Source organism: Chlorocebus sabaeus, chromosome 6 (genome assembly GCF_047675955.1).
Source record: "Chlorocebus sabaeus isolate Y175 chromosome 6, mChlSab1.0.hap1, whole genome shotgun sequence".
In the NCBI taxonomy this organism is placed as follows: domain Eukaryota; kingdom Metazoa; phylum Chordata; class Mammalia; order Primates; family Cercopithecidae; genus Chlorocebus; species Chlorocebus sabaeus.
This window is the reverse complement of record NC_132909.1, coordinates 47,692,858-47,763,166: the sequence shown is the minus strand read 5'-3', so window position 1 is coordinate 47,763,166 and position 70,309 is coordinate 47,692,858. Positions and strand designations below refer to the sequence as shown.

Below are 70,309 nucleotides of genomic sequence, written 5' to 3'. Positions count from 1 at the left end.
AAATTAGCCAGGCATGGTGGCATGTGCCTGTAATTCCAGCTACCAGGGAGGCTGAGGCAGGAGAATCACTTGAACCCAGAGGCAGAGGTTGCAGTGAGTTGAGATCACACCACTGCACTTCAGCCTGAGCGACAAAGCAAGACTCCGTCTCAAAAAAAAAAAAAGAAAGAAAGAAAGAAAAATATATTCTACCCAAAGGGAAGCCAAAAAACAGCAGGGATTATAATCCTTATGTCAGGGGAAAAAAAAAACAACTTTAAATAAAAAACTATAAAGAAACAAAGAAAAACATTATATAATGATAAAGGGATCAATTCAGCAACAGGATACAACAATCGTAAATATATATGCACCCAACAATGGAAAACATAAATGTATAAAACACACTCCCTGAGGGATTCATGTCATGAAAAAGTATGAAGGTTTACTTCAAATCTTCAGAAACTGAAGTAAAATGAAACCCCAAGCCAAGAAACTCAGACTCCACTTAAGAAATCCAGATCTAGGCCCAGCGTGATGGCGCATGCCTGTAACCCCAGCACTTTGGAAGGCTGAGGCGGGCAGATCACAAGGTCAGGAGTTTGAGGCCAGCCTGGCCAATATGGTGAAACCCCATCTCTACTAAAAATAGTCAGGTGTGGTGGCGCATGCCTGTAGTCCCAGCTACTCAGGAGGCTGAGACAGAAGAATTACTTGAGCCCAGGAGGCGAAGTTTGCAGTGAGCTGAGATCAAGCCACTGCACTCCAGCCTGGGCAACAGAGCAAGACTCTGTCTCAAAAAAAAAAAAAAAGAAATTCAGATCTAATAAAAAGCATACTGGCAGACATGTCCTAAATATGTCTGAAACAGGCCTTTTCATGGTGAAGTAAACAACACCAAAGAGAAGAACAGAACCCTTTATAGAGACCGTGATAGAAAATCAATCACACAGAAGACTGCACAGTGAAAAATAATGAGATATGACTATTTAAGAAGTATAATTACTTAACATGACAAAACATTGTTAAACTAAAACAAATTTATAGGCAAATCACAAACTAGAACAAAGTTGTGATAAATGTTTAACTCTTACAAATTAACAAAAACATGAGCCAGGCTCAGTGGCTCATGGCTACAATGCTAACACTTTTGAGAAGCCAAGACAGGCAGATTGCTTGAGCCCAACAGTTTGAGATCAGCCTGAGCAACAGGGTGAAACCTCATCTCTACAAAAAAAAAAAAAAATTATATATATATATAATTTTTTTTTTTTTTTGGCTAATAAAATATAAATTAGCCAGTCATGATGGCACGTGCTTGTAGTCCCAGCTACTCTGGAGGCTGAGGTGGGAGGATCACTTGAGCCCAGGAGATCAAAACTGCAGTTAGCCATGATTTCACCACTGCACTCCAGCCTAGGTGACAGAGAGAGACCCTGAGAGAGAAAAAGAGGAAGGAAGGAAGGAAGGAAGGAAGGAAGGAAGGAAGGAAGGAAGGAAGGAAGGGAGGGAGGGAGGGAGGGAGGGAGGGAGGGAGGGAGGGAGGGGGGAGGGAGGGAGGGAGGGAAAGGAAGGAAGGAGCTGGGTGCGGTGGCTCATGCCTGTAATCCCAGCACTTTGGGAGGCCAAGGCAGGTGGATCACAAGGTGAAGAGATCAAGACCATCCTGGCCAACATGGTGAAACCCTGTCTCTACTAAAAACACAAAAATTAGCCAGGCATGGTGGCGGGCGCCTGTAATCTCAGCTACTTAGGAGGCTGAGGCAGGAAAATCACTTAAACCTGGGAGGCGGAGGTTGCAGTGAGCCAAGATGGCGCCACTGCACTCCAGCCTGGGCGACAAAGCGGGACTCCGACCGACTCAAAAATAAATAAATAAATAAATAAATAAGAAATAAGAAAGAAAGGGAGGGAGGGAGGAAAGAAGGAAAGAAGGAAAGAAGGAAGGAAGGAAGGAAGGAAGGAAGGAAGGAAGGAAGGAAGGAAGGAAGGAAGGAAGGAAGGAAGGAAGGAAAAGAAAGGAAGAAAGAGAAAGAAAGGAAGGAAGGGAAGGGAAAGGAAAATGCATGGGACCCCTCCCCAACATTCATGGAACTCAAATAAAGACCCATATACCATGTGACTGAATATTTACAGTTAAAAGTAAAGCTAATAAACAGTTAAGTAAAATATGCTCTAACTCATCACACTGACAGACAACCTTCATAACGACATGAACAAACAGACTTCAGTTTAGGATTTCTGGACTCTTTAGAGTTCCACTCCAGAATGTGATGCTGTGGGGAGCACCGTGTGCTAGTTTCTAGCCCATGTCCTATCCCCTTCTCTTTCCACCCCAGGTGCCACTTAGCACTGCAAGGGGCCTTGTGTGTATGTGTACAGCTATCCCAACCATGTATGTTCAAGATGTAGCTACACCCTCCATCAGCAACCACTGCTTAACCACACCTAAGGAAATACACACCAGCAGTGTGGTTCATATCAGAAGAAAGAAGTCCCAGGGCTGGGCGCGGTGGCTCAAGCCTGTAATCCCAGCACTTTGGGAGGCCGAGACGGGCGGATCACGAGGTCAGGAGATCGAGACCATCCTGGCGAACACGGTGAAACCCCGTCTCTACTAAAAATACAAAAAATTAGCCGGGCGAGGTGGCGGGCGCCTGTAGTCCCAGCTACTCGGGAGGCTGAGGCAGGAGAATGGCGTAAACCCGGGAGCCGGAGCTTGCAGTGAGCTGAGATCCGGCCACTGCACTCCAGCCTGGGAGACAGAGCGAGACTCCGTCTCAAAAAAAAAAAAAAAGAAAAAAGAAAAAAGAAAGAAGTCCCACCTTTTGGCCCTGCTAGTGGCTTGGAGCCACCCGGGCAGGGACTTCTAGGGTCTTATACAGCATCCTCTATAATGGGGTGCAAGCTCAAGGTAAACACATACTCTTGATTCTGTAAACTCTTCACCCCTTGGGATGGGGTAGGACAGAACAGGGTCAGAGTAGTCCTCAGATGCATCAGTGCCAGGGTAAGGTCCCTCTTGCCCAAGGTTAACAGTGGTCCTCTAATACCCCAGTATAAAATCAGCAGATGACCCTGATTTCATTATGATATAATGTATACATGGATTGAAATATCAAACTCTACTCCATAAATACATAGAATTATTATGTGTCTGTCTAGATAATTTCACCTCTAGATTTTTCTCATTGAAAAATAACCGCACTTAGATATATAGGAATGTTCATAATTGCATTATTTAAATTTTTAAAGAGGACATGACCTAAGTGTTCTACAGGCGAATGCCCTTACAAACAAGGGTAAAACAAAATACCGACACTCTAGTTGAAAAATACATAAAGCATAAAAATCATAAGACATTATTAAAGTCATATATTTGAGAATAGATAATAACATGGAAAGAATTCTCATCTATGGGTTGTGTGAGAATGGGATAAGAAACAGTACTGGGTGTGGTGGCTCACGCCTGTAATCCCAGCACTTTGGGAGGCTGAGGCGGGTGGATCACGAGGTCAGGAGATCGAGACCATCCTGGCTAACATGGTGAAACCCTGTCTCTACTAAAAATACAAAAAAATTAGCCAGGCATGGTGGCGGGCGCCTGTAGTCCCAGCTACTCGGGAAGCTGAGGCAGGAGAATGGCGTGAACCAGGGAGATGGAGCTTGCAGTGAGCCAAGATCGTGCCACTGTACTCCAGCCTGGGCAACAGAGCGAGAATCCGTCTCAAAAAAAAAAAAAAGAAAAAAAGAAAAGAAAGAAAAGAAACAGTAAAAATTCTGTGATGACATTCACATACATTCTTTATACTTTTTTGAATTTCCCAAATTTCCTACATCAATTGCTAGTTTGTGTCAATAGAAGAAATAACATTTCTTAGAGGAATTCTTTTCTCTTGATAAACTCTTCCTGGTTAATCAATCTAGTTTGACAGAGGAAAACAAAGGTTGAGGTACAGAATGCAAAACATGCTAAAACCATTTGTAACTAAAGTGTTTTGTTTTGTTTTGTTTGAAATCGAGTCTCACTCTGTCACCCAGGCTGGACTGGAGTGCAGTGGCGCAATCTCAACTCACTGCAACCTCTGCCTCCCAGATTCAAACGATTCTCCTGCCTCAGCCTCCGGAGTAGCTAGGATTACAGGCATCTACCTGACATCAAGCCCGGCTATAATTTGTAATTAAAGTTTTAAGAAATAATCTGAAGAGGAAGTGCCTGTGGAAGAAACCCTTTAAGGTGTTATCACAGGCTCCCTTCAGGTATAAACCAGCCCCTTCTTGAGCATCATATGGAAGGGAATTGGAAAGGAAACCCCCCTCGATATTTGCTCAGTGTAGGAGTGTCCTCTACCACAATTAACCTGCCTCCACTTGCTTGCCTCCAGTGATGAGAAGATCACTACCTATTTAAAAAAATGCCCATTACCTAAAGCAGAAATCTCATGCTCAAGGACAGCCCCTCAGTGGCCAGCAGAAATACCAAGTAGAGCTCTGTAATTTTGCAAGCCTGGATTTGAATGCTGGTGCCTTACCAGGAACAGGGTGACCTTGGTCAGCTAATTTTGCTCCTCTGAGCTTCATCTATGAAAGTGGAGATTGATCTTGTGAAGTCACGGGTAATAGGAAGATGCCCTGACAGTGTTAGGAATCTTTTGGTCTCTAACTTTTTTTTTTTTTTTTTTTTTGAAACCGAGTCTCCCAGGCTGGAGTGCAGTAGTGCAATCTCGGCTCTCTGCAACCTCTGCCTCTGGGTTCCAGCAATTCTCCTGCCTCAGCCTCCCAAGTAACTGGGATTACAGGTGCCCACCACCACGCCCAGCTAATTTTTTGTATTTTTAGTACAGACGGGGTTTCACCATGTTGGCCATGGTTGGCCAGCCAGGTCTCGAACTCCTGATCTCAGGTGATCTGCCTGCCTAGGCCTCCAAAAGTGCTAGGATTACAGGCGTGAGCCACCACACCTGGCCAGTCTCTAACTTCTTGTGAGGACACCTGGGATTCTTATTCTGTGCTCTGCACTGCTTGAGAGGCAGGGCATAGCAGGCGTAATTTGCTCACATTCTCAGTCCTGGCATCAGGATTGGAACCCAGGAGCCTGTCTCTGGAGGCTGTGCTTTCGGGACTGTGAGTTTCAGCGGCTCACCTTTCATTCCACACATCTTCATGAACAGCTCCTCTGTGCCAGGTGCTGCCGAGGGCATGAGAACACAGCAGGGAACTAAATGGGCACAGATCCCTGCCCTGGAGGAACAGAAGGTATTAGGGGAGGCAGCTGGGCAGTAAGCCACAAACAGGATAACTCAACAAGTGAGTTACATCAGAGCTAAGTGCTAGAAACAGAAAAGAGGACCTAAAGGGAGAATTGGGAAATCAGGAGAGAGTAGCCATTTTTAATGGGATGGTCAGGAAAGGCCTTGTTGATGTTTAATCACAGTCAGCTCAGAATTTTTCCTTCCTTGACTACCCCAATTTTCTGATCTCAGCTCTAGGCTAGAGATGGCTCAGGGTGGCTTCTCCAGCCAGGCAAAGACCCCGAATTCACAATTGAAAAAGAGTGAGGGAATGAGTCAAGAGGGAGGAGAGCATTCCAGGTAGAGGCAACAGCATGTGCAAACGCCCTGTGGCTGCACTATGCCTGGTACAGAAGCAGCAAGGAGGAATGGTGAGGGAGAGAAAATGAGGGAGAGGGAGCAGGTGAGGACAGGGAGGTGACAGGGAGGCGTTGTCTAGGCCTTGTAGGTCAAAGGGAGGATTAGTCACTTACTCCTAGTGAGGTGGGAGCCGTGGAGGGGTCTAAGCAGAGGCGGGACATCCCCAGGCTCAGGTGTTCCCAGGCGCCCTCTGGTGGCTGTGGGAAAACAGTGGGCGTGAGACCTTGGACACCAGGTTAAGAGGTGACTTAGCTGGTCCAGAACGATGGTAATGGGACCAGTGTGGACCATGTGGGCCCATGGAGGTGGGTTGGCCATGGTGGGCACATGGAGGTGGTGAGGAGTTGCCCATCTGGATGGGTTCTGAAGGTGAAGCCCAATGGATTTCTTTCTTTCTTTCTTTCTTTCTTTTTTTTTTTTTTGAGACGGAGTCTCGCTCTGTCGCCCAGGCTGGAGTGCAGTGGTGCAATCTCGGTTCACTGCCAACCCCGCCTCCCAGGTTCACGCCATTCTCCTGCCTCAGCCTCCCGAGTAGCTGGTACTACAGTCACCCGCCACCACGCCTGGCTAATTTTGTTTTTGTATTTTTAGTAGAGACGGGGTTTCACCGTGTTAGCCAGGATGGTCTCGATCTCCTGACCTTGTGGTCCGCCCTCCTCGGCCTCCCAAACTGCTGGGATTACAGGCATGAGCCACCGCGCCCGGCCGACCAATGAATTTCTTGATGGGTTAGAAGTGAGTTTAGAGACAGGCTGTGGATGGTGGCTCATGCCTGTAATCCCAACACTTTAGGAGGCCAAGGTGCACAGATCACTTGAGATCAGGAGTTCAAGCCCAGCCTGGCCAACATGGTGAAACCCTGTCTGTACTAAAAATGCAAAAATTAGCTGGGTGTGGTGGCACATGCCTGTAATCCCAGCTACTTGAGAGGCTGAGGCAGGAGAATCGCTTCAACCCAGGAGGCAGAGGTTGCAGTGAGCTAAGATTGTGGCACTGCACTTCAACCTGGGCAAGAAAGTGAGACTCCATCTCAAAAAAAAATTAAATAAATAAATAAATAAGTCAGGCACAGTGGTGTGCTCCTGTGGTCCCAGTTACTTTGGAGGCTGAGGTGGAAGAATTGTTTGAGCCTAGGAGGTTGAGGCTGCAGTGAGCTGTGATCATGCCACTGCACTCAGCCTGGGCAACAGAACGAGATCCTCTCAAAAACAAAAGCAAACAAACAAAAAAAAAGCACATTTCCATTCATTCATGTATTCATTGAACAAATATTTAAATTTTTTTTTTTTTTTTTGAGACGGAGTCTTGCTCTGTCGCCCGGGCTGGAGTGCAGTGACCGGATCTCGGCTCACTGCAAGCTCCGCCTCCCGGGTTCACGCCATTCTCCTGCCTCAGCCTCCCGAGTAGCTGGGACTACAGGCGCCCGCCACCTCGCCCGGCTAGTTTTTTGTATTTTTTAGTAGAGACGGGGTTTCACCGTGTTAGCCAGGATGGTCTCGATCTCCTGACCTCGTGATCCGCCCGTCTCGGCCTCCCAAAGTGCTGGGATTACAGGCTTGAGCCACCACGCCCGGCCTTAAATATTTTTTATTAAAAAAATTTTTTTGGCTGGGCACAGTGGCTTACGCCTGTAACCCCAGCACTTTGGGAAGCCAAGGTGGGTGAGTCATCTGAGGTCAGGAGTTCAAGACCAGCCTGGCCAACATAGTGAAACCCCATCTCTACCAAAAATACAAAAATTAGCCAGGTGTGGTGGCACACGCCTGTAATCCCAGCTACTCAGGAGGCTGAGGTGGGAGAATCACTTGAACTCAGGAGGCGGAGGTTGTAGTGAGCTGAGATCGCACCATTGCACTCCAGCCTGGGCAACAAGAGTGAGACTCTGTCTCAAAAACTATTTTTATTTTTTTAAAAACAGAAGTAGGCCAGGTGCGGTGGCTCATGGCTGTAATCCCAGCACTTTGGGAGGTCGAGGTGGGCGGATCATGAGGTCAGGAGATCGAGACCATCTTGGCTAACACAGTGAAACCCCATCTCTACTAAAAATACAAAAAATTAGCCAGGCGTGGTGGCAGGCGCCTGTAGTCCCAGCTACTCGGGAGGCTGAGGCAGGAGAATGGCGTGAACCCGGGAGGCGGAGCTTGCAGTGAGCCAAGATCACGCCACTGCACTCCAGCCTGGGCAACAAAGCGAGACTCGGTCTCAAAAAAAAAAAAAAAAAAACCGGAGTAGGTTCAAAGAAAGGTGGTGGAGGAGCTGGCAGCATCACACTGGGGGATAGGAGCAGGGCCAGCCCACCTGGAGTTCAGCGAGGACCCTGTCCCTCTCAGTATTGCTGGGGGTGGGGACGCGCAGTGCCTAGAGCTCTCAAACCAACAACCTGGTCCCTCTCGGCTCTCATCTTGGAGGTGGCATCTGCCCCAACCCCCTGCACCCACCCCGGACAGAAGGAAAAAGAAAGGAGGAAACCCCAAATGTGGCTGAACATTAACCCTGCAACAGCTGAGGAGCTGTGACTGAGTTTGCCGCAATATGTCCAGATTCCAGGCCTGATCCAAAAGGAGGTCAATTTACAGGAGTAGAATATTCCTTATTTGCCCACCTGGAGCCCATGAAAATTGCACCCATTGAGAGCGCCCAGGCTGGTTTCTAGCTTAGTGAGTTACAGGGAACCAGTAGGTGCTGAGCTCAGGGACCAAGCCAATGCCACCTCCACAGTGCAGGGGAGAGGGGATTGGGGTCTGGAGTCTTTCCCTTTCCTCTTTCTTCTCATCAGGGAGACCCCAAAGGCCCTTCTCCTCCCCTTTCAGCCCCACCCTAAATGACTCTGTGTGTGCGCGCGCGCGTGCGTGTACTCATGAGACTCTAGGGCACATGCGTGTCCACACCCTACATCTTCCCTGTCTGCTTGCACACCTGTTCACACCATAACGCTGTGTCTGCGTGTGTGTGACTTTTCAGGGGTCTCCCTTTGGTTCCCCCAGATGCGCCTCCTTTCCTTTCTGGGAAAATCTCATATTCTCCTCCAGCCCATGCTTTGCAGTCGGCAAGAAACGGATTGAACGCCTTTCTGGGAAACTCCATCCAAGAGTGTCACTGCTCAGCCTTTGCTGGGTTAGCTCAGTCCCTCTCCAGTGTCTCTCTCTCCCCATTTGTTTGTAGATCTGAACCTTAAGGCCAGGGATGGGCTGGGGTGGCTCCTTCAGCCAGGAAAAGCCTCTGAATTCACACTCACCATTGCCAAGGGAGGCTCCTGCAGGGCCTGCTGGCATCGCTCTGTTCACCACCTAAAAAGGGAGGGGCTGAGGATACAGCTCCTATTATGCTGAGGGTCCCCAGAGCTGCCATCCCAGGGGCTCCCTGAACACTAACAAGTCCCACGGAGATCAGGCAGGTGCACCCCGCGGGGCTTTTCCCTCCAGGAAACTCAAGACCGCTGGGTCAGCTTCCTCAGCCCACAGGCCCTGAATGCACAGAGCGGGAAAAGGACTAATTACCATTTCTCTTTGTGGATGACAGTCAGAAATACACTCCTCACTGCATTCATGAATGCTCCTACTAGCCACCCACGCTAGGCAAGGCTGCTTCCTTAGAAAATGCACCCCCAGGCCCTGCCGTCGAAAGAGGGAGGAAGCAGTGGATCATCTGATGTTGTTCTACCAATGTTGCCCGGGCTTAACATATCGTGGTGATCTCAGCCTTCTCCATCCCTCCTTCCCTAGACCATTAATTACCAAATCAGCATTCTTCCTCTCCAAATTCTCTCTGTCCCTTCACCTCCACCCCCAACTCAGGACTGCATTATTCTTACCTGTTGCAAAAACCTGCCGTGTCAACTTCCTCCAGTTTGACCTCTGCACTGACCACCAGGACAGAAAACTCAAGCAGTGCTCCTCCTCTACTCATGCATCTTCCATGGCTCCCCATTGCCCTCAAAGTTTAAAATTCCTCCATCTTCACACCCAAGACCCTTGTGATATGACCCCTGCCACCTTCTCTACCTCTAAATCCAGTCATTGCTCCACTTATAACAACACTCACACATTTATTAATTTACAACAAGGAAGGAAATTCCTCCTCTGGAACTCCTACTTTAGGCAAACTCCTACTTTCCCTAAAAACTCACCTCCAGCATCACCTTCTCCAGGAAGCCTTCCATAAGAACCCCCAAGCTAGTCATATGCAGTATCTGGGCTACCAGAGGTCCTGGGTTTTCTCTTCATATTGTCTGTGTTCCTCTGTGTCTCCTGTTAGCTTGTGAGGTGTCTTGGACCTGGCCTCATCTTATTCTTTTCTCCAGGAGCATTAAATTTAGACGATAAATCCCCTCCTTGCAATGCTCCTTTCTCTTTCTTTTCATGGTATATGCTGCTTCTCTGGCCACTCTTCCTTAGCCTCCTCCTCTTCTGACCCCTAATATGATAATTCCCCAGGGCTCAGTCCTAGACCTCTTTTCTCTCCTAGCTGATAAGTACAGACTCATGATTCTGTGTACCCACTCTATGCCAAAAAGCCTGCATAGTTTGGGTTTCCCCCAGACACAGACTCTGAGACAAGGATTCTAGTGGAAGTAAGTTTATTTGGCAGGTGATCCCAGATCTGAAGAAGTGAAAGTAGGAACAGAAGGAAGTTTATAAAGCGTGTCCTATCAAGTAAGTTATCCCTGTAAGCAACTGGGGTCGATCCCACTGGGGACCTCTGGGTGGCAGCATAGAGCATTCACCACAGAAGGGCAAGGGAGGTGAGGTAGGTATACACCCACTCCAGCTGGTCATTGTTGAGGGTTGCTCCTGAGTGCATTAATTATCCAATAATCCTGCCCTGCTGTATGTGTGGATGGAGTAAGCTTTGATGTCCAGAGAAAGCCCTCAGACAAATAGATGCAAGCACTGGGTGTTGGAAATCAGGACAATATGCAGTGAAGTGGTCAGAGAAAGTGGATGTAGGCAGGGGACCGACACCATCTGCTGCACGTGGTTTGTCCACTTCATTTCTGACCATTCTTTGTCACTCTCTTTCTGTACTTTTGCTGTTCTGATATTGAAGCAGCTCATGGCTTCAACCTTGACTCTCTTCTCTCTGATTAGTACAATCATATGGTTTTAAATACCACTTCTATACCAACATTCCCCAAATCTACATCTTAGATCAGCCATCCACTCTGAGCTCCAGATGCATAAATCTAACAATCCATCATCAACCAATGTGAGGTGGGATGTCAGAAAAAATGTCAGAGTATGGACCTCCATAAAGTATGTCCTCCATAAAGAAATGAAAAAGCTAGAAAAAATTGTTAGATTAAATTTTTGAGAATTCTAGAAATTAACTAAAGTCTTGCAGCAACTCTGAGAGCATGTATTCAAAAAATTACTGAATATCAGTGAGAACAGCATACTAGTTAGCATTTTAATATATTTGGTCCTATCCCCCACTCTCCAGCTACACGGTCATCTTGAAAAATAGCATCCCAAACTCTGGTGCAGCCTGACATCCACCAGAGAAAGCAAAATAGAGCCAGAACCCTTTCAAGCCTCATTCCCAAAGAATTGTCTTATTTTTGTTTTTGTTTTAATATTTTTTTTGAGATGGAACCTCTGGAGCCTCTCTCTGTTGCCCAGGCTGGAGTACGGTGGTGCGATCTTGGCTCACTGCAACCTCCACCTCCCGGGGTTCAAGCGATTCTCCTGCCTCAGCCTCCCGGGAAGCTGGGATTACAGGCACGTACCACCACGCCTGGCTAATTTTTGTATTTTTAGTAGCGACAGGGTTTCACCATGTTGGCCAGGCTGGTCTCGAACTCCTGACCTCAATGATCCGCCCACCTCAGCCTCCCAGAGTGCTGGGATTACAGGTGTGAGCCACTACACCAGGCCAAGAATTGTCATTATTTATCATGCTAGTGGTTCCCTGCAAGATCCCACTTGCAAAGCTCTCTGTATTTGACCTGGTTCTGAGATAAACCCATGCAAAAAGACTTCTCCTTGGGGGTCCTTTGTTGACAACAGCTACAGGAAAGTATTTTAGCTTCATGGATGCCTGAGGCAGTGAGTAACAGTTGAGACAAATAGATTAAACCAAAAGCTAGGGAATGAGCTGTCTATAGAGGCTTTGAAAAGCTCAGATAAGGCTGGGCACAGTGGCTCCTGCCTGTAATCCAAGCACATTGGGAGACCGAGGCAGGTGGATCACAAGGTCAGTAGTTCAAGACCAGCCTGGTCAACACGGTGACCCCCGTCTCTACTTAAAAATACAAAAATTAGGCCAGGCGCGGTGGCTCACACCTGTAATCTTAGCACTTTGGGAGGCCAAGATGGGTAGATCACCTGAGGTTGGGGGTTCGAGATCAGCCTGACCAACATGGAAAAACCCTGTCTCTACTAAAAATACAAAAAATTAGCCAGGCATGGTGGTGCATGCCTGTAATTCCAGCTACTCAGGATGCTGAGGCAGGAGAATTGCTTGAACTCAGGAGGTGGAGGTTGTAGTGAGCCGAGATTGTGCCATTGCACTCTAGCCTGGGCAACAAGAGCAAAACTTCATCTCAAAAAAAAAAAAAAAAAAAATTAGCTGGGCATGGTGGTGCATGCCTGTAATCCCAGCTCTGGGGAGACTGAGGCAGGAGAATGGCTTGAACCCAGGAGGTGGAGGTTGCAGTAAGCTGAGATCATGCCACTGCACTCCAGCCTGAGCAATAAAAGTGAAACTCCATCTCAAAAAAAAAAAAAAGAAAAAAAAAGGGAAAGAAAGATTGGTAGATGGATAGAGAGAAAGATAGATAAATGAAAGATGATAGAAAAATAGAAAGATTCATAGATATAAATAGACAACAGAGGACAGAGAAGCATAAGATAGATATAGATGGATGAAAGATAAACGATAGATGATAGATCTAGATAGACAATAGGTAAATGATTGACATGCTAGACAGATGAGCATGCACAGAATGTAGGCAAGGAATGTTACTATACCTTGGGGCTCACAATGGTGGACAGACTTTATTGCTTCTAGGCCAAAAGGGCCAAGCAGAAGAAACAATAACCCAGACCCACAGAGGGTAGGTAACTGGAGGGAGAGCACTGCAGGTACCCTGCAGGCAGGTAGCCAGGGAGATAAATACATTCCACCCTCTAATCCCTCACCTGTGTCTCTCATTGGCCAAACCCAAGTGGAAGGCAGAGAGTAAGGAAACCCATTGATGCCATCCACCTGGGTCATTCTCCCAGCGCACAGAAAAGAGTGGAGGAAGATGAGTGCAGATCTGGAGGCAAAAAGCACTCAGCTGTTTATCATTGTCCTCTCAGTCAAGAAACTAACTAGGATGTCAATTCCAAAGTCCCCAACCCTTCCCAACTTCAGCATGCCAATGAAATTGCATACATACGAATCTTCGAATCTCATTAGTTAATTTTCCCCAATCACCAATGCAGGCTTCCTAGTCCTCAACCTAATATCCTTCCTGCAGTCATTCCAGGGAGCTCCCAGTGCAGATGAGTCTCACATGTGCTTACAAATAAGTCAGCTCCACGAAGTACGAAAGTAGGTTCCTCCTGTGGGACACTCTTCTTCAATATTCTGTTGACATAAAGCCAAGGTTGCATGATAGAGTGGACAAAGTGGGTAGGGAGAATGATTTTCTCCGCATTTGTACAGCACTTGGGAAGAAGAATACCCAAACTTGCTTAAGCTCCAACAGATATTTTATTTTTTATTCCCAAGAATCTACTCATGCATAAAGCTAGATGGACTCCTCTTGGACCAATGATTCCAGTGCAAGGAATTTATTCACAAGATCATTCCAGAAAGCTCTAGTAGGATTGAGGAAAAGTAGGTTGCTGCTGTGGGCAACTGGGGCTTAATGCCAAAGAGCATCCGTTGGGAGACTCTGTGCATCATACCCATGAATTCCCCCAGAGAGTGGTGAAGAAGCTGGGGTATTTATCCACCATCTCTCATTCATCCCTCATATGTTGAGGGTTGCTCCTGCCCCACACAAGAGGAAGTCCCCAGGTGGAGAGCCTCAGGTGTTCGCAGTCAGATGCTGTAAGCAATCACTAGAATGGTAAGTTCCAAGGGGATACAGGGGCGCACCCCCCATACATCCCCCAACTAGCCTGAAATTCCATAAAAGCAGAGACTGGGCCTATATAATTCACCATTTTATTCTCAACAACTTGTCCGGGAGTTGGCACACAGTAGGTGCCCAATAAAGGTTAGAGGGTAAGGGAATAAACATAAAATAAAGTTGAGACAAACATAAAAGAGACTGTTTCATCTTCAAAGACTTAGTATAAAGGGGCTGGGGAGGAGTAAACATTTATTAGAAGCTTCCACAAAATTCATGCTTCTGCAAACCTGATTACCCCTAAATGTAGCACACCAGTAGTTCCAAAGAAAAGACTTTAAGACATGCTTTAAGAAAACAACAGGTGTGATTCTACCACCCATGTGACAATTGGCAGTATCTGGAGACATGTTATATTGGTTGTCACAACTGGGAAAGGGGTACTGCTGGTAGCTAATGGGTAGGGACCAGAGATGCTGTTAAATATCCTACATTGCACAGGACAGCTCCCCACAGCAAAGAATGATTTGTCCCCAAATGTCAATAATGCTGAAATTAAGAGACCTTAGGTTAGAGAGTGGATACATGAACCAATTGGAGTCAACAGAAAAATCAACCACAAGGTCGAGTGCAGTGACTCATGCCTATAATCCCAGCACTTTGGGAGGCCAAGGTGGACGGATCATCTGTGGTCAGGAGTTTGAGACCAGCCTGGCCAACATGGTGAAATCCTGTCTCTACTAAAAATACAAACATTAGCCAGGCATGGAAGCGGGCACCTGTAATCCCAGCTACTCAGGAGGCTGAGGCAGGAGAATTGCTTGAACCCAGGAGGCGGGGGTTGCAGTGAGCCGAGATTGTGCCATTGCACTCCAGCCTGGGTGATAAGAACAAGACTCTATCTCAAAAAAAACAGGAAGAAAGTAAATAAAAGTAAAATACTAGAAGTTTCTCTCTCCCCTGGAAAGAGCAATATGGCACCTATTTTGATAACACAGAGAGAGGGCTGGAGCTGTGTGATGTAGGGAAGAGAGGTTGTACTGGGTGCCATGTGGAGGATGTAGATGAAACTGATGCCCAAAGAAAGTTGTAGAGATAAAGAGAAACTGAGCCATTGTTGACTACATTTGAACCACTAGATCAAATCTTCCCTGAAGTTGGTCCTTTTAATTTATATGAGCTAATAAACCCCTTTCTTGTTTAAGCCAGGAGGCTTTTGTGTCATTTGCAACAAGGAGCACTCCAACTGACAGAATCAACGAACACTAAATCCTATCTTCCTTTCCTGAAGACACCAGTGTAAACCGAACCTTGTCTTGTAGCATGATTGGTTGTGAGAAACAGAAACCCACCGAAGCTGGCACAAGTAAAGAAGTATTTATTACATGGGTCCAAGGTTATCTCCAAAACCCAAAGGAGCATGAAGTCAAACTGAAATTCATGTAGAACCATCATCAGACACTTAGAAAGCAATTAACAAATACCTGTTGATCTCAATGGAATGAACACTCATTTAACTGGAATTGATACTGCATTGGGAGCTGAGAGAAACCCCCCAGCCCTCAAAGAGTCATTTGAGCTCTCATTTCTGATTCTCCCTGAATATTAGCTTCATTCTTCTGCCCTCTTTGCTCATCTGTTTGCCCACCTCGAATTGGCCACTGATATTTCTAAATCTAATTGTGACCTTAAGAGCTCCACCAACTGACCAGTTTCTTAGCCTCTCCATTAAAGAAGGTTCTTGAGCAAAAGAATCTGATTGGCTCAACTTAAGTCAGGTGACCACCACTGATCCAATTGGTAGTCATCTGCCAAAAGAGGAAGCATAAGTAGACTGGCAAGTCAAATGTATTTACCCCAAGATGGGAGCTCAAGTTAGCACTGGGTGGGGGAGATAGAAGTCCCACTGCCACCACTCCCCACCTTACCTAGACACAGACCAACAACACTGAGTGTTAACTATTCCTTTATTAGGTGGTGAGGGGAGTGGGGGCTGTACAATGCAGGGTTTGGGAATTCAGCTACACAGGGATCGTGACCAGAAGCCATATTACAAAAATAGCCTAAAAATACTTATATTCTGCCATGAGGCTGGGCCAGGGGATTACCAGGAAGAGGAAGTACCACTCAGGCAGCTCCTCCTCTTCTTGTAGTCCCACATTTACAGGGAGACAAAGGAATGCACACATCTCCCCTGGCTCCCATTTCCCACCAGCAGCCCCCTAGTTCCCAAAAGGAGGTGGCCAAGGGTGGGGCTGGGGCAGAGGGAGTTGGCAGTGGGCCCTTCCCCAGCAAGGCTATGGAACACGTCCCATCTGGAATGCAGTGAAGTGAGGGAGGTGGGGTGGGGAGGAGGCTCCCAACTCTCCCCCAACCCCTGGCCCCAGTGGGTGTGCCCAAGGGTGCCTCCTTGGTACATACCTGGGTCGTGTACTCGGTACATGGATCCCAGTCATGCCTGTATACTAGGTACACAGAATCCAGCTTGGCCGAAATGGGCCCACAGACTCAGCCCCACGGGGGCACTGGGGGGTTCCCAGGGGGAGGGAGCATCTCCATATATATATTTTGTAAAAAATAATAATAATAAGTTTGTTTAAATGAATTTGTTTCTATACAAAATGTAAAAAAAAAAAAAAAAGAAAAAGAAAAATAATAATAATTCATTCATGTCAGAATGTAAGGAAATGAGAGGCCAGAAGGAGAGAGAAAGGAATGAAGGAAGAGAGAAGTGGGGAAGAAGGAGATCCCAGACTCTTCACAAGACTGAGAGGGTGGGTGGTAGCCCCTACCCATTATAAATAAAGGAAGACTGAAGCCCTGGGCTGATGACCTATCTTGGTCACACTGCAAGGCAAGGATGCAGGAGGGCTGGTGAAGAGAGAAGAAGATGAAAAAGACTAAAAGGAAGGAAGAGACAGAGAAAGAAAGGAGGAAGGACAGGGGTCTCTTTAGCACCCCCAAGATCTAAGAACTGACGAGCATCTCAGGCCAACACTTGCCTCTTGGGAGTGACTTCCGACTGGGGCCCCAGCTGGGTCTGGGCCTGAGCAAGGGAGCTGGGAACAGACAAGGGAAGTGGCTGGGCAGGCAGTGCCCCAGTGGCGGTGGCCATGGCCCCGGTGGCAGTGGCTGGGCTGGGCGTGGATTCGGACCAGTCTGAGAGGGAGGGTGGTGAGGGGCTGGCCCAGTGCTCAGGGGATTCAGGGGATGGGGTCAGGTAAGGGTGCTCACTGGGAACCCGCAGGAAGCGAGCCTTTGGGGGGCTGCTGTGTGCCCCAGCCGCCGGGTACTCCTCGCCATGTCCTGGGACTGCCAGGTAAGGCGGGGGCCGCTCCTGTGGGGAGACGGGGGTCCCTGGGTTGAGTAGCTGGGGTCCCGGAGCCAGTGGCAGCAAGAATGAGGGGCCTGGCGGGGCAGGTGGGGGCAGCCGGGCCCAGTCGAGGGGGACAGCCACAGGGTTCAGCAGGCCCAGGCTGAGTACACATCCTCCAGGGGGCTGGCGACCTAGACCTGCCCGGCCTGGGCCACCAAGCTGTGCCAGAGACACTGCAGTGGCAGTGGCAGCTGCATAGGGTCCCTCAAGGGGGAAGCCACCAGGGGAAGCAGGGGGCCCACCGAAAGGCCGCGGGGAGTCCAGCGAGTCCACGGGCGACAGTGTGACCGAGCTGTCAGCCAGGGGACCCGGGCAGGCCAGCGTCAGCTTCTTGCCCCGCCCCCGGGGCCCCTGCGGCCCCAGCCCCGCCTTCCCAGGGGGCCTCCTGCTCTTCTTGGACCCCGACTGTGTCGCTTTGAGGCCGGGGAGGAAGGCCCCTGGAGGACAGAGCAGAGGCCCCAGGCCGTGGGTACCAGGGGGGCTGCGGGGCCCACTGGGTTGATCCAGCAAGCGCACGATGTCCTGGTGCAGTCTCTCCTGGGCTACATCCCGCGGCAGCCTGTCCAGGTGGTCGGTGATCTCACGGTTGGCAAAGTGGTCCAACAGCAGCTTGGCAGCCTCATAGCTGCCCTCGCGGGCGGCCAGGAACAGAGGGGTCTCCTCCTGGGGGGCCAGAACCCACAGAGGTCAGCAAAACCCCGGCTAAGAGTAGCAAAGTCTTCCAGCCTCTTGGGGGAGCCCGAGAGCTATGAGTTTGCACACTGGAGCTTAACAGACCTGGGTTAAATCTCGGCTGCGCTTTAGGGAGCCTGGACAAGTTCTTTCCTCTAAACCGCATTCATCCATCACCTACTAAGTGCCAGGGGTCCAGGCCAGGACTGGGTGAGTTAAGCGAGGTACTCACCTTAGGCATAACCTTTTTTTTTTTTTTTTTTTTTTTTTGACAGAGTCTCGCTGTGTCGCCCAGGCTGGAGGGCAGTGGCGCCATCTCGGTTCACTGCAACCTCAGCCTTCCGGGTTCAAGCGATTCTCCTCCGTCAGCCTCCTGAGCAGCCGGGATTACAGGTGTGCACCACCACGCCCAGCTAATTTTTGTATTTTTAGTAGAGACAGGGGTTTACTACGTTGGCCAGGCTGTCTCGAACTCCTGACCTCAAGTATTCCACCCATCTCGACCTCCCAAAGTGCTGGGATTATAGGCGTGAACCACCACACCCAGCCATTAGGCACAAAATTTAAGGGGCCACCAAAAACTTTAGTTACCAAAGTAAATTATATTTTAATGCAATGTTTGGGGTTTTGTTTTGTTTTATTTTGTTTTTTGAGACAGAGTCTCACTCTGATGCCCAGGCTGGAGTGAAGTGGCGCTGTGCCAGTGCTGACCCCCGGTGGACCAAGGGCTGGGGCTCACCTTGCTATCCTGCATGTCCTTATTGGCTCCATTTTTGAGCAGGGCCAAAGTGGCTTCCACGTTGTTCACAGCTGCAGCCCAGTGTAAGGCTGATTTCCCTGGAGGATGAAGGGGAGAGAGGTCAGGACCAGGCACCTGTCCCGGGGCCCCCATGTCAGGGAAGCAGAAATTGTCTAGAATGTGGCCTAGGGGTAGAGGAGGCAGGCTCGCCATGAATATCCAAGTACTTGTGTCTGGATCCATGTATGTGCAAATCTGCAAAATGACTCTTTCTGTGCAATGGGAAAGTACTCTATGTGTGTGTGTGTGTGTGTGTGTACGCACGCACGTGCATGACTGTCTATACACAGGGGGTGCTGTGTGGACCTCCTTCAGTTGAACCTAGGGTTGTGATGTCCAATACAGTAGCCAGTCACATATGGTTCTTATTTATCCACTTATTTATTTTTGAAGCAGTGTCTTGTTCTGTCACCCAGGCTGGAGTCCATTGGCACAATCTTAGTTCACTGCAACCTCCACCTTCTAGGCTCAAGCAATTTTCCCTCCTCAGCCTCCCTACTACAGGCATGTACCACCATGCCCAGCTAATTTTTTGTATTTTTGATAGAGATAGAGTTCCACTATGTGGAACCATATTTGAGCCCAAACTGGTCTCAAACTCCTAACCTCAAGTGATCCACCAGCCTTGGCCTCCCAAAGTGCTGGGATTACAGGCATGAGCCACTGTGCCCAACCTACATGTGGTTCTTTAGATTTAAATCTAATAAAATAGGTGCCAGGACCATTCGATGGGGAAAGAATGGTCTTCTCAACTAATGGTGCTGGAACAACTGAATATTCACATCCAAAGAATGAAGTTGGACCCCTACCTCACACTTTATACAAAAATTCACTCAAAATGGATCAGAAACCTAAATATAAGAGCTCCAACTATATAACTAAACATCTAGAAGAAAACATAAAGAGTAAATCTTCATGACCTTGAATTAGGCCAAGATTCTTAGATGTGACACCAAACCCACAAATAACAATAACAACTACAAAATAGATAAATTGGACATGATCAAAATTGAAACTTCTGGCCAGGCACAGTGGCTCACGCCTGTAATCTCAACACTGTGGGAGGCCAAGGTGGGAGTATTGCTTAAGGCCAGGAGTTTGAGATCAGCCTGGGCAACAAAGTAAGACCCCATCTCCACAAAAAATTTGAGAATTACCCAGGTGTGCTGGCACACACCTGTAATACCAGCTACTCAGGAGGGTGGGATGGGAGGATCACTTGAGCCTGGGAGTTTGAGGCTGCAGTGAGCCATAATCACACCACTGAACTTCAGCCTGAGTGACAGAGTGATACCCTATCTCTAAAAATTTAAAAAAAAAAAAAAAAAAAAAGGTCCATCAATACAATGGAGTATTATTCAGCTGAACTATGCTTCAACATGGGTGAACCTTGAGAACATAATGCTAACTGAAAAAAAGGCAAACAAAAATGACCACATATCATATGATTACATTTATATGAAATGTCCGGAACAGGCAAATCCATGGAGACAAAAAGCAAATCACCGGCTGCACAGGGTTGGACAGATGAGGGGCTTGGAAGATGATGGCCAAGTGGTGAGAATTTCTTTTTCAGGTGATGAAATGTTCTAAAATTGATTGTGGTAATAGTTGTACGACTCTGATTATACTAAGAGCCATTGAATTGTACACTTTAAATGGGTGAATTGTATGGCATGTGAATCATATCTCAATAAAGCCATTTTTTGGTTTTTGTTTTTTTTTTTAAAGGCTGGGCACAGTGGCTCATGCCTGTAACCCCAGCACTTTGGGAGGCCAAGGCAGGCAGATCACCTGAGGTCAGGAGTTCGAGGCTAGCCTGGCCAACATTGCGAAACCCCGTCTCTACTAAAAATACAAAAAAAATAGCCAGGCATGGTGGCAGGCGCCTCTAGTCCCAGACACTTGGGAGTCTGAGACAGGAGAATCACTGGAACCCGGGTAGTGGAGGTGGCCGTGAGCCAAGATCACACCATTGCACTCCAGCCTAGGCAATAAGAGCGAGACTCCCTCTCAAAAAAAAAAAAAAAAAAAAAAAAAAAAAAAAAAAAAAAAAGCAACACAAGGAGAAAAAGAATTAAATGAACTAAAACATTTAGTTCTTCATTTGCCCCAGCAACATTTCAAGTCACCACATGTGGCCAGTGGCTACCATATTGGACAGTGCAGAGAATAATTCCATCATCACAGAAAGTCCTATTGGCCAGCCCTGCCCTGAAGCCATGGTTCTCAACCAGGAGAAACTCCCCGACCCCGGCCCTCAGAGCATTTGGCAATGTCTGGAGACTTTTTTTTTTTTTTTTCTTCTTAGACAGAGTCTGTCCCCCAGGCTGGAGTGCAGTGGCACAATCACGGCTCACAGCCTCAACCTCCTGGACTCAAATGACCTTCCCACCTCAGTGTTCCGAGTAGTTAGGGCCACAGGTATGCACCACCGCACGTGGCTAATCTTGTAAAAAATTTTTGTAGAACCCACTGTGTTTCCCAGTCTGGTCTCAAACTCCTGGCCTCAAGCCATCCTCCTGCCTCTGCCTCCCAGTGTTGGGATCACGGGCATGAGCCACCACACATGGCCAGATGTGCACGTTTATTATAATAACTTCCAGCAGGTGGAAGTAGAGTGTGTCTGTCTAACAAAGCAGGTGAAAATGAAGTGTCCAGGGGAAAGGCACCTTTTCCTAATCCCTGAGGCACCCTAAGGACTAGTGGTGACCCTGCGTGACCCTGCAGGCTTCATGAAGCCTGGTTATGTGTGCATCAGCTTCAGTGATTGGGTCTCAACATGGGTATGAGTTTGCACCAACATGACCCTCGGGGCCCAGGTGACACTAACCCAGCCTAGACTTGATTCCTCTGCCAACCTACCAAGCTCATCCACAGCATTGACGTCGGCATGGCTGGCGATAAGCTCTTCCACCATGCCCTCTACTGCCAGGCGGGCCGCCAGGATCAGTGCCGTTGAGCCATCCGCCATGCGGGCATCCAAGTCTGTAGAGCGGTTTCGGATGAGAATCTAGGACAGAGTGGATGCAGCAGGAGGAGTCACGGCAGGAACAGAGGAATCAAGAACACTCCTAAGTCCCATGAAGTCTCCAACCCCCACACCCCAACCCCTGAAATTGGTGAGGTTCAGAGAGCAGCTGCTTGACAGCTACTGTACTCCCATATATCCCCATTTTCCAAATGAGAAAAAATGAGCTCTGAAAGGCAGAACTGGGGCTCAAATCCAGGTAAGTCTAAAACCTGCCCCAGCTCCGAAGTCCAGAGGGTGTGCCTGTCTCACCTGGAAGACACCCTGGGCATCGGCTGTGACAGCTGTGTGCAGGGGAGTGCGGCCTGAGTGGTCCTGGGCATTGGTGTCTGCCCCAGCATCCAGCAGCCGCTTGGCCGCATCAGCACGGGCATAACGGGCAGCCAGGTGCAAAGCAGTCTCGCCAGTACGGTCAGTCCGTGCCCCAAGCTGAGCCCCCTGGCAGATCAGGTCGGAGATGATGCTAGCTGATGTGTCATCTGCCTCATCCTCTTCAGCTGGTATCGGCTCCAGGGCCCCCCCACAGAAGGAAGCCAGCATTAGCGGGGTGAAGCCATCTGCGGGGACAGGAGTGTGTCGGCAGGAAGGTAAACACAGGGCCTTTTCCAGGAAATGTTATCAAGGGCACCCCATTAGGAGCTAATGGGACACATGGAAGAATGCGGATTGGCAGATCCTCCCGTCTGCACACCCACACCCAGGATGAGGATTCGTGGGCATGTGATTTATCACAGAATGACTTCTAGGGCGCAGGGAACACAGGACAAGGGACTCTGGGAGTCAAGCAAGTGTGCAACCTCCAGTAAATTCCCAAAGGGTTATTCCACCCTGATCCTGCAGAGGGACTCTGGAACATGCGTTGTACCCCAGAGTTCTAATCCAGCTCAAGGTAAAGAAACTATCCCCCTCATACTCGTGCATCCACTGGTTAGGAGCTGCCCCTTTCTGCCAATTCATTTGAGTATTTTAAAAGGAAAAAAAAAAAAAAAAGGTGACCCCAGGGACATAAAATCCCAGGCACTTCAGGCCCCAGTAGCCAAAGGGACTTCAAAAGAGAACCATAAGTACAGGCCATTTGGAGCAAAAGTGAAATGAAGCTAAGGCAGGAATGCCCTGAAACATAGCAAAGATGGATCTGAGAGGATCAAACAACATAGTCCGCTACACTGCACACACTGTACACAAGCACTTGTCCTCGTTTTTCTTAGGGAGCCACTTGCATCTAGTTCTCTATTCTCAAGTCCTGGATAGAGACACACCTCCCCGCTCCCCCTCCTACCCCCACTGGCTCAAGGACAGGTAAGGGAATCAGGCTTGGTCAATTTGCATATTCCAGCCCCCTAGTCATACTGATTGGCTCAAGGATGAGCAGGTGACCCTAGTCTATCCAATCAGAATGCATCCTGAGACTTTTGCTGGCACATTAGGAAGGTTTTGTAAGATTGGAGACAAAGGGTAGAGAGGGTAAAACTGAGTCCTGGATCCAAATGTGCCACTTTTAGTTACATGAGTCGATAATCCCTTGTTTTACTTAAGCTAGCTTGAGTTGGACCTTTGTCACTTCCAACCAAGAGTGTTGCTGAACACATACCCTTCACAGAAGCTTAGAGACTCCACCAGTTCTTCCCAAAACACAGACTCAGAAATAACCTCTTCCAGGTAGGATGGGTGAGGGGCATCCCTTTGGGAGGGGCACTGTCACTGACCTGGGCCACGCACATTGACATCCATGCCATCAGCATCTGCGTCGCCCTGTGGTGGTGTCAGCGCCATGGCTGGTGCCACGCGGATGTCAGCAGCAACCAGATGGTGTTGAGTCCACTGACGGCAATCCACAGCCTCCTCAGCCCCCATGCCCGGCTCCTCTACCTGGAGGGATAGGCACCCAGAATCTCAGATCTCACCCTTTGGCGCTGGGGAGAGCCGCTGCCAGGGATGAGGCTGAGCATTCCTATAGGTTTCTCTTTAGGAGATATACACAGAGCCCTGGGAAATCATTTACCATCTGCTTGTTTTTTTTTTGTTTGTTTGTTTGTTTTTGAGGCAGTCTCGCTCTGTTGCCCAGGCTGGAGTGAAGTGGCATGATCTTGGCTCACTGCAACCTCTGCCTCCCGGGTTCAAGTGATTCTCCTGCCTCAGCCTCCGGAGTAGCTGGGATTACAGGCACATGCCACCGTGTCCGGCTAATTTTTTGTATTTTTAGTAGAGACAGGATTTCACCATGTTGGCCAGACTGGTCTCGAACTCCTGACCTCAAGTGATCTGCCCCTCTCGGCCTCCCAAAGTGCTGGGATTAACAGGAAATCAATGTGTGCCACAGCCCAGGATGCTAATAAAAGGAAGATACAAGATTTCTTTTTTTTTTTTTTTTTTGTCTTTTTAAGTAATAAATGGCTTTAATTATTTACGTATCTATATTTTTAGAGACTGAGTCTCACTGTGTCACTCAGGCTGGAGTGCAGTGGTGCAATCATACCTCACTGCAGCCTCAACTTCCCAGTCTCAAATGATCCTCTCACCTCAGCGGCCCGAGTAGCCGGCACTATAAGCACACAGTATAAGCAGCTTGGGATAGTATCTGATCCAGGTTCAAGTTCCAACCCCGCGCCTTAGTAGATGGAAGTCTCTGGGCAAATCACATTAAAGCTCTGAGCTTCTCATTGGCAAAATCAGGATGACGCAGTCATTCCACCATGCTAAGATACCACCACAATTACATTGGGCCACCCTTTTAATACCTCTGATACCTGCTTTGGGATGGGAAAGCAGAAAGAAAAGTCAGGGCTGGGAGCGGTGGCTCATGCCTGTAATCCCAGCACTTTGGGAGGCCGAGGCGGGTGGATCACAAGGTCGGGAGATCGAGACCATCCTGGCTAATACGGTGAAACCCCGTCTCTACTAAAAATACAAAAAAAAAAAAATTAGACAGGTGTGGTGGCGAGTGCCTGTAGCACAGCTACTCGGGAGGCTGAGGCAGGAGAATGGCGTGAACCCGGGAGGCGGAACTTGCAGTGAGCCGAGATCGCGCCACTGCACTCCAGCCAGAGCGACAGAGCAAGACTCCATATGAAAGAAAGAAAAGAAAGAAAGAAAGAATGAAAAGAAAGAAAGAGAGAAAGAGAGAAAAATCTGGGTTGAGCAAATTTTTTTATCTGTCCACTGTAATAGATGCCTCCATTTCACAACATTAAAATATGGACAGAAGAAGGGAGTTTGTAAATTGAAGTATATGTCAATAGCTACTTTATAGGGTCCTCAAAGAGATGAAATAAGATGTTTCATGTGCATTAGAGATATTCAGTGGGTGCCTCAGTAATGCTAGCAAGGGTCTGGTATGGACTGAATTGCGCCCCTTCTAAAAATCATACACTGGCCAGGCACGGTGGTTCACACCTGTCATCCCAACACTTTGGGAGGCCGAGGCGGGCAGATCACTTGAGGTCAGGAGTTTGAGACCAACCTGGCCAACATGGTGAAACCCCGTCTCTACTAAAAATACTAAAATTAGCCGGGCATGGTAGAACATGCCTATAATCCCAGCTACTCGGGAGGCTGAGGCAGGAGAATCGCTTGAATCTGGAAGGTGGAGGCCACAGCGAGCCAAGATCACGCCACTGCACTCCAGCCTCGGCAACAGAGTGAGACCTGGTCTCAAAAAAATAAAAATAAAAATAAAAGTAAAAATCATACACTAAAACCCTAAATCATATATAAAACTTCCATGTGCCTGCATTTGGAGATAGGACTTTTTTTTTTAGACAGGGTCTTGCTCTGTTACCCAGGCTGGAGAGCAGTGGTGCAATCATAGCTCACTGCAGCCTCCAACTCCTGGACTCAAGCAATCCTTCTGCCTCAGCCTCCCAAGTAGCTGAAATTATAGGTGCAAGCCACTAAGCCTGGTGAGACAGGGCCTTTAAGGGGGTAATTAAGGTTATATGAGGTTATAAATGTGGGACGCTAATCCAATAGGACAGGTATCCTTACAAGAAGAGGATGGGGTACCAGATCTCTCTCTCTCTTTCCCCTGTGTACACAGAGGAAAGGCCATGTGAGGCTACAGTGAGAAGGCGGTCATCTGCAAGCCAGGAAGAGAACCCTCATCAGGAACTAACCCTGATGGCACCTTGGGCTTACACTTCCAACCTCCAGAACCGTGAAAAAACAAATTTCTATTGTTTGAGTCACCCATGCTGCAGGCTTTTTTTTTTTTTTTTTTTTTTGAGACGGAGTCTCGCTCTGTTGCCCAGGCTGGAGTGCAGTGGTGCAATCTCGGCTCACTGCAAGCTCCGCGTCCCGGGTTCACGCCATTCTCCTGCCTCAGCCTCCCAAGTAGCTGGGACTACAGGCACCCGCCACCACGCCCGGCTAATTTTTCTGTATTTTTAGTAGAGACGGGGTTTCACCGTGGTCTCCATCTCCTGACCTCGTGATCCACCCGCCTCGGCCTCCCAAAGTGCTGGGATTACAGGCGTGAGCCACCGCGCCCGGCCTTTTTTTTTTTTTTTTTTTTTAGACGGAGTTTTGCTCTTGTTGCCCAGTCTGGAGTGCCGGGTTCAAGGGACTCTCCTGCCTCAGCCCAAGTAGCTGGGATTACAGGCACCCACCACCATGCCCAGCTAATCTTTTGTATTTTTAGTAGAGATGGGGTTTCACCATTTTGGTCAGGCTGGTCTCGAACTCCTGACCTCAGGTGATCCACCTCTGTGGGATTTTTAAATGGCAGCCACAGCTGACTCATACTGAAACCAGGGCATGACTGCATGAAATGGTGCTTAGAACTGGCTCAGAGCACTTCCAGGCTAACCCCATGCTGGACAAAATAGGAACTGACAGAGATAAGGCAGACTCGCTCTCTGGGATTGGGGGACACCTCCAGAAAGAGTGCAGGCTGGCCAGGACGCAGGATCCTGGCTGGGGAGGGGCAGGACAGAGTGAAAGATTTTCCACCTGCCCAGAGGGACCCTTGGGGCCCCAGTGGCAAATCTCCTCCTCCCTCTGAGGTCACAGAACCACACTAAGCAGAAAACAGCATTGCAAAGCTGTGACCATTCTCTGGAGCTAGGGAGGTGGGGACAGCGGTGACATCCCCTAATTATGCCCATCATCCATTGGGGACCCCACCCAGTACCCTGAGGGGAGGGACCAGAGGAGGGGGCAAAGCTCAGAAGAGGGGGCAGTACCTTCAGCCGCTTGGCCTCTGGGCACTCTGTGTCCATCCAGTCTGTGGCCACCTCCCCCATCAGGCTCTCACCCTTGGCCATGTTCCTGGCAGACAATGGGAAGAGGGGATGTGAGAGGGGACACTAGAGGTGTCCAGCTGGGAAGGAGGATTTGAGGTGGGGTCAGAGGTCTGAGTCAGGTCAAGGCAGGGTCCAGGGCTCACAAGGTCCCCGTAGTCAGGGACAGGGAGTGATCAGGGTTCTCACTTCATGCCCAGCGCATCTTGGCCCACGGGTTCCCGCCGGCCCTTGTGACCAGCGGCCACGTCCTTGTGCAGTGAGAAGCCCTCGGGGAACCAGAGGGTGCTGTGCTCGCGCTTGCGCCGGGCCACCATGACGCCCAGGACGAGGATGACCAGCAGCAAGACGGCACCCGCCACTAGCAGAGGCAGCAGCGGGACGCTGGGTTCTGGAGGCTCCAGCGGCTCCCCTAAGAGTAGGAAGCAGGGGGCGGGGCTTCAGTCGAGGGCGGGGCTTTGGCATCGGGGCGGGGCTTCGGCTGCCCCCAGCTTGGTCCCCGCCACCCCCCTCCCTAAGGCCGGGTCGCACCCCGCACGTCCCGCAGTGGGTACGGGAAGTCCAGGCGCTCCACTGCTGACAGCGCTCCCAGGTAGTCAGCAGCGCTCTGGGCATCGGGGAAGCAGTGATCATTCTCAGGCGACTGCAGGCAGAGCCGGTTGTCAATCTCCAGCATCACTACCGACCTGCGGGCACAGCAGGGAGGGACCAGAGGGTTCAAGAATTGCCTGATGCACCCCCTGGCACCAAGTCCCACATTCCCTCCCCAGCGCCTGGCTCTTTACCCACAGGTTTCCATGACCCACCTGCAACCACCTGGCATCCAACCCCACTGCACCCCCAAAACGTGTCTTGCTGTGGTCAGCAGTCCCCCCAGAGCTGTGAATCCAATGGATATTGTTTTTTGGTGTTGCACCCAGGCTGGAGTGCAATGGCGCTATCTGGGCTCACTGCAACTTCCCCTCCTGGATTCAAGCGATTCTCCTGCCTCAGCCTCCCGAGTAGCTGGGATTACAGGCATGTGCCACCACGCCCAGCTAATTTTTTTGTATTTTTAAAAGAGATGGGGTTTTACCATGTTGGCAAGGCTGGTGTTGAACTCCTAACCTCAGGTGATCCTCCTGCCTTGGCCTCCCAAACTGCTGGGATTACACGTGTGAGCCGCCAAGCCCAGCTTGGTTTTTTTGTTCGTTTGTTCTGTTTTGTTTTGTTTTTTGAGACAGAGTCTCACTCTGTCGCCCAGATTGGAGCACAGTGGTGAAATCACAGCTAACTGTAGCCTTGACCTCCCGGCCTCGAGCAATCTTTCCATCTCATTCTCCCAAAGAGCTGGGATCACAGGCATGTGCCACCACACCTGGTTAATTTTTTTTTTTTTTTTTTTTTTGGTGCGGGGCATGGGGGGATACAGACTGGATCTCACTATGTTGCCCAGGCTAGTCTTGAACTCTAGGCTCAAGCAATCCTCCCACCTCAGCCTCCCCAAAGTGCTGAGTTTACAGGCCTGGGCCACTACGCCCAGCTAATGGACGTTGTTTGTTTTTTGTTTTTTGTTTTTGAGATGAAGTCTCGCTCTGTCGCCAGGCTGGAGTGCAGTGGCGCAATCTCAGCTCACTGCAACCTCTGACTCCCTGGTTCAAGTGATTCTCTGCCTCAGCCTCCTGAGTAGCTGGAATTACAGGCAGGTGCTACCATGCCCAGCTAATTTTTGTATTTTTAGTAGAGATGGGGTTTCACCATGTTGGCCAGGACATTGTTGTTTGTTTGTTTGTGTGTGTGTGTGTTTTTTGTTTTTTGAGACAGAGTTTCACTCTTGTTGCCCAGGCTGGAGTGCAATAATGCGATCTCGGCTCACCACAACCTCCGCCTCCGGGTTCAGGCAATTCTCCTGCCTCAGTCTCTCGAGTAGCTGGGATTACAGGCATGCGCCACCACGCCCCAGTAATTTTGTATTTTTAGTATACACAGGGTTTCTCCATGTTGGTCAGGTTGGTCTCGAGGCCGAGGTGGGAGGATCGCGAGGTCAGGAGACCGAGACCATCCTGGCTAACACGGTGAAACCCCGTCTCTACTAAAAATACAAACAAAAATTAGCGGGGCGCGGTGGCGGGGGCCTATAGTCCCAGCTACTCAGGAGGCGAGGCAGGAGAATGGCGTGAACCTGGGAGGCGGAGCTTGCAGTGAGCTGAGATCACACCACTGCACTCCAGCCCGAGCGACAGAGCGACACTCTGTCTCAAAAAAAAAAAAAAAAAAAAAGAGATGGGTGTCTTGCTATGTTGCCCAGACTAGATTTGAATTCCTGGGCTCAAGCGATCCTCCAAGTAGCTGCGACTACAGAAATACACCATTGTGCTCGGCTTTATCTTCCATGTCTTTAAGAAGAAGAAAATTAGCCCGGCGTGGTGGCGGGTGGCAGTAATCCCAGTTACTCTGGAGGCTGAGGCAGAGGATTGCTTGGGCGCAGGAGGCGGAGGTTGCAGTGAGCCGGGCAGCCTGGGCGACAGAGAGAGACTCTGTCTCAAAAAAAAAAAAAAAAAAAAGAAGAAAAAGAAGAGGAGAAAAACCCTACACATGTCTTTAACCACTCTGCCCAGCCATTTAGCAACCTGCCTCCCCAGGAGCCAGCACTAGACCTGGGCAATTCTACCCCAGAAGCATTAGCTCCATCTGGAGGCATTTTTGCTCATCACAGCCAGGAGGCGGTGCTCCTGACATCTGGTGGTAAAGGCATTAAGTGAAATGAAACACACAAGACCTGGATTAACCGCATCTCTCCTCTCCCCGGCCACGGCGGCTCTTCCAGGTGGGATCACTCACCCGATCACCTCGGGGGCCAGCTCCCGACGGGCCCGGGGTTCGGAGCCAGGACTGGGCCGGTGGTAAGGGAAGACCATGGCCTGGCCGTGCGCGTCCAGGCGGAAGCGCAGCGAGGTGCGCAGGATGGCGCTGAGCCGCTGTAGAAAGTCGGCGCTGGAACGCAGTAGCTCCTCTGGCGGCAGCAGCACTGTGAGCACCAGCACGCCGCGGGCCAGCAGGGCCGGCACCTCGCTGGCGCAATCCAGCCCATCCCAGCCGCACTCCTCCGTGTTGCAGCCCTGGTCGCAGCGGCCATCCGCAAAGTGGTCTGCGCAGTACTTCTCGTACACCGGGCTGGTGGGGAAGGATGAGGCAGAGAGGGGTGGGGTCAGGGGTCAGAAGAGAGGATCCTCCTCCATGCATTCACACCATAGAGCACAAAGACTCCAGATAAGGCTTGCACAGGGGACTGGAATGTACGGACCCATGTCAGGCTTTCTGCAAATCTTGTCATTCACTGGACAATCTTTTTTTTTTTTTTTTTTCTTTTTTTTTTTTTTTTTTTTGAGACGAAGTCTCGCTCTGTCGCCCAGGCTGGATTGCAGTGGCCAGATCTCAGCTCACTGCAAGCCCCGCCTCCCGGGTTTACGCCATTCTCCTGCCTCAGCCTCCCGAGTAGCTGGGACTACAGGCGCCCGCCACCTCGCCCGGCTAGTTTTTTTTGTATTTTTTAGTAGAGAAGGGGTTTCACCGTGTTAGCTAGGATGGTCTCGATCTCCTGACCACGTGATCCGCCCGCCTCAGCCTCCCAAAGTGCTGGGAGTACAGGCTTGAGCCACCGCGCCCGGCCTTTTTTTTTTTTTTTTTTTTTTTTTTTTTTTGAGACGGAGTCTTGCTCTGTCGCCCAGGCCGTAATGCAGTTAACATGATCTCTCCGCTCACTGCAGCCTCCACCTCCCTGGTTCCAGCAATTCTCCCACCTCAGCCTCCCAAGTAACTGGGATTACCGGCATGCACCACCACACCTGTCTAATTTTTGTATTTTTAGCAGAGACAGGGTTTTACCATGTTGGTCAGGCTGCGTTGAACTCCTGACCTCAGGTAATCCACCTGCCTTGGCCTCCCAAAGTGCTGGGATAAGCCACCGTGCCCGGCCCTTGATAATTTTTTTTAATTGATTGATTGAAATGGGGTCTTGCTCTGTTGCCCAGGCTGGAGTGCAGTGGTGCGATCATAGCTCTCTGCAGTCTCAGACTCCTGGACCCAAATGATCCTCCCTCCTCAGTCTCCCAAGTGGCTGGGACTACAAGCCCACACCACACTCCAGGCCTCACTGGCTAACTATTCATTAATCGGTAAATACTAACTGACTGACTGCCATGTGTTGAGCACTACTGCAGGCACAAGAATAAGGTCCAGCCACAATTCCTGGCCCACGTGCAGCTAGCATTCCACTGGGTGAGCACAGACAGTAAGGGAGATACATGAACCAAATATACAGCATCTCCATTACTCATCAATAAAATCAAAATACAGGCTGGGTGCGGTGACTCATGCCTGTAATCCCAGCACTTTGGGAGGCCGAGGTGTACGGATCACCTGAGGTCACAAGTTCTAGGTCAGCCTGGCCAACATGGTGAAACCCCATCTCTACTACAAATACAAAAATTAGTCGGGCATGGTGGCTGGTGCCTGTAATCCCAGCTACTCAGGAAGCTGAGGCAGGAGAATAGCTTGAACCCAGAAGGTGGAGGTTGCAGTGAGCCAAGATCACACCACTGCACTCCAGCCTGGGCAATGGGAGAGAAATCCTGTCTCAAAAAAAAAAAAAAAAAAAAAAAATATATATATATATATATATATATATGAACATGCACACACATAGTGCTGGCTGGAATTAAATGCTAAGAAGAAAAATAAAGCAGAGGAAGGGCTGGGGGTGATCAGGGAGGTGCTCACTGAGAAGGTACCACCATTTCAGCAAAGATTTGAAGGAGGTGAGAGAGGAACCCTGTGGGGGAAGGGAACAGCCAGGCAGTAGGAACAGCTTGTGCAAAGGCCCTGATGTGGGATCAAGCCTGGGGTATCTGGGGAACAGCTGAGAGGCCAGGGTGGCTGGAGACAAGTGACTGGGGGGGAAGCAGAGAAGTTGGGGATGTGGAAATTAATGAGGTGGAGGGTTCCAAGCAGACAGAGAGGTACGCAGAGGAACAGAAGGGGCAGGGTGTAGGAACAGACAGATGGACTGCCTAGGACAGACAGAGAAAGGGGCAGACGAGAGGCAGGGACAGTCAGGGGCACGCACAAAACAGATAGACAGCCATATAGAGGAGCAAAAAGATTGCATGGATGGACAGATTCAGCCCAAGGATGGACAAGCAGGGGTGCAGCGTACACAGAGGAATAAAAGGAATTTTATTTCTTTTATTTTTTATTTTATTTATTTATTTTTTTTGGTGAGACGGAGATTTACTCTTGTTGCCCAGGCTGGAGTGCAATGGCATGATCTCAGTGATTCTCTTGCCTCGGCCTCCCAAGTAGTTGGGATTATAGGCATGTGCCATCACGCCCGGCTAATTTTGTATTTTTAGTAGAGACAGGGTTTCACCGTGTTTCCCAGGCTGATCTCAAACTCCTGACCTCAGGTGATTTGCCCACCTCTGCCTCCCAAATGCTGGGATTACAGGTGTAAGCCACTGTGCTCGGCTGATAAAAAAAAATTCTTAGGTCAGGTGAGGTGGCTCAGGCCCATAATCCCAGCACTTTGAGAGGCTAAGCTGGTTGGATTGCTTTGAGCTCAAGTGTTCAAGATTAGCCTGGACAATACGGTGAAACCCCATCTCTTAAAAAAAGCACAAAAGTTACCCGGGCGCTGTGGCTCACACCTGTGGTCCCAGCTCCTCAGGAGGCTGAGGTGTGAGGATTACTTGAGCCCAGGAGGTAGAGGTTGCAGTGAGCTGAGATCACGCCACTGCACTCCAGCCTGGGCCACAGAGCAAGACTCTGTCTCAAAAAAAAAAAAAAAAAAAAAGGAATTCGGCTGGGCACGGTGGCTCACGCCTGTAATCTCAGCTATTTCAGAGGCTGAGGCAGGAAATCACTTGAACCTGGGAGGCAGAGGTTGCAGTGAACCGAGATCGCGAAACTGCACTCCAGCCTGGGCCACAGAGCAAGACTCCGTCTTGGGGAGAAAAAGAAAAAGAAAAAGAAAAAGAAAAAGAAATTCTTGGATGGAGAAAAGGGCAGACAAACGGGGCAGAGAAGTGCATACGCAGATAGAAACAAGAACAAGATAGGCAGGACACATGGATGAACAGACAGACAGACACATGGGACACACTGATGGGCAGATAGGGTGCACAGAGAAACAGACGGGGCAAGTGGATGGGCAGGTAGAAAGAGAGGCAGGGCCCATGGACAGACAGACTGGGATGGATGCATAGACAGACGGATCGATCGGGTGGATGGGCTCACTTGCAAGTGCGCTCGCGGCCACCGGCGTGGCAGTCGAAGTTATCGTAGAGGCAGGCGGGCGAGCTGCAGGCGGGGTCGCAGCGGCTGTTGTTGAAGAGGCGCCAGCACTGTAGCGCCTCGCACTGCCGCCAGGGGTCGCCCACGCTCAGCGAGCAGTCGCCGCCGTCCCAGCCACAGCCCGGGCTGTTGCACTCGCGGTCGCAGCGCTGGTCCCCGCGCTTGGCCTGGCAGGCGGCGCGCGGGCACCGCGGCTCCTCCGAGACCTCGGGTGCCGCGGCGGGCGCCTCGCAGCGCGGCCCGGTCCAACCCTGCGCGCAAGCGCAGCGGAAGAAGGGCGCGAGCGGCGCAGGGCGGCAGGAGCCCCCGTGGAGACAGGGGGCGGCCGCGCAGCTGGCGTTGCTGGCCCCCGGCGGCGACCCCGAGAAACTGCGGCAGGAGGGCCCCGACAACCCTGGGGGGCAGGCGCAGCGCGGTCCGCGGGGCGTCTGCTGGCATGGGACGCCCACCGGGCACTGCAGCTCCCGGCAGGAGCGCGCCACCCGCTCGCAACGCGGACCCCAGAATGGCTGGGGGTGGTCAGGTTTGGGGAGGGAGGAAAAATAGTGAAGGAGGGGAGTGGAGGGAAGGAGGAGAAGAAATGGAGGAGTGGCGAAAAGAAGAGTCAAGGGGAGAGAGGGGGAAGAGAAGAGGTCAAGATTAAGGAAGGTTGAGACCCGCCCCCCACAACCTCCCCATGTCCCGCCCAACCTCTCACCTTTCCACAACGGAGACCCCACCTGGCAGACACGCCCCGCCACCCCGGGAGGCCACGTCCCCCGATTACCAGCCTCACCCCCTTTTCCCTTCAAACCTCCAGGAAATGTCGGGGGCGGGGGGTTGTTTCTTTGTTTTTTGAGACAGAGTGTCACTCTGTCGCCAGGCTGGAGTGCAGTGGCACGATCTCGGCTCACTGCAACCTCTGCCTCCCACGTTCAAGCGATTCTCCTGCCTCAGCCTCCCAAGTAGCTGGGATTACAGGCGGTTGCCACTACACCCGGCCAATTTTTGTATTTTTCGTAAAGACAGGGTTTCACCATGTTGCCCAGGCTGGTCTCGAACTCCTGGCCTCAAGTGATCTTCCCGCCTAGGCTTCCCAAAGTGCTGGGATTACAGGTATGAGCTACCACACCCGTTAGAAATGTCAGCATTTTCCAGAAACTCCCTTCCCTTCGAAGTTTCCCCTAAAGCCACATCCTCCTCCTAGACGCCACGCCCCACTACTCCAGAGGCCACGCCCCTGCCCCGCCTCCAAGGGCCGACACCGACACCTACCTGGGCACAGTGACAGGTGAAGGTCAGCCCACCCCCAGGACCCGGGCTAGGACGGCACTGGCCTCCATGCTGGCATGGTTGAGACTCGCAGGGAGACAGGACAGTCTGACAGCGAGGACCTGAGCGGGCAGGAACATGTAGATCAACCACAGTTGGGGAATAACAGGCGGGGTCCCAGGCCAGCCCCTTCTCCAATGCTTACCTGAGAAGCCAGCATGACAAAGACAACGGAAACCCCCGCCTGGGTCCTGCAGGCAGTCCCGGGTGTGTGCCGAGTGGCAGGCACCTGAGCGACACTCATTGATGTCTGCCTCGCAGCGCAAACCAGTGTATCCTGGGGGACAGGTGCAGCGGAAACCACCCACCAGGTCCACACAGGTGCCATTGTGTAGGCACCGGGGCCCTGAGTCCAAGGGTGGGCCTGGGCCGCAGTCATCCTCATTAATCTCGCAGAGCACGCCTGGGGGAAGAAACGGGGGGTGGTCAGGAGGGAATGAAGACAGCCTCCCATCCTGTCCCCCAACTCTGGCCCTGGCATACCCAGCGTTCCCGGGGGACAGGAGCAGAGATAGCGGGCCACGAGGTCAATGCATGAACCCCCATGCTGGCAGGGCTGGGAGGTACATTCGTCCACGTCGTCCTCACAGTTATCACCATTGTAGCCAGGAAGACACTTCAGTGGGGCAAGAGAGGGACCCACTCAGCTTAGTGTGACAGACACAACTGGACATACCCATGAAGGCACAAAGAACCCCAGCACAAAAGGACACACACAGATGTCCAGCGCACTACCAGTAGGTAATCCCAGAACTTTGGGAGGCCGAGGTGTGCAGATCACCTGAGGTCAGGAGTTCAAGACCAGCCTGGCCAACATGGTGAAACCCCGTCTCTATGAAAACTACAAAAATTAGCTGGGCATGGTGGTGGGCGCCTATATTCCCAGCTATACCAGAGGCTGAGGCAGGAGAATCACCTGAACCTGGGAGGCAGAGGTTGCAGTGAGCCGAGATTGTGCCACTGCACGACAGTCTGGGTGACAGAGTGAGGCCCTGTCTCAAAAAACAAACACCCCAGATCTACCCAGAGTGACACCCACAGATATACCAAGAGTCACAAAAGCAAAAACTCAGACACATCTAGAGACATAAACACACACAGTCACAGATGCACAGAAATGTGTGCCCAGACACAACCAAGCATGCCCACCCTCTCTTCCTTCTCCTGGGGAGCGCCCCCTTACCTCACACATGTAGCCCCCCATATAGGCACGGCACGTCCCCCCATGCTGGCAGGGCTGGGCCAAGCAAGGGTCCACCTCCTGCTCACAGTGGCTACCAGTACGGCCCTCTGGGCACACGCAGTAGTGGGAGCTGTCTTCATCCACACACTGCCCACCCGCCTGACACAGCTGCTCCAGCCGCACCCCTGCAAAGAGGAGAGTGGCACAGGAACAGAGGTAACCCCATACATCCCCCTTCTGCCTCCATCACACACATCTTCCAACATCCTTGCCAGAATGGGTCCACAGGATCGCACCCACACTCCATCAGGTTGTCGCACATCCTTCCAGCAGGCAAGGTCTCATCGCTGACATACACACACATGCCTTCCACGCTCACAGCAGCTCCGTCACACCCTGTAGCACATATACCATCCCTGCTGTCTCACAGTGACAGACACACACACCATCCCAGCCAGTTGTCACATGCTCACACACCCACACCACTCAGCCACACACCCCACCCTGCCGCATAAGCTCTGTGGCACCCCCATTCGGCTCACACTAGCAGAAGGTACGTGCACGAGCCCCCTCCCGAGGCCCCACAGCCCCGCCCGCGTGCTCCCACTCACCGATCTGGGCTGCGGCCTCCCTGCAGGGCAGGCTTCGGATATCACAGAGACGTCCGCTCCATCCCGGGGGACAAAGGCAATAGGCCCCAGTCTGGATGCAGCGACCCCCGTTTTGACAAGGTTGGCGGCTGCACCAATCCACCAGCGTCTGGGGGGGAAGCACTCAGAGTCAGTACTGGGGGGTAGGAGGTAGTCTGGGAGAAACTGTGCTCCGACTTGGCTTCTCCCTCCTAGGATCCCAGGCAGGCTCCTCCCCCAGGTCCCCAGTAACTCCACCCACCTGGCACTGCGGGCCCGTGAAGCTCTGGGGGCAGGAGCAGCGGAAGCCAGGGTGGGCGGCGCTGCAGACGCCCCCGTGTAGGCAGGGCCGCGAGAGGCAAGGGTCTGCCTCATGTTGGCAGTGGGCTCCTGTGTAGCCGGGACGGCACAGGCAGCTGAACGAGTTCACACCGTCCACGCAGGTCCCGCCATTGAAACAGGAGCTGGAGCGGAAGGAGTGGGAGGGAGAATCAGGCTCCGCCCCCTCACAGGCCCCGCCCTCCTGCCTGACTCCCGCTGGAAGCGCTGAGTGCCACTGGTAGAGTTGGTGAAGTCCCACTCCCTGACACTTATCTCCGCAAGAAGCTGCAGCCCCAGCAGAAGCCAACCAAGTCCCTTAGCCCCAATTTACCAGGGACTTCAGCCCTAAGGTGAGAGCCACCTGGAGGCCATGCCCTCTCAGGCACCAGACTCCGAGGTGACCTCCAAACAGACGCCCTGCTCCTTCCCTGGCCCTGCCCCATTAGTCATCACAGTCCGCAGTGGGTATCAAGCTGAGGACTCCCCCTAGTCCTTCCTGACCCCACTTCGTCCCAGGTCCCAGGCCCCATCCCAAGTCAGAGTCCCTGCGCTCCAAACAGAGGCCCCGCCCACCTGGGGCTGCAGTCGGGCAGGTCCTGTTCACAGTGGAAGCCTCCGTAGCCTGGCGGGCAGGTGCAGGTGAAGGAGGCCACGTGGTCGGTGCAGGTGCCCGGGCCGCAGGGGTTGCTCAGGCACTCGTCCACGTCGCGGGCGCATCGTGGGCCGGCGAAACCAGGGAGGCAAGAGCAGGAAAAGGAGCCCACGCCGTCTTGGCACGAGCCACCGTTCAGGCATGGGTCTGCGGACAGGAGAAAGGCAGTCTGGTCACCTACTTTGCTCCCATTAGTCCAGTCTGACTGGGATATGCCTTGGATTGAGAAGAATTGAGGAGGAGGCCGGGCGCGGTGGCTCAAGCCTGTAATCCCAGCACTTTGGGAGGCCGAGACGGGCGGATCACAAGGTCAGAAGATCAAGACCATCCTGGCTAACACGGTGAAACCCTGTCTCTACTAAAAAAATACAAAAAACTAGCCGGGCGACGTGGCGGGCGCCTGTAGTCCCAGCTACTCAGGAGGCTGAGGCAGGAGAATGGCATAAACCCGGGAGGCGGGGCTTGCAGTGAGCTGAGATCCCGCCACTGCACTCCAGCCTGGGCGACAGAGCGAGATTCCGTCTCAAAAAAAAAAAAAAAAAAAAAAAGAGTTCAGGAGGAAACCAGGTTCAACTGGGATCAGGTGCATTTGATCAGAGGAATCTAAATCCATCCCCTTCTGTGGCCTCGTCCCCTCCTTTATCTGGAAACCTCACCTATGTGGCAAGGGCAGGATGTTGGGAGAACCAAAATGTCCCTTTAAGCTGCCGAGCAAATGCTGCTAATTGTGCCTGATCTAATTCCTGTGCTTGGGACAAGCCAAGGACAGTGGCCATTAGCCACATGTGGCTACTGAGTTCTTGAAATTGTGACTAAATGGAGATGTGCTATAAATGTAAAATACACACTGGGTTTCAGATTTTGAAGACATGGTATGAAAAAGAATAGGTGGCACACACTTGTAATCCCAACATTTTGGGAGGCCAAGGTGGGCAGATCACTTGAGCTCAGGAGTTGGAGACCAACCTGGGCAACATGGCAAGACCCCATTTCTATAAAAAATACAAAGATTAGCTGGCTGTGGTGGTGCACACCTGTAGTCCCAGCTACTGGGGAGGCTGAGATGGGAGGATCACTTGAGCCTGGGAGATCAAGGCTGCAGTGAGTCATGACCACACCACTGCACCCTAGTCTGGGTGACAGAGTGAGACCTTGTCTCCAAAAAATTAAAAAAAGGAAAAAATGGGCCGGGCGCGGTGGCTCAAGCCTGTAATCCCAGCACTTTGGGAGGCCGAGGCGGGCGGATCACGAGGTCAGGAGATCGAGACCATCCTGGCTAACCCAGTGAAACCCCGTCTCTACTAAAAAATACAAAAAAAAAAACTAGCCGGGCAAGGTGGCGGGCGCCTGTAGTCCCAGCTGCTCAGGAGGCTGAGGCAGGAGAATGGCGTGAAGCCGGGAGGCAGAGCTTGCAGTGAGCTGAGATCCGGCCACTGCACTCCAGCCTGGGTGACACAGCGAGACTCCGTCTCAAAAAAAAAAAAAAAAAAAGGAAAAAATGTAAAATATCTCATTAACACTTTTTATACTGATTACATGTTGAAATGATATGTTAATATATTGGGTTAAATAAAATAGATTATATACATTTACTTTTATTTATTTATTTATTTTATTTTTTGAGATGGAGTTTCGCTCTTGTTGCCCAGGCTGGAGCACAATGACACAATCTCAGCTCACCACAACCTCCCGCCTCCTGGGTTCAAGTGATTCTCCTGCCTCAGCCTTCTGAGTAGCTGGGATTACAGGCATGCGCCACCATGCAGGGCTAATTTTGTATTTTTAGTAGAGACGGGGTTTCTCCATGTTGGTCAGGCTGGTCTTGAACTTCTGACCTCAGGTGATCCACCTGTCTCAGCCTCCCAAAGTGCTGGGATTACAGGCGTGAGCCACCACGCCCAGCCGATTATATACATTCAATAAATTAAATTTAAATATATTAAATTTGGCCAGGCACAGTGGCAGCAGTTTGAGAGGCCAAGGCAGGAGGGTGGTTTGAGGCCAGGAGTTTGAGACCAGCCTAGACAACGTAGCGAGACCCCATATCTACAAAATTAAAATAAAAATATTAGCTAGGCATGGTAGTGAGTGCCTATAATCCTAGCTACTCAGGAGGTTAAGACAGGAGGATTGCCTCAGCCCAGGAGTTCGAGACTGCACTGAGCCAAAATCGCACCACTGCACTCCAGCCAGGGCAACAGAGCCTCACTCTGAATAAATAATAAATAAATAAATAAATAAATGATATTAAATTAATATCTCTAGTTTGTGTTTATTTTTAATGTGACTACTAGAAAATTTAAAATTGCATAAGTGGCTTGTGTTATTTGTCTATTGGGCAGCATCCCTGGGGAATCCTCTGGGGGGCCTTTTTGTTTGTTTCTTTTTTGTTTTTGAGACAGTTTTTCCTTGTTGCCCAGGCTGGATTGCAATGACACGATCTCACCTCACCGCAACCTCTGCCTCCCAGGTTCAAGCGATTCTCCTGCCTCAGCCTCCCAAGTAGCTGGGATTACAGGCATGCGCCACCACACCCTGCTAAATTTGTATTTTTAGTAGAGACGGGGTTTCCCCATGTTGGTCAGGCTGGTCTCGAACTCACAACCTCAGGTGATCCACCTGCCTCGGCCTCCCAAAGTGCTGGGATTACAGGCGTGAGCCACCGCACCCGGCCTCTGGGGGGCCTTTTATCTCACACTCTGCACACGATATTAACTCGCTTGCTCTCAAAGATGGTGCACTCAGGCCAGGTGTGGTGGTTCACGCCTGTCATCCCAGCACTTTGGGAGGTGGAGGCGGGTAGATTGCTTGAGCCCAGGAATTGGAGACCACCATGGGCAACATGGCGAAACTCCATCTCTACAAAAAATACAAAAGATTAGCTGGGTGTGGTGGTGCGCGCCTATAGTCCCAGCCACTGGGGAGGCTGAGGCACCTGAGCCCAGAGAGTGGAGGTTGCAGTGAGCCATGATTGCACCACTGCACTCCAGTAACAGAGCTAAGACTGTCTCAAAAAAAAAAAAAAAAAAAAAGGGGCAGTGCACAGACTCCAGGGTTCTAAGCCCAGCTCATTCCCTAACTCGTTCCATAGCCTCGGGCAAGAAGTCACTCAACCTCCTTGGGCCTAGGTTTCCATATGAATAAAACGGGACAAGTAAGATAACTGTGAAGATGAAATGACAGCACAGTGCCAGGCACACAGTTCAAGCTTAATGACTGTGTTCCCCAGAGCAGCACCCCCAAGAGCTCCCCTGCACTCACTGGGGTCACAGTCATTGATGTCCTGATCGCAGGAAGGGCCAGTGTACCCTCCATGGCAGGTGCAGCTGAAACTCCCTGCCAGGTTGGTGCAGATACCATGAGGGCCACAGGGTGCGGGGCCAGCACACTCGTCCACATCCTGCTGGCATCGTGGGCCTGAGGGTGGGGAGCAAGGTCACACCTAGGGTTACAGGGTATAGAGCAGGGTCCCAGGGACCTGGGGGTCAGGAAGAACCTGCAGGCCGAGATGGGTGAAGGCAAAATAAGCCATGCTGTCTTCGTGTGTGGGCATTTTGCATATGCAGTTTCAGAACGGTCGTCTCCCTGTCTCAGTAGGTGGCAAACACCTACTATGAGGTCTGCTCCTCCAGGAAGCTATACCCCAAACCCCACCGAGTCCCAGCATTTCTAGCCCCATAGCCCTTCCTCTTCCACGGGCTGACCCACACAGGCTGCAGATCTGTGTCCAGCTGTCTTTCCCAGAAGGAAGCCTCTCTCAAAGGCAGGGCTGGGGATGGTCCCCCTCCGGATCCCCAGCATCAATCCCGATAGGGCAGGGGGCAGAGGAGATGGAGAGGAGGAAGGGAAAGAAGCAGGTGACATACCTTGCCAGCCCTGGGGGCAGGAGCAGACAGGCAGCTGGCCAGGAGCAGACTCGCAGCGGCCCCCATGCTCACAGGGGTTCGGGGTGCAGGGGGAGAGGAGCTCACACTGACGTCCTGGGGGGGGTGGAAGAGAAGGAAGCAGAGACAGCCTTGAGGGATTCCCTGATCCCATCTCCCCCCACCTCCCCCAACCCGTCCCCACTTCGATACCCACCTCCCAAGCTCCTGGAGGGAAATGATTGAAAGCAAAAAAGAAGCCAATATATGGGGAGGAGAGAGTAGAGGAGAAGAGAGATGAGGCCAATGGTGTTGGTGGGGCTGCGGAGGGAAGGTGAGGTACACACCCTGGACACCAGGGGGGCAGGTGCAGTGGAAACTCATCCCATCGCTGCTGCATGTCCCGCCGGCCCGGCAGGGCTGAGACTCACAGGCATCTCGAGCCAGGCTCTGGCTGCAGCGGGGGCCACTCCAGCCAGGCTCACACACACAGCGGAACCTGGCAGGGGAAGGTAGTCAGGCCAAGGAGGTAGGCCAGGGAGAGGAGGCGGTGTCTGAGGTTGAGAAGGGCCCTCACCCGCCAGGTGCATCATAGCAGATGCCGTGACTGCAGGGCTCATGGGCACAGGGATGGCTCGGGGGGAGGCAGAGTGGGGGCAAGGAGCCGGGCGGGCAGAGGCAGCGGAAGCCGTTTTCCCCATCCACGCAGGAACCTCCCTCGCCGCACGGGCTGGAAGCACACTCATTGATCTCCACGTTACAAAGGGGCCCTGGGGAGTACACAAGCAATCTCATCTCAGAACAAAGGCAGCAGGGACAACCAGGGAGGGACGATCTGACCCCACTTAGCACACCCACACCCCCGAGCAAGGACAACCTCTTTTTCGTAATGCATCAGCTCTTGTGCAAATTAGGACACCCACCTCCTCAAACAAGAGCTGCCTTGCCCCAGATCATTCTGGTCCCCAAATTTCCATGAAGTCGCTTTCTTTTTCTTTTCTTCTTATTTTTTTGAGATAGGGTCGCACTCTGTCTCCCAGGCTGGACTGCAGTGGCGTGATCATAGTTCACCACAGCCTTGACCTCCTGGGCTCAAGTGATCCTCCCATCTCAGCCTCCTGACTGGCTGGGACTACAGTGGCACACCAGCACGTCCGACTAATTGTGTGCGTGTGTGTGTGTTTATCTACTTATTGACTAATCTGGCTTGGGGAGTGTGTTTATTTTTTGTAGAGACAGGGTTTCATTATGTTGCCCAGGCTAGTCTCGAATTCCTGGGCTCAAGTGATCCTCACATCTCAGCCTCCCAAAGTGCTGGGATTACTACAGACATGAGCCAACACACTTAGCAAAATCCCATTCATTTCCACCAAGAATTACTTTAGTCCCATTAAGAAATAACCTAGTCACTGAGTTTGGACACTTTCATCTGTGTTCCAGAATAATCTTTTCTTGTTTGTGTGTATGTGTGTTTTTTTTAAGATGAAGTCTCACTCTGTCGCCCAGGCTGGAGTGCAGTGGCACAATCTTGGCTCAATGCCACCTCCACCTCCTGGGTTCAAGCAATTGTCCTGCCTCAGCCTCCCAAGTAGCGGGGACTACAGGCGCCTGCCACCACGCCCGGCTAATTTTTGTATTTTTAGTAGAGATGGGGTTTCACCATTTTGGCCAGGCTGATCTCAAACTCCTGACCTCAAGTGATCCACCTGCCTTGGCCTCCCAAAGCGCTGGGATTACAGGCGTGAGCCACCGCGTCCGGCCTCCAGAATAATATCAAAACAACCTTATGCCAATGAGACAGCACAGACTCAGGGCAAAGCATGGACAACTTCGTTGGACAAGAGTCTGCAAAGATACGGGCAAAACAAGCCCACAGAAACGAGCGACTTCACCCTCGATCTAAGGACCCCCTCTCCATGGCAGCCACTTGCCCACCTGTGAAGCCAGGTTGGCAGACACAGTCGTAGCGGTTGATACCATCACGGCAGACTCCAAAGCTGCAGGGGTTGCTGGCACAGTCGTCAATGTTCACTTCGCAGTTCACACCTGGTGGCCAGGAACATGGCATGGAGCAGTCACCACTGTGTCCCACTAAATGCAACCTTCCCAAACCCTCTGTGCCCCTTCAGGAGTGCTGTTTCTGCCCCAGCCCCCGGTCCCACCTGTAGTCCCAGAAGGGCAGCGGCAGAGGTACTTGTCCACCAGGTCTAGGCATTTGCCGCCATGGCGGCAGGGCTGGCTACGGCATTCGTCCACCTGGCTCTCGCAGCGTGTGCCCGTGTAGCCAGGGGCACAGGCACATGAGAAGCTGGCGATGCCATCCACGCAGCGACCATGGTGGCATGGGTCAGGGGAGCAGTCATCCACGTTGCGCTCACACAGCATGCCCTCAAAGCCTGCGGGGCCAAGAGTGTCAGGCTCCGCCCATTTGCCAGGGGCCTGCCCACAGGTGAGGCCTTGGACCAATCCTGGTTCAGCTCTATCTGAGGCCCTGCCCATCAAGCTGTCAGGAGGCAGGCTCAATACAGGCCCTGCCCCCACCCCCACTTACTTCCACTCCACCCCGCTACAAGCTCCGGAATTTGTCCCTAGCCAATACTCACCCACAGTTAAATCCCACCCCCAGCTGTGGCCCCACCTCCAGCCCTGTTTCTGCCCCACCCCCCACTGGAGATGGGAGCAGATGGCAGGTGCCAGGGGAAGGTACTGGGCCCTCCCCATTCAGTTACACACACCCTGTGCCCAGCCCAACCCTTTGGCTCCACATGTAGCCTTATGTCAGTCTATATGCATTATTGGCTCCACCCCCCAACTCTGTCACTGGGTCCTGCCTTGCTACAACCCCGCCCCCAAGCCCTCCCCAAGTCTGTTATTGGCCCTGTCGCCCACGACCCCCGCCTCCTGATTCTTGTCGGATTGTCATTGGACCGCCTCACCCTCGGCACAGCGGCACTCGTAGCCGTCAGGCTGGTCCACGCACTTGGCGCCATTCCTGCAGGGTGTGCTGGCGCATTCGTCCACATCCAGCTGACACGTGGAGCCGCTGAAGCCTGGGGTGGGGAGTGGGATGAGCAGAGGCCCAGGAAGGCTGAGCGCAGTACACCCCACTCCAGCCCCGCCTTGTTTGGGTGGAAAAACCCATTTACTTGGATTTAAATTAACTTCAATGTGCTTCATAACCTGTGGTTTCTGTTGTAAGTTATCTGCTAATGTGGTTTTATAGGTTCCCACCCTGGAGTTTTCGCCCCTTCCCAGACATGTCTTTTCAGGCTCCCTCTCCCAAGGTCCTCACCCGAGGGGCAGGTGCAGCTGAAGCCGTTGACTCGGTCCTTGCAGACCCCACCGTTGACACACGGGCTACTCTGACACTCGTCAATATCCACCTCGCAATAGGTTCCTGTGAAGCCTGGGGCAGGGAACAGGGCTTAGGAAAGTGGGGGCTGCCTTATGGTGTGAAAGGGGTGCAAGGAAGGAGGTACTTCCCTTCCTACTCATCGACAAATCCCCCGAGCCTTCGTCCCCCCTCCCACACTCCCAGCCCAACCTTAACTTTCAGCCTGGACTGTCACCCAGCTGTGGTCCCAACTGGCCCAAGGCTCATGGGTATCCGCAGAGGCCTTGCCTTCAAACTCCTCCTTCTCTCCCCAGTCCTCAGACTAAGCCCTTTCCCCAGTCCCCAGTCCCCCGCCCCCAGCCCCAGGGCCCCCATAGCCTTTGCCCAGGCTCACTGCAAGACTGTCTGCAGGCTTCACCTTGACCTCACAGCAGCCCCAACTCTGCCTCTCTAGCCCCAACCCCTTCCCGAGGGGGTCCTAAGGCCAAGAATACTCCCAGCCCACCTGAGGTTCTACTGACTCCATTTGACCAAGCCCCCAGAATCACACAGGATTCCCTTCTGGCCCCGACCCCACCTCCCTCCGGGCTTCAGTCTCTAAGGGTCCCACTAGAAACCCACTTCCACCCCATTCTACTCAGCTCCCCATCCGCGGGCTTATCTGGCCCCGCCCCCTGCCTCAGGACCCGCCCAGGCCACGCCCACCACCCACCTGCCATACAGATACAGGTGAACTGGCCTATGCGATCAAGGCACGTGGCCTGGTTGCGGCAGGGCCCCGACAGACACTCGTTGACGTCCGTCTCACAGCGAGGTCCAGTGTAGCCACGGCCGCACTGGCACAGGAAGGAGCCCTGCGTGTTCACGCACCTGCCCAAGTGCTCGCAAGGGTTGGCGCCTGCCGGATAGAGTGCGTTCAGTGTGGGCGTGGCTGGACGGGACCCCCTCCTTTCCCCTCTTTCCTGGCCCATTCACAGACGATGGAGCTCCCCTCACCGATAGAGCACTCGTCCACATCCTGGTCACACGCCCCGCCCGTGAAACCGGGCGGACAGGTGCAAATGGCCCGGCCGTTCACCGGATTCGTATCACAGATAGCATCCTCGTGGCAGGGGTTGCTGACACAGGCGTCATCCAGGTGACACAGGAGGCCTGGGAAGTGGTAGGCAGAAGTCATAGGCAGACCTTCCTGCTCTGCCCAAACCAAAAGGCCCACACCCCTTGCATATTGTTTTGTTGTTGTTTTGTTTTTTGAGACGAAGTTTCGCTCTTGCTGCCCAAGCTGGAGTAAAATGGTGCGATCTCGGCTCACTGCAACCTCCACCTCCCAGGTTCAAGCGATTCTTCTGCTCAGCCTCCGGAGTAGCTGGGATTACAGGCATGTGCCACCACACCCGGCTAATGTTTTTTATTTTTAGTAGAAATGGGGTTTCACCACGTTAGCCAGGCTGGTTTCAAACTCCTGACCTCAGGTGATCTGCCTGCCTCAGCCTCCCAAAGTGCTGGGATTACCAGCATGAGCCACCACGCCTACCTTCCAGTCTTTGCTTCTGTAATACCCTCTGCCATGTTATGCCCTCTTTTTTATCCATGTTCCCCTCCTAAACATGTTCTCTGATCTTTGCCACTTCCAAAGGTAACTCCCAGGAGTTCCCCAATTCCAATGGCTTCTGCATGCATCAGTGCAATGTCGGCCTCCTCCTAGGTCTCTCCCAGGCTTCCTCTCCCAGCAACTTCCCCTCTAAAGCCGCCTCCAGCATAATCTTTTCTTTTTTTCTTTTTTTCTTTTTGAGATGGAATCTTGCTCTGTCACCCAGGCTGGAGTGCAGTGGTGCGATCTCGGTTCACTGCAAGCTCCACCTCCCAGGTTCACGCCATTCTCCTGCCTCAGCCTCCCAAGTAGCTGGGACTACAGATGCGTGCCACCAAGCCTGGCTAATTGTTTGTGTTTTTAGTAGAGACGGGGTTTCACTGTGTTAGCCAGGATGGTCTTGATCTCCTGACCTCGTGATCCACCCACCTCGGCCTCCCAAAGTGCTGGGATTACAGGCATGAGCCACTGCGCCCGGCCTCTTTATTTTATTTTATTTTTTTTTAATACAGGGTCTTACACTGTCTCCCAGGCTGGAGTGCAGTGGCTCAATCTCAGCTTACTGCAACCTCCACCTTCTGGGCTGAAGCCATCCTTCCACCTTAGCATCCAGAGTAGCTGGGACTACAGGCATGCACTACCATGCCCAACTAATTTTTTGTATTTTTGGTAGAGACAGGATTTTGCCATGTTGCCCAGGCTGGTCTCAAACTGCTGAACTCAAGCAATCCACCCGCCTGGGCCTCCCAATGTGCTGCGGTTACTGGCGTGAGCTACCACACCCAGCCTACCAAGTTTTTGTAGAGATGAGGTCTCACTATGTTGTCCAGGCTGGTCTCAAAGTCCTGGGCCCAAGGGATCCTCCTATCTTGGCCTCCCAAAGCGCTGTGATTACAGGCATGAGCCACTGTGCCCAGCCTAGCATAATCTTTCTAACACTCAAGTCAGACTTCTTATTTGCCCCCCCTAAAAACCATCCATGGCTCCCTGCAGAGAAAACAGCTACTCACCAGTCTTGCCCATGGGGCAGGCACAGTAGAAAGAAGCCACGCGGTCATGGCAGGTGGCCCCGTGGAAGCACACGGCTGTGGCACAGTCATCGATATTCTGACTGCAGCTCTCGCCTGTCCAGCCATTGACACACACGCAGCTGTGGCCACCCAGCGTGTTGAAGCAGGTACCCCCATTGTGGCAGGCGTTGGGTTGCAGCTGACACTCATCCACATCCTCCGTGCAGAACTGGCCTGTGGCAAACAGACGCAGCAGTCCAGCTACCTGGCGCATGTCCACCCAGGGCCTGCCTCCCCGCTCCCTCTGGCCCCAGTGCCCACCTGTCCACTCTGGAGGGCACTGGCAGTTATAGGTGTTGACGCCATCCACGCATGTCCCCCCATTGAGACATCGGTGTCCTGGACAGTCGTCCACGTTCACTTCACAATTCTGACCCTCAAACCCTAGCAGGGAAGGGGGCAAGGATGGTCACCGTCGGACTGGCCTGATGTCCCCACGCCCACCCCTTTGCCTCCCCTGAGTAGGGCTCACTCACCAGGAAGACAGGCGCAGTCGTAAGTGAGGTCGCCACTCTGCCTGCAGGTGCCCCCGTTACGGCATGGTGAGGGTGCACAGGGCACCGCGGGGTTCTCACATAGAGGCCCCGTGTAGCCAGCTGGACACTGGCAGCGGAAAGAGCCAGGTGTGTTGAGGCAGGTGCCACCATGGCGGCAGGGCTCACCTACCCGGCACTCATCCACGTCACTTCGGCAGCTGCGGCCCTGGTAGCCAGGTGGACAGGAGCAGAGGAAGCGTCCATCGGGCCCCACTGAGCAGCGGGCACCGTGGGCACAAGGACTGCTGAGGCAGGGATCTGGCAGGGAGCAGTCAGGGCCTGGAGGGAACAGGACAGGGTTAGTTTGGGACTGACCACACCCCCGCCTGCCTCCCCTCCAGACTCTTCCCCTCTCACCTCGGAAGCCACGGGGACACCGGCATGAGAATCGGGCGGTGCCAGCCACCACTGAACTCTGGCAAACACCTCGGCCAGCACAGGGGCCTGAGTGACAGGGGTCCTCCAGCTGACACCGCTCACCCACCCAGCCAGGCGGGCACCTGTGGGCAGAAGTGGCTTGGTCAGGCAGCACAGGGCAGGATGGCCCCAGACACAAAGATACACACCAGACAGGCAAGAAACAAACAGGGAAACAGTGCAGCAAACACACATTTGCTGAGCGCGGTGGCTCACGCCTGTAATCCCAAAACTTTGGGAGGCTGCGGCGGGCAGATCACTTGGAGTCAGAGTTCAAGACCAGCCTGGCCAACATGGTGTAACCCCGTCTCCAATAAAAGTACAAAAATTTGCTGGGCATAGTGGTGTGTGCCTGTAGTCCCAGCTACTCAAGAGGCTAAGGCAGGAGAATCACTTGAACTCCAGAGGTGGAGGCTGCAGTGAGCCAAGATCGTGCCACTGCACTCCAGCCTGGGTGACAGAGTAAGACTCCATCCCAAAAAAGCAAAACAAAACAAAACACACATTCATTCATGCAGTGAAGATTTACTGAGTACCTACTATGTCCTGAGCAATACAAATACAGCAACAAACACAATGAAAGTGGTCCCTACCCCTCTGGATCCTTGCAGCAAGGTCCAGGCAAGGAGAACATATAGAAATAACAAATTAATATACAACATGCTGGCAGGGGGTGGTGAAAGCCATCAGAACCACGAAGGATGTAGTCAGTTGGGTGGCAGCCCCTGAAAAGATGATGTCCATGTCCCAGAACCTGTGACTAGGACCTTATTTTTTTAAAAAAATTACTAGGGCCGGGAGCGGTGGCTCAAGCCTGTAATCCCCGCACTTTGGGAGGCCGAGACGGGCAGATCACGAGGTCAGGAGATCAAGACCATCCTGGCTAACACGGTGAAACCCCGGCTCTACTAAAAAATACAAAAAACTAGCCGGGCGAGGTGGCGGGCGCCTGTAGTCCCAGCTACTCGGGAGGCTGAGGCCGGAGAATGGCTTGAACCCGGGAGGCGGAGCTTGCAGTGAGCTGTGATCCGGCCACTGCACTCCAGCCTGGACGACAGAGCGAGACTCCGTCTCAAAAAAAAAAAAAAAAAAAAAAAGAAAAGAAAAGAAAAAAATTACATCTGCAAAGAGTAATTTTTTTTTTTTTTTTTTGAGACGGAGTCTCGCTCTGTCGCCCAGGCTGGAGTGCAGTGGCCGGATCTCAGCTCACTGCAAGCTCCGCCTCCTGGGTTCACGCCATTCTCCGGCCTCAGCCTCCCGAGTAGCTGGGACTACAGGCGCCCGCCACCTCGCCCGGCTAGTTTTTTGTATTTTTTTAAATAGAGACGGGGTTTCACCATGTTAGCCAGGATGGTCTCGATCTCCTGACCTCGCGATCCGCCCGTCTCGGCCTCCCAAAGTGCGGGGATTACAGGCTTGAGCCACCGCGCCTGGCCTTTTTTTTTTTTTTTTTTTTTTTTTTAAGAGACAGAGTCTTGCTCTGTCACCCAGGCTGGAGTGCAGTGGCACGATCTTGGCTCACTGCAACCTCCATCTCCCAGGGTTCAAGCAATTCTTCTGTCTCAGCCTCCTGAGTAGCTGGGACTACAGGCACACGATACTACACCTGGCTATGTAGATGTAATTAAATGAGAGATGTCAAGATGAGATTATTCTGATGTATTCACCTGGACCCTAAATTCAGTAACAAGTGTCCATACAAGCGAAAGGCTCACGACTAATCCCAACACTTTGGGAGGTCAAGACAGGACAATCACTTCAAGACAGAAGTTCAAGAACAGCCTGAGCAACATAGGGAGACCTTTTTTCCATAAAAAAAAAAATACCTGGCGTGGTGGCAGGAGCCTGTAATCCCAGCTACTCAGGAGGCTGAGACAGGAGAATCGCTTGAACCCGGGAGGCGGAGGTTGCAGTAAGCCGAAATTGCACAACTGCACTCCGGCCTGGGTGACAAAGGGAGACTCCATCTCAAAAAAAAAAAAAAAAAGGCCGGGTGCAGTGGCTCACACCTGTAATCCCAGCACTTTGGGAAGCTGAGGCGGGCAGATCACAAGGTCATGAGTTCAAGACCAGCCTGGCCAATACGGTGAAACCTCGTCGCTACTAAAAATACAAAAATTAGCTGGGCGTGGTGGTGCACACATGTAGTCCCCGCTACTCAGGAGGCTGAGACAGAAGAAGCGCTTGAACCTGGGAGGCGGAGGTTGCAGTAAGCCAAAATCATGCCATTGCACCCCAGCCTGGATGAAGAGAGACTCCATTTAAAAAATAAAAATAAAAAATCAGCTGGCCGTGGTGGCTCACACTTGTAGTCCCAGCTTCTTGGGAGGCTGAGATGGGAGGATCGCTTCAGCCTGGGAGTTGAAGGCTGCAGTGAACTGAGGTTGCGCCACTGCACTCCAGCCTGGGTGACAGAGCAAGATTCTGTCTCAAAAAAAATGAGAGAGGCAGCCAAAAGGAGATTTGGGTGGGAGAAGGAAGAGAAGGAGACTGAGACAGGGACTGGAGTGAGACAGCGACAAGCTGAGAAACGTCTGGAGCCACCGGAAGCTGCAAGAGTCAGTTCTCCCCTGGGTCCCCATGGAGAGGCTCAGCCCTGCCGAAACCTTGATTTCAGACTTTCAACCTCCAAACTTCATGGCAATGAATTACTATTGTTCGAGCTACCCAGTTTGTGGTAATTTGTTAGAGCAGCAGGAGGAAGCTAAACCACAGGGCTAAGGGATAGAAGGATGGGGTTGAGGAGGTAGAATTCTGTTTTCACAGACATTTGAAGGTAAGGAGGGGGCCGTGGGGATTTATGGGGAACAGCATTCCAGGCAGAGGGAACAGCAAATCAAAAGTCTCAGACCCTTGTCCAGGCCCAGTGGCTCACGCCTGTAATCCCAGCACTTTGGGAGACCAAGGCAGGTGGATCACCTGAGGTCGGGAGTTTGAGACCAGCCTGACCAACACGAAGAAACCCCGTCTCTACTAAAAACACAAAAAATGGGTGTGGTGGCGCATGCCTGTAATCCCAGCTACTCGGGAGGCTGAGGCAGGAAAATCGCTTGAACCCAGGAGGTAGAGGTTGCAGTGAGTGGAGATAGAGCCACTGCACTCCAGCCTGGGCAACAAGAGCAAAACTCAATCTAAAGAAAGAGAGAGAGAGAGGAAGGAAGGAAGGAAGGAAGGAAGGAAGGAAGGAAGGAAGGAAGGAAGGAAGGAAGGAAGGAAGGGAGGGGAGAAAGAAGGAAAGAAAGAAAGAAAAAGAAAGAAAGAAAGAAAGAAAGAAAGAAAGAAAGAAAGAAAGAAAGAAAGAAAGAAAGAAAGAAAGGAAGGAAGGAAGGAAGGAAGGAAGGAAGGAAGGAAGGAAGGAAGGAAGGAAGGAAGGAGAGGGAGAGGGAGAGAAGGAAGGGGAAAGAGAAAGAAAGAGAAAAGAAAGAAAGAAAGAGAAAGAAGAAAAAGAAGAAAGAAAAAGGAAGAGAAATGAAGGAAGGAAGAGAGAAAAGAAAAAAAGAAAAGAAAGAAAGAAAGAAAGAAAGAAAGAAAGAAAGAAAGAAAGAAAGAAAGAAAGAAAGAAAAAAGAAAAGAAAGAAAGAAAGGAGAAAAGTTTCAGACCCCAGGATACAACCACCCAAGCACACATAGGCCCAGAAACCACAGCTACACACATAGAGGGACACGCCAATTGGACCCCATGGCCTGGCCAGCACTCAAGATAACAACCCACAGCATCCGAGGCGGAAACCAGCAACTCTCACTCACAGGGACAGACAGCAGGGCTCCCACCCTCAAGTCCCTTCCCTGGGACTTATATAGCCTCCTATGAAGGGATGGGAAGGTGGAGGGTTGGGGAACTGACACTACTGTCGGTACCTCCATCTTTGGGGGGGTGGTCCTTCAACCTGCACCCCCCTCCCCAAGCCCACCAAGGAGTGTGAGAAATTGGAACTGGGAGGGGTTGGTCTTAAGACTGGAAATCTCCAAGGGGCTCTAGCGGGGTCAGAGGGAGGGGCTTGGAGAAGCCAGAGAGTCCTAGCTCCGCCCCGCAACGCTGCCAACCCTCACCCCCCTCTACCTCCCCCGTCCCTGGCGCGGTTGTCCTCCCTCCTGCTTGTCCCAGACGCCTGCGACTGAGCTCAACAAGCGGCTGACTCAGTCAGCGTCACCCGCAAGATCCCCCCCACCCCGGCCCCCAGCGAAACAGGTCGGGGCACGGTCGAGCAAGCAGAGTTGCGGGTGGCGTTGGGAGGGGAGGGCACAGCTCCCGCTCCCTCCTCCAAGGCCCGCAGGGCGACCACTCGGCCGCGACCGCGCGTCGGGAGGGGGCGCGCTGAGCTGGGCGCCGAGGATAGCCGGTCCCACCGCCAGGCAGGGCGCGACCCGCGCGGGCCCCCTCCCGACGCCCCGGGCGGGTTCCCACGCTCTGAGTCCCGCGCCCCCGCCGACCGGTCGGGCCGGTTCCAGCCCCAGCCCGCGCCCCGCCCCACGGCCTAAGCTTTGGGGGAGACGGAGTGGGGAGCGCAGACCTGGTCGGGGGGGGCACAGCGGGTGAGGCGAGGACTAGGAGATGGGGACGAGGTCTATGGAAACTTCTGCGGTCGGAGGGGGGGAGTCTTGGGGGATCCATGGGTGGGGTGACAGCTTGGGGCATCCTTGAAAGGACTTGAGTATTTGAGACCATGAAAGAGACTCGTGGGGGGTGGGGGGCGTGTAGGCAGTGGTTCCCACAGCCCCGCTCGGAGGATTGAGCCCGCTCCACTCCGGGCGATCCGGGCTCCGGGCGCCGCGCACGCCGGTGATTCACCTGTCGAAGGGCGGGGCAGCCGCGGGCGCATTCACCTGTCGGCAGTATTCCAGGCGCGGAGCTCCACTGCGCAGGCGCCCGGCCCCACCGCTCGCCCTCCCAGGTGTGTGGCTCCAGGTAAGGTCACACTTTTCCCCATCCAGCCCCACCGTCGCAGACCCCCCAGCCCCACCCAGGAAACCCCCTCAGTCAGGCTCAGCCCTCTACAAAGGTGAGCCCGAGTGGGAGATCCAGCCAAAATAAATGTAGGTGTAACTTCAAAGCGGCTCCTCTGGGTCTAAAATCACCCCAGACCCACCCAGCTTGGGACTGACCCAGTATTTGGCACACACGATGCTGAATAAATGAATACATTAATGAGTCAATTAATGGCTACTGCGTGAACTGCTGTTATTAATGATAGCATGAAAGGAGCCAAGCATTTCCTCATAACCTTGAGAGACTTCTCCTTAGAGCACCTGTTTCCTGCCTCCCTACCATTATTATTTATAATAATGCCTATGTGTTGAGCACATACTGTATTCTGAGCAGTTAATGTATGCTGAGTGCATACAGGAGTTATTATTGCCCCATTTTCCAGATGCAAAAACTGAGGCTCAAAAAGCTTGAATGCTCAAAGTGTCCCAGACCCCAGAATTCAAACTGAGTTCCTTCTGTCTCTGTTCAGCTCTTTCCCAGCCTCTGTTCTGCTCCCCGCAACCCCCTGCCTTTCCTTGCGATATCTAACAAATTGTTAGAGCCTTCTTAAATTGTTAAGCCCCTTCACAGTCACCAGGGTGAAGCATACCCTATTTCACAGGTGCAAGTAAGTGACAGTGTGGGACTGTATTATAGGCCTCCTATGTCCCCCACCACTAAATGTTGAGAGACGGGAGGGGCGTGGAGGGTGTGAGCCACTGCCATTGGTCCCTGAGAGTTTGTTGATTGAATAATACCTGCCTCATGGGGGGCTTTACATGTGACCTCAGGTGGCCAAGAACTGTGAAGCTGGGATTACTAGGTCCATTTTGCAGACCATGACACTGAGACATAAAGAGTTTAATTCCTAGCCGGTCAGCAACATGATGTGGGACTTGAACCCAGGCCAAGAAGACTGCAGAGCCCCTGCTCAGTTTCCAATGGGGAAACACGAGAGGTTGCCCAAGCCACACACATGTAGGAAGTGGTAGAGACATCCATGGTGAACACAGAGGCAGAGGGAGAAGACAAATCCCACCCCCCACACAGGGCCCACTGGTGGCTCTGAGCCAGGCACTCACAGGCAGGCAGCCTCCCGGGAGGGCAGCTGGGTGCAACGACCTCCATTTGCACACGGGCTTCCGTCCAGGCAAGGGGGGGCTGTGTGGGGGCGAAGGAAGGTGGAGGATCAGCCAGGTGCCCAGGAACCCCAGGCCCAAGTGACAAACCCCCTCCCTCCTTCCACCAGGCAACAGCTGCATGGGGCTGGGGGCGTCTCTGCGGATGCAGGGAGTCCCCCCATCCACAGTTCCCATGGCCCCCCCGCCCCAGCCCCAGCTGTTGAGACTGCAGCTGTCCCTGCCAGCTCGAGCCCTGGGAACCACAAAGCAGGGGCGGGCAGGAGGAGGGGCTGTCTTGTGCCAGATGTGGGGGCTCGGGAAGCTGCCAGAGCCAAGATGTGCAGAATGGGGTGTGCCGAGACAGGAAGTAAGGGTGCTGAGTGTTACAGGGAGGTCTGGGGCTTCAAGTCCAGGTTCAGGGGTAACAGAAGGGGAAGGGGCAGGGGGTCCTAGGGCCACAGGCCTTCCTTTCCCTGATGGGCATCTACTCCAGCCAGGCAGGCCTGCGTTGTGCTCTTGGGAGAGGGACCAAGGCATGTACCCACGAGTGAGCACAGCATCTCCAGGAGCAGCCAGCGCTGGGCGTTGCTGGAATAGGGTGTGTGTTGAAGGGAGGAGCAACTGGCACAAGGCATGTGCTGCCCTGTCCAACATCGCCATCCCTATGGGCTGTGTCCCTCTAGGGTGTGGCATTAGTCTAACTGTCCTGCCAGACAGGTCCAAGGTGTGGCTGGGTCTGAGCTAGTGGAGAACTGTGTGCATTCGATCAGGTGTGGGGACACAGTGTGTACGTCCATGCGTGCTCGTGTCAGAGAGAGGGTGATGGAGAAAGGGAGATCGAGAAAAACAGAAAGACAGACACAAAAGAATGAACTAGAAGCAGATAGACCAGGAGAAGACAGAGAAGGACAGAAAGAAACGGGCCGGGCGCAGTGGCTCACGCCTGTAATCCCAGCACTTTGGGAGGCCGAAGCGGGCAGATCAGAGGTCAGGAGATCGAGACCATCCTGGCTAACAAGGTGAAACCCTGTCTCTACTAAAAACACAAAAAATAGCCGGGCGTGGTGGCGGGTGCCTGTAGTCCCAGCAACTCAGGAGGCTGAGGCAAGAGAATGGCATGAACCCAGGAGGTGGAGCTTGCAGTAAGCCGAGATCCCGCCACTGCACTCCAGCTTGGGCGACAGAGCGAGACTCCCTCTCAAAAAAAAAAAAAAAAAAGAAAGAAAGAAAGAAAAATAGAAAGCGGCCAGGCGCGGTGGCTCACGCCTGTAATCCCAGCACTTTGGGAGGCCAAGGTAGATGGATCACCTGAGGACAGGATGAGTTTGAGACCAGCCTGGCCAACATGGTGAAACCCAGTCTCTACTAAAAATACAAAAGTTAGCTGGGCGTGGTGGTGGGCGCCTGTAATCCTAGCTACTCAGGAGGCTGAGGAAGGAGAATCTCTTGAACTCGGGAGGCGGAGGTTGCAGTGAGCCGAGATCGCACCACTGCACTTCAGCCTGGGAACACAGTGAGACTCTGCCTCAAAAAAAAAAAAAAAAGGAAAACAAGAGGGTGAGTGACAGAATGAGTTGAACTGATCCTGAGCATGGGCGTACATGATATATGTCGCCTTCCCCACAGAACAAGCCGACTGGACACTACCACCCACACCAGGACCTGTGGGTGTTCGTGAACTCACCCTGTGGGTCTCATAACATGGGCTATGGGTCACGCTGAGCTGTAGGCAATGTGAGCCACATGTGTGTGCGTGCACGGGCTTGTGTGTCAGTCTGTATGTGGATTTGGGCATGCATCTATTGTGTCCCTGTGCAGCTACATGTGAGTCTATGCGTGGGTGTGCCCATGTGTGTATGAGCTGCACACCCATACAGGAGTGCACAGATGTGTGTGCTGTCTGTATGCAGGCTGTGTCTGTTGTGCGTCTGTGTATGTGAACCGTGTATCTGGGTGTACAGCTGTGTGTTGGTGTGACCTGTGTGTGCACCAGTGTGTCTGTGTATGGGTTGGCTGTGTCTGTCCATCTGCATGTGTGAGCTGGGTGGAAGCATGTCCTTGAGTCTTCATCTGTGTGCTGTCTGAGTGTGTGCAGGCAGCGTGTGTACCACACCTTGCACTAGCGATGCACAGTATGTGTGATCATATTTGTGTGTGCATGTATGTCAATGTGTGAACTGTGTGCGTGAAGCCGGGTGTGTCTTTCCTGGGCCAGGTGTGCATGTCTGCGAGTGTGCTGTGTGTGTGCAGGTTTGCATCTCTGTTACGTGACCTAGAGCTGTGTGTGCCAGCGAGTGTGTCACAGGCCATGTGTGTGCGCCGCTGGTCCGGCGGAGGCGGCTGCTCCTGCCCGGTCCTGTCCCGTCCGGGCCCCGGGGCTGGGCTGGGGAGGCCGTTCACTCCCGAAACCCCCATTCCACCCAGCGCCAAGCCGCACAGTGGCGTCTGGGACCCCTGGCCAGGGGCCTTGGCCGGCGCCCCTCCCCCGCCCACCAGGCCTCCCGTAGCGGTGAGGGGGGTGCCCCCGCAGCCCCCTCCTCGGCCCTGCCGCGGGTCCCGCTTTGTCTGGCAAAGAAAGCGCGAGGCCGGCCGGGGGGAGGGGGTGTCTAGACGGCGCGGCCATTGTCCCGAGCGGGGGAGGGGAAGGAGGAGAAGAGGAGGGGCGGGGGGCCCCTGGCCGGCTGGGGAGGGGCTCCGGCCGTGGGGAGGGGGCGCTGGAGCCGAAGGGGAGCACGTGAGTCCTCGCCCCTTCCCCTCCCCGTGCAGGGGCGGGGTCCCAGGGCCTCCGAGTCCCCGCGGCCAGAGGAGGGAGCGGGGCTGCGGGCGGGGGAGGGGGCGCGCGAGCCGCCGAGGCTCCGGCTCCGAATCCGGCTCCAGGTCTTGCTGCGCGCCGGTCTGGGAAGTTTTCTCCGAGTTCAGAGCTCCCAGAACTTCGCGCCCCCTCCCCACCCCCCGCCTGGACCGGCCCGCCCCGGGTGTCGGGGGCGGGGTGGGGGGGCTTTTGTGCGAGAGGTCCCCGGCCTAGGAGTACCTGGGCCCCCAACCATAACCTACCCAGGACTCCAGGCGTGAGTTGGATGGGGACGAGTCCCGGACTCTGGACACCCTCCCCACCTCGAGTCCCTGATCCCCGCACCTCGACCTCCCAGTCTCGGACTCCTGGGTCCCTTCATCTTCTGCTCTGATCGCTCAAGGGTCCTCGTTCCTTGGGCCTCTGGGGTCCTCCCCATTCTGAACCTCTGGGACCTCCAGGACTGGCATGCAGCCCCGGGCTCCTGCGCCCCTTCCCCGACCCTGGTTCCTGCCTCCCATGAACACCCCCAGCCCCGGCCTTGGGGGTTTTTGCACTCCCCCTCTGCCGCCCTCGTCCCATCCGCCAGGTCCCGGCCCCTCACCTGCAGCCCCAGGCCCCGCTAGCAGCAGCAGCAGGGGCAGCGCCCGCACGGGTGGCGGTGGCGGTGGCGGCGACATCGGGCGACGGCGGCGGCGACGGCCCCGGGCCCCCGGCCCCATGGCGGCCGGCCGCGACCCTCCCCTCCTCCCTCCTTCCCTGGGCTCCGGGCGCGTCCCGGGCCAGCCTCCGCGCCGCCAACTTCGCCGAAGTGAGGCGGCCGGGCCGCCCCGCCCCCAGCCCTCGAAGGCTCGCCCCGCCCCGGGGCCGGCCCAGCGCGCCCCCGCCCCCCGCCCGGCCTCCCGGGGTCCCTGCCCACCCTCCACCCGCACGGCCTGGGACGCGCGGACCCTCGGAAACCCAGGCTGAGCATGCAGTGAGACGCGGGCCGAACCCGGAGTGGCGGGCACACCCAACCTCGTGAACGCCCACGCACCCCATCCCCATCCCCCAATACACACCCAGAGCGGGACACCTCTGGAGCTGGGACAAAAACACAGCCTCCCAGAAACCCTGGAAACTGAGACCAGTCACGTCCTGAGAGGCTCATGGACCCACAGCCACGGACGCACAAATGCAAGCCCATGCACCAAGATTCCCCAGGACTCGCTGATCTAAAACACTCACAAACCTAAAAGTCGACCGGGCGCGGTGGCTCACGCCTGTAATCCCAGCACTTTGAGAGGCAGAGGCGGATGGATCACTTCAGGTCAGGAGTTCGAGACCAGCCTGGCCAACATGGTGAAACCCCGACTCTACTGAAAATACAAAAATGAGCTGAGCATGGTGGTGCACGCCTGTAGTCCCAGCTATTCGAGAGGCTGAGGCAGGAAAATCGCTTTAACCCAGGAGGCTGAGGTTGCAGTTAGCCGAAATCGTGCCACTGCAGTCCAGCCTGGGCAACAGAGCATGACCCTGTCTCAAACAAAACAAACAAACAAACAAACCGCTAAAACCCACTCAACCAGGCCAGGAGCCTAGGAGTACATTTGCAGCCTCAGACCTCAGACACACACTAGGAGTCACGTGCATTCGAGTGTGCTCACACATGCACACACACACACCCTTCTTACTCTCAGCCCTCCCAGAAAGCAACCCGCTTCCTCCTCACTACCCTCTGTGACTCTCAAAGGGTCTCCCGAGCCCCCTAGTCCCACCCCCATACCCCACAAATCTTTGGTCCTCAGCCCATCTGGCTCAATTTGATCAATTCTCTTTTCTTGTTGTTGTTGTTGTTGTTTTTTGAGACAGGGTCTCGCTGTGTCACCCAGGCTGGAGTGCAGTGGCCCTATATTGGCCCACTGCAACCTCCATCTCCTGGGTTCAAGCGAGTCTCCTGCCTCAGCCCCCATCCCCCCCAACCTGCCAGGTATCTGGGATTAGAGGTGTGTGCCACCACACCTGGCTAATTTTTTCTTTTTCTTTTTTTTGAGACGGAGTCTCGCTCTGTCACCCAGGCTGGAGTGCAGTGGTGCGATCTCAGCTCACTGCAAGCTCCGCCTCCTGGATTCACGCCATTCTCCTGCCTCAACCTCCTGAGTAGCTGGGACTACAAGTGTCTGCCACTACGCCCGGCTATATTTTTTTGTATTTTTAGTAGAGACTGGGTTTCACCATGTTAGCCAGAATGGTCTCGATCTCCTGACCTTGTAATCCACCCGCCTCAGCTTCCCAAAGTGCTGGGATTACAGGCGTTAGCCACCGCGCCCAGCTTCTATTTTTTTTTAGCAGAGACTGTGTTTTGCCATGTTGGCCAGGCTGGTCTCCAACTCCTGACTTCAAGTGATCCGCCCACCTTGGCCTTCTAAAGTGCTGGGATTACAGGCATGAACCACCATGCCCAGCCTTGATCAATTGCCTTTTCCCAAATCAGTCATGCTGCACAGCCTTCCTGCAGCTCCCTCTGTTCTGTAGAAAGAATGGGGACGCTGAGAGGCCTGGAGCCCAGCCCTGAAGGAACTTCCAGTATGGGGAAGAAAAAGCTAGATGCACACACACCCAGTGTGGTGGGCTCAGGGCTGGGCCAGAGAAAGGCATGGAATCTGGGAAGGGCCTGGGGTACCCAGGTGATGGGTGAGGACTTTGCCTGGGAGGGTTATTTATTTGTTCTTTCTTTCTTTTTTTTTTTTTTTTTGAGACAGAGTCTCGCTCTGTCGCCCAGGCTGGAGTGCAGTGGCCGGATCTCAGCTCACTGCAAGCTCCGCCTCCCGGGTTCACGCCATTCTCCTGCCTCAGCCTCCTGAGTAGCTGGGACTACAGGCGCCCGCCACCTCGCCCGGCTAATTTTTTGTATTTTTTAGTAGAGATGGGGTTTCACCGTGTTAACCAGGATGGTCTTGATCTCCTGACCTCGTGATCCACCCATCTCGGGCTCCCAAAGTGCTGGGATTACAGGCTTGAGCCACCGCGCCCAGCCCTATTTGTTCTTTCATGTATTCAACAAGTATGGCTACGGCTCCTATGTCACACTCTGTTCTGTGGACAGGGGTGCACTCTGGAGGGCGTCCAAGAGGACATCCAGTGGGGTTTGACCCTGAAAGGTGAGCTGGAGGGAAGACATCCCAGCAGAGGGACTGGCCCATGCCAAGAGGAAGGGGCAGAGTTGGAAGGGAAAGTGTGCAGGCCAGAGGTTAAGAAGAGAAAGGAGCCATGCTTACTCCTATCTGGCTTGGTGGTGAGGATCCTGGAAGAAGGAATGGGTTGGGAGGAGGTGAGGTGCTGGGTTTGAGGGGATCACCTACAAGGCAGGTAGGGCTGAGCATGGGAGAACCATTCTGGTAGGAGATAGTTACATGGGTATCCCAGAAATCTTCAGACAATTTTTCTTTTTTTGAGACAAATCTCCTTCTGTCACCCAGACTGGAGTGCAGTGGCGCACGATCTCTGCTCACTGTAACCTCTGCCTCCAGGGTTCAATTGATTCTCCTGCCTCAGTCTCCCAAGTAGCTGAGATTACAGGCACACACCACAACGCCTGGCTTATTTTGCATTTGTAGTACAGACAGAATTTCACCATGTTGGTCAGGCTAGTCTCAAACTCCTGAACTCAGGTGATCTACCCTTCTCTGCCTCCCAAAGTGCTGGGATTATGGGATTACAGGCATGAGCTACTGTGCCCGGCCATTTATTTATTTTTTTTTTTTGAGACCGAGTTTCACTCTTGTTGCCCAGGCTGGAGGGCAATGGCACAATCTCTGTTCACCACAACCTCTGCCTCCTGGGTTCAAGAGATTCTTCTGCCTAAGCCTCCCAAGTAGCTGGGATTACAGGCATGTGCCACCATGCCCAGGTAATTTTGTATTTTTAGCAGAGATAGTTTTCTCCATGTTGGTCAGGCTGGTCTCGAACTCCCGACCTCAGGGGATCTGCCCGCCTCAGCCTCCCAAAGTGCTGGGATTACAGGCATGAGCCACCACACCCCGACTTTTTTTTAAGACCAAGTCTCGCTCTGTGGCCCAGGCTGGAGCGCAGTGGTGCCATTGGCTCACTACAACCTCCATTCCCGGGTTCAAGCAATTCTCCTGCCTCAGTTCCCTCCCCACAGTAGGTGGAACTACAGGCCCACACCCCCATGTCCAACTAATTTTTGTGTTTTTGGTAGAGACAGGGTTTTACCATATTGGTCAGGCTGGTCTCGAACTCCTGACCTCAAGTGATCTACCCACCTCAGCCTCCCAAAGTGCTGGAATTACAGGCATGAGCCACCACGCCTGACCAAAATTTTTTAACTTTTTATTTGAAAATAATTAAAAACACACAAAGCTGCATGCCAGGGATGGTGGCTCACGTCTGTAATCCCAGCACTTTGGGAAGCTGAGGCAGGAGGATCGTTTGAGACCAGGAGTTCAAAATCAGTCTGGGCAACATAGTAAGACCTCCATCTCTATAAAAAATTAAAAGAAAATTAAGAGGGTGTAGCGGTGAGCGCCTGTAGTCCCAGCTACTTGGGAGGCTGAAGTGGGAGGATCACTTGAGTCTGGATGTCACTGCACTTCAGCCTGGGCAGCAGAGCAAGACCCCACTTCAAAACAAAAACAAAAACAACGGAGAGTTACAGAATAGCATGAACAACTGGTATAAGCCCTTTGTCCAGATTCACCAACCACTCACATTTTGCCACATTTGCCATATATATGTACATATACGTTATACTCATATGTATATATGCATTTTTTGACTAAATGATTGGAGAGCAAGTTGTAGACAGGATATTCCTTTGCCTTCAGATACTTTGCCGTGTGTTTCCTAAGAACAAGGACATCCTCTTATATAAACACACTACAGTTTTTGCCCCAGTCGGTATTCAAAGTTTGCTAGTTGCCCAAATAATAGGCTTTATTGGGCCAGGTACAGTGGCTCACACGTGTAATCCCAACACTTTGAGAGGCCAAAGAGGGAGGATTGGTTGAGGCCAACAGTTCAAGACTAGCCTGGGCAACATAGTAAGACCCCTGACTCTACAAAACTAGAAAAAATTAGCAGCATATGGTGGTGCATACCTGTAGTCCCAGCTACTTGGGAGGCTGAGGTGAGAGAGTTGCTTGAGCCCAGGAGGTCGAGGCTGCCATGAGCTGTGATCATGCTACTCCATTCCAGTCTGAATAACAGAGCAAGACCCTGTAGGGAAAAAAAACAAAACAAAACAAAAAAACAGTGGCCGGGTGTGGTGGCTCACACCTGTAATTCCGGCACTTTGGGAGGCTGAGGCTGGCAGATCACCTGAGGTCAGGAGTTCAAGACCAGCCTGGCCAATATGGTGAAACCCCTTTTCTACTAAAAATACAAAAAGTAGCTGGGCATGGTGGCGGGTGCCTGTAATACCAGCTACTCGGGAGGCTGAGGCACGAGAATAGCTTGAACCGAGGAGGCAGAGGTTGCAGTGAGCTGTGATTGCGACACTGCACTCGAGAGCGGGTGAAAGAGCAAGATTCAGTCTCAAAAAAAAAGAAAAAAAAGAAAAAGAAAAGAAAAAAAATTGAATCTTTTATTGCAATGTTTCTTTGCTGGCCCAGGATCTAATGCTGCATCATGAATTGCATCTAATCCTTTTGTTTGGGGGCAGAGTCTCACTCTGTCGCCCAGGCTGAAGTGCAGTGGCATGATCTTGGCTCACTGTAACCTCCACCTCCCAAGTTCAACAGATTCTCCTGCCTCAGCCTCCCAAGTAGCTGGCCACCACACCCGGCTAATTCTAATCCTTATATCTCTTGATTTCTTTTAATCTGAATCGGTTCCTCAGCCTTTCTTCGTCTTTGATGACATTGACATTTTTGGAGAGCTGAGGTCAGTTGTGCAGAATGGACAGCAGCCAGCTGGCCTGCCATTTCCTTGTGATCAGGTTGGGGCTGTGCATCTTCGGCAGAAACCACAGAAGCAATGCTGCCCGGTGCATCATATCCAGAGGTTCCTGATGTCAGTTCCCAGCATTGGCGACGTTCAGCTGTCATCACCAGGGCAAAGTTGGTCAAGTTTCCTTGCTATAAGGGTGCCATTTTCCTCCCTTTCCATCCTCCCCATTTGTAAGGGGGATGAAAGTTGAATGACTGACCTGGGGCTAGCATCACAGAACAGTTATCCTATAAGGAGATACACTGAGACCGTGTGAATATCCTAGTACCCATTAAGCTTTCCCCCATGGATTTTAGCATCTTTTGATTATTTCTCTGGATCATTTTTTTACTTTTTTTTTTTTTTTTTTTTGAGAGAGTGTCTTGCTCTGTTTCCCAGGCGAGGTTCCAGTGGCACAATCACAGCTCACTGCAGCCTCGAACTCCTGGGCCCAAGTGGCCCTCCTGCCTTAGCCTCCCGAGTAGCTGGAACTACAAACACACCCCACAACTCCTGGGCCTTCTCTGATGCTTTTTGTTTTATTTGAGGTAAAATTCACATAGCAAAAAATTAAACATTGACCATTTAAAGTATGTACATACTGTGTGACCATCACCTCTAGTTACAGATCGTTTCCATCCCTGCAAACAGAAACCTCCTCATTCTCGCTCCTCCAGACCCTCGAACCCACTAATCCACTTTCTGTCTCTATGAATTTATCCATTCTGGGCTTTTCATATCAATGGAATCATATACTATGTGGCCATATGCGTCTGGCTTCTGTCACTCAACATCATGTTTTTGGGGTTCTTCTGTGTTGTAGCATGGATCCAGGCTCCCTTCCTTTTAATTTAATTTTATTATTTATTATTATCATTATTATTAATTTTTGAGACAGGGGCTCACTCTGTTGCGCCCAGGCCGGAGTGCAGTGGCACAGTCTCGGTCTGACTGCAACCGCCGCCTCCCAGGTTCGAGCGATTCTCCTGCCTCAGCCTCCTGAGTAGCTGTGACTACAGGTACCTGCCACGACACCCAGCTAATTTTTATATTTTTAATAGTTAATAATTCTAGTTATTTTGTAAAAATACATTTTGTAATTTTAATAGAGCCTCACCATGTTGGCCAGGCTGGTCTTGGCCTCCCAAAGTGCTAGGATTATAGGCATGAGCCACTGTGCCCGGCCTTCCTTCCTTTTTATGGCTAAGTCATATTTCATTGAATGGCTATACCACACATTACTTATCCAGTCGTCCATTGATACTTAGGATGGAATTTGTGTGTGTGTGTGTGTGTGTGTGTGTGTGTGTGTGTGTGTGTGATTCAGCTCACTGCAACCTCCGCCTCCTGGATTCAAGCAATTCTCTGCCTCAGCTCTCAAGTAGCTGGGATTACAGGCGCTCACCACCATGCCTGGCTAATTTTTGTATTTTTAGTAGAAACGAGGGTTTCACCATCTTGGCCAAGCTGGTCTCGAACTCCTGACCCTGTGATCCACCCGCCTCGTCCTCCCAAAATGCTGGGATTACAGGCATGAACCACCATGCCCGGCTGGATGGATTTCTTTTTTTAAGACGGACTCTCACTCTGCCACCTAAGCCAGAGTGCAGTGGCGCAATCTCGGCTCACTGCAACCTCTGCCTCCCGGGTTCAAGAGATCATCCTGCCTTAGCCTCCTGATTAGCTGGGGCTACAGGCGCGCACCACCATGCCCAGATAAATTTTTGTATTTTTAGTAGGGACAGGATTTCACCATACTGGCCAAGCTGGTCTCAAACTCCTGACCTTGTGATCCGTCTGCCTCAGCCTCCCAAAGCGCTGGTTTACAGGCGTAAGCCACCACGCCTGGTGGGGCGGATCATTTTTAAAGGCTGAAAGAGGAGGCAAAGGAGACAGAGAAGGCTTGTCAAAGAGAAGAGACAGCCGGGCACAGTGGCTCACGCCCATAATCGCACTTTAGGAGGCAGACATGGATTGCTTGAGCTCAGGAGTTTCAGATAAGCCTGAGCAACATAGTGAAATCTCATCTCTATAACAAATTTTAAAATTGCTGGGTGTGGTGGCTTACCCATGTAATCCCACCATTTGAGAGGCTGAGGCAGGAGGATCACAAGGTCAGGAGATTGAGACCATCCTGACTAACACAGCGAAACCCTATCCCTACTAAAAATACAAAAAATTAGTCAGGCATGGTGGCACGTGCCTGCAGTCCGAGTTACTCAGAGGCTGAGGCAGGAGAATCGCTTGAACCTGGGAGGCAGAGGTTGCAGTGAGCTGAGATTGTACCACTGCACTCCAGCCTGGGCGACAGAGCGAGACTCTGTCTCAAAAAACAAAAAAAAAGAGGCTGAGGTGGAAGGATTGCTTGAGCCCAGGAGTTCCAGGCTGCAGTGAGCTATGATCACACCACTGCACTCCAACCTGGGTGACAGAGCTGTCTCATAAAGAGAGAGCGAGAGAGAGTGCTAAGGATAAAAGCTGAGCTTGGGCACAGTGGCTCACGCCTGTAATCCCAGCACTTTGGGAGGCCGAGGTGGGTGGATCATAAGGTCAGGAGTTCAAAACCAGCCTGACCAACATGGTGAAACCGTGTCTCTACTAAAATTACAAAAATTAGCCAGGCTTAGTGGCATGTTCCTGTAATCCCAGCTACTCAGGAGGCTGAGGCAGGAGAATCGCTTGAACTCAGGAGGTGGAGGTTGCAGTGAGCTGAGATCGCACCACTGCACTCCAGCCTGGGCAACAAGAGTGAAACTCCGTCTCAAAAAAGAAAAAAAAAAAAAAAAAGACAGTGACTCACTGCAGCCTTTCTGGAAAAAAAAGTTGAGGTATGAAGCTAAGTCTCAAGCCAGGCGTTGCGGTGCACGCCTATAGTCCCAGCTACTCGGAAGACTGAGGCAGGAGGATCACTTGAGCCCAGGAATTCCAGGCTGCAGTGAACTATGATCATGACACTGCACTCCAGCCTTGGAGCAAGACTGTCTCCAAAAAAAAAAAAAAAAAAAAAAAAGCCTGGCTGGGCACAGTGTAGCACACCTGTAATCTCAGAATTTTGGGAGGCTGAGGCAGGAGGATCACTTGAGCTCAGAGTTTGAGACCAGACTGGGCCATAGTGAGACTCTGTCTCTACAAAAACAAAAACAAAAAAGAAACAATTAGCTGGGTGTGATGGTGTACACCTGTAGTCCCAGCTACTCAGGAGGCTGAGGCAGGAGGATCACTTGAGCCCAGGAGTTCCAGACTGCAGGGAGCCATGGTCACACCACTGCACTGCAGCCTGGGCAACAGAGTGACCTTGTTTCAGAAAAAAAAAAAAAAAAAAAAAAAAAAAAAAAAAAAAAAAAACAGGAAGAAAAAGAAAAAAAAATGAACCTGGGTCTCAGTGACTCCCGGCCACATGGAGTACAGGGGCAGGGTAGGGGTTAGGCAGAGGAATAGACAAAAGTTGCCTAAGAAGGGGTACACGCTGACTCACAGCGACTATGCTGAGTCAACAGGCCCGTGGGGGCAGGCACAGATCTAGTCCTGTGTCATGTCCACCACCCAGGAAGGAAATCCAAGACCCTCAGTCCTGCTTTCGGGCCCTTTGGGCCGGGACTGACCCTCTCCTTCTTAACCCTTCCCACCAACCCCCAGCAAAAAAAAAAAAACAACATCGTCACACCATGTCAAACCTCATCTGCACCCAGCAGGCCTTGCGCTCCCATGGTCTTTGCCTGGGCGCTTCCCTCTGCCTGAGACACCCAGCTGCGCAGAAACACCCTTTTGCTTCCTCCCCAAGCAGGAACTCACAGCCACTGTGACCTCTTCGAAAATTCATTATTTTTCCAGCTAGAGGGAATGTTCTGCTGTTTCTCACACAGTTCTCAGAAAGGCCACCCCTTTGCCCATGCTGCTCTCTTTCTTTGTTTTTTTTTTTTTTTTTTTGAGATGGAGTTTCGCTCTGTCGCCCAGGCTGGAGTGCAGTGGCGCAATCTCGGCTCACTGCAACCTCCACCTCCCAGGTTTAAGTGATTCTCCGGCCTCAGCCTCCCATGGAATTACAGGGGTGGGCCACCACGCCCGGCTAATTTTTGTATTTTTAGTAGAGATGGGGTTTCACCATGTTGGCCAGGCGGGTCTTGAACTCCTGACCTCAAGTGATCTGCCCGCCTCAGCCTCCCAAAGTGCTGGGATTACAGGCGTGAGCCACCATGCCCGGCCTGCTTGCTCTCTTTCTTTCTCTCTATTTATTTATTTATTTATTTATTTATTTATTTATTTTATTTACTTATTTTTAATAGAGACAGAGTCTCGTTCTATAGTCCAGGCTGGAGTGCAGTGGTGCGATCACAGCTCACTGCAGCCTTGACCTTCCAGGCTTAAATGATCTTCCCACCTCAGTCTCCCGAGTAGTTGGAATTACAGGTGCTCCCCACCAAACCCTGCTAATTTTTGTATTTTTTGTAGCGATGGGGGTCTCGCTATGTTGCCCAGGCTGGTCTCAAACTCTTGAGCTTGAGTGATCCTCCCACTCTTGGCCTCCCAAAGTGCTGGGATTCCAGGCCTGAGTCACTGTGCCTGGCCCCTTATTTCTGTTTCTGGTTACCTCCTATCCATTCTTCAAGGATACCTCCCCGGGAAGTCCTCCCTGCCCCTCAGTCTGCACCCCTCTCTTCTCGACACCCCTGCTCTTCTGGTGCCCTTTTTCTCCACGGCTCAGCCTTGTTCACAAGGGGTTGGGGGTGTCTGTACCCTGGTTTGTCCCCTATTTAAAGACTAAGGGCTGGCTGGGCGCAGTGGCTCACGCCTGTCATCCCAACACTTTGGGAGGCCGAGGCGGGCGGGTCACCTGAGGGCAGCAGTTTCAGACCAGCCTGGGTAACATGGTAAAACCCCGTGTCTACAAAAAACACAAAAATTATCCGGGCATGCTGCTGTATACCTGTAGTCCCAGCAATTCGGAAGACTGAGGTGTGAGGATCGCTTGAGCCTGGGAAGTGGAGGTTGCAGTGAGCTGAGATCGTGCCCCTACACTCCAGCCTGGGTGATAGACTGAGACCCTGTCTCCAAACAAAAACAAAAAACAAACAAACAAACAAAAGACTGAGGTAGACAGAGGATGAGGTTTCTTGAGGGTCCCAGCATCCCCCAGCATGGGATGAGCACAAAGCAGGTGACATGGGACAGTTTGGTGACTCAGGAAGGGGCTGAAGGAGCTGAGAAGCCCAGCCCAGAAGAGCCACTTCAGGGCACGGTGGCTCATGCCTATAATCCCAGCACTATGGGAGGCCAAGCCAGGCAGATCACAAGGTCAGGGGATCCAGACCATCCTGGCTAACATGGTGAAACCCCGTCTCTACTAAAAATACAAAAAATTAGCCATGTGTGGTGGCGGGCGCCTGTAGTCCCAGCTACTCAGGAGGCTGAGGCAGGAGAATCGCTTGAACCCGGAAGGTGGAGGTTGCAGTGACCCAAGATTGCACCACTGCACTCCAGCCTGGTGACAGAGTGAGACCCCGTCACCCCCCCCCAAAAAAAGTCACTTTGGGGGCCTCAAACCACTCTGTTCAGTATAATTTTGCAGGCAGGGATGGTCTATGGTTCCACAGAAGGGTCTAGGGATTGAGGGGCAAAGTTAGGGCCCTCAAGGAAGGTCAGCTCCTCCCTTGGCCCGTCTGAGAAGGGCCTTTCTTTCTTTGTTTTTTCCTCTTTTTTTTTTTTTTTTTTGAGACAGAGTGTCATTCTGTCACCCAGGCTGGGGTGCAGTGGCTCAATCTCGGCTCATTGCAACTCCGTCTCCTGTGTTCAAACAATTGAGAAAGGGCTTTCTGCTGGAATGGATGCTGTAGGAGGTGCTGAGCTCCTCATCACTAGGAGCAACCAAGGACCCTGGACACACATTTCACTAGGCGGGAAGTTCAGAGTCTGTGACTGCTGATACAGCACACCCTGGTCTGTGGGAGAGGGGGCAGTAATGGTGAAAACACAGGCAGAGGACTGCACAGGGGAATACAGACTAAAAGAAGAAAGACCCGGCCAGGAGCAGTGGCTCATGCCTGTAATCCCAGCACTTTGGGAGGCTGAGATGGGCGGATCACTTGAGGTCAGGAGTTCGAGACCAGCCTGGCCAATATGGCGAAACCCCACCTGCACTAAAAATACAAAAATTAGTCAGGCCTGGTGGCAGACACCTGTAATCCCAGCTACTTGGGAGGCTGAGGCAGGAGAATCACTTGAACCCGGGAGGCAGAGGTTGCAGTGAGCCGAGATTGCACCACTGCACTCCAGCCTGAGCAACAGAGCAAGACTCTGTCTCAAGTAAAAAGAAGAAAGACATATCTACAAAGCACCCGCTCAGCCAAAGATGGGGTCTCAGCTGTGGGTTCCTGCCACTGCCCTCCAGCCACGGTGGTGGGACCCACCCAAGGTGTCCAGATCCCTAGGGGACGGGGCAGTCGGAGGAACCCTTCCCATGGCCTTGCAGCCTGCAGCCACACTGTTCTCAATGTGGCGGGGGTGGGCTTGAGCCCCCTCTCCAGCTCCTGCTGGCTGCCTTGGCTGGGGACTGCATTTCTCCTCCATGAGCTCAGTCCCTGGGGATGCAGGACCTGGGGCCAGGCCAAGACACAGCTGCCGGCCTGCTGACCAGGAACCTGAGAATGTGCCCTTACTTTTCCTCTTGGGACTGCGGTCCCGCCCTCTGCCCAGAAGCTGGGGCCAGGTTCTCCAGCCAGGCAGTGGGCTGTGGGAGCCTAGTGAGAACCAGCAGGGGTGAGGACAGTTGAGTGTGGGCCTTCGGCAAGTGTGGGGAGGCTGGGCCCAGCTGTGTCCCCTGGACACTGCTTCCCTGGACACTCCGACGCTTGAACCTTCCATGGCTCCCCATTGCCTGAAGCAACACAATTCCTCCCCACCTCATCAGCCTCATCCCCCTGCCTCTCGGCCTTGCCAGCCTTTGCCTGCAACGTTCCCACTGGTAGGAACATGCTTCTCATTCCACAAAGGCTCCTTTCCCCTGGCTGCTTACTCTGACCTTCCAGCTCTTCTCACCTTCATTCAGTCGTTCAACAAACATTTACTGGACACTTACTTGGTGCCAGGCCTTATTGTAGGCAGAGGTGACCCAAGACAGAGCCAGTTCCTGCCCTGAGAAGGGAAACAGACAAGAAACAAACAGGCAAACAAGAACCATCAAGGCCGGGCACGGTGGCTCACGCCTGTAATCCCAGCATTTTGGCAAAGGAAGGAGTATCACTTGAGTCCAGGAGTTCAGAACCAGTCTGGTCAACATAGCGAGACCCCACCTGTCTCTTCGAAAGAATTTTTTTTCTTTTCTTTTTGAGACAGAGTCTCGCTCTGTCACCAGGCTAGAGTGCAGTGGCACCATCTCCACTCACTGCAACCTCCGCCTCCTGGATTCAAGTGATTCTCCTGCCTCAGCCTCCCGAGTAGCTGGGATTACAGGCATGTGCCACCA

At 52.3% G+C, this 70,309-nt stretch overlaps 1 protein-coding gene across 2 annotated transcripts; it reads right to left on the bottom strand.

The window, feature by feature from the left end:
* Positions 1-15,641: 15,641 nt before the first annotated feature.
* On the bottom strand, positions 15,642-62,118 carry NOTCH3 (notch receptor 3). Of its 2 annotated transcripts, none has more exons than XM_073016848.1 (33): positions 62,022-62,118; positions 54,093-54,171; positions 47,985-48,127; positions 47,568-47,906; positions 47,353-47,475; positions 47,032-47,265; positions 45,427-45,582; positions 45,143-45,328; positions 44,389-44,502; positions 44,033-44,146; positions 43,259-43,492; positions 43,032-43,142; positions 41,674-41,866; positions 41,444-41,595; positions 41,100-41,213; positions 40,495-40,650; positions 37,155-37,380; positions 36,523-36,724; positions 36,243-36,390; positions 35,632-35,816; positions 34,932-35,064; positions 34,594-34,851; positions 34,392-34,510; positions 33,081-33,646; positions 29,628-29,960; positions 27,339-27,493; positions 26,997-27,219; positions 26,751-26,835; positions 23,277-23,439; positions 21,823-22,127; positions 21,405-21,552; positions 18,480-18,577; positions 15,642-17,731 (listed from the first exon to the last, which is right to left on the bottom strand). In XM_073016848.1, exons 1-33 carry the CDS (start codon positions 62,101-62,103, stop codon positions 16,679-16,681), a joined length of 6,930 nt encoding a protein of 2,309 aa, XP_072872949.1. In that variant the 5' UTR covers positions 62,104-62,118; the 3' UTR covers positions 15,642-16,678. The 2 variants fall into 2 exon arrangements, with proteins under 2 accessions (XP_072872949.1, XP_007993764.3); XM_007995573.3 differs by lacking the exon at positions 62,022-62,118 and adding an exon at positions 57,527-57,734.
* Between the last annotated feature and the right edge of the window lie 8,191 nt (positions 62,119-70,309).

Bases quoted from the DNA above. Each gene is read 5' to 3' on its own strand.
- NOTCH3 (XM_007995573.3), bottom strand. From the start codon at position 57,644: ATGGGGCCGGGGGCCCGGGGCCGTCGCCGCCGCCGTCGCCCGATGTCG. The intron at 48,128-54,092 runs GTGAGTGCCTGG...TTCTGCCCACAG, and splicing joins TCCCGGGAGGCTGCCTGCCT to GTGCCCGCCTGGCTGGGTGG. The intron at 43,143-43,258 runs GTGGGACCGGGG...CCTGGCCACCAG, and splicing joins CTGCCCTTCTGGGACTACAG to GTGTGAACTGCGAAGTGAAC.